General features: G+C 32.9%; 2 protein-coding genes across 2 annotated transcripts; both read right to left on the bottom strand.

Moving 5' to 3' along the window:
- Window positions 1-14049: 14049 nt before the first annotated feature.
- On the bottom strand, window positions 14050-36268 carry LOC139522772 (uncharacterized transporter slc-17.2-like). The gene is made up of 11 exons (XM_071316284.1): window positions 36080-36268; window positions 31729-31949; window positions 28914-29147; window positions 25167-25254; window positions 22909-23004; window positions 21117-21247; window positions 20155-20304; window positions 19326-19458; window positions 16937-17087; window positions 16398-16488; window positions 14050-14455 (listed from the first exon to the last, which is right to left on the bottom strand). The coding sequence occupies exons 1-11, from the start codon at window positions 36138-36140 to the stop codon at window positions 14270-14272; spliced, it is 1542 nt and encodes a 513-aa protein (XP_071172385.1). The 5' UTR covers window positions 36141-36268; the 3' UTR covers window positions 14050-14269.
- Window positions 36269-37745: 1477 nt separating this feature from the next.
- LOC139522774 (uncharacterized) lies at window positions 37746-47357 on the bottom strand. Its single transcript, XM_071316285.1, has 6 exons — window positions 47153-47357; window positions 44817-45141; window positions 42363-42428; window positions 41473-41559; window positions 40806-40937; window positions 37746-39179 (listed from the first exon to the last, which is right to left on the bottom strand). Exons 2-6 carry the CDS (start codon window positions 45138-45140, stop codon window positions 38919-38921), a joined length of 870 nt encoding a protein of 289 aa, XP_071172386.1. The 5' UTR covers window position 45141; window positions 47153-47357; the 3' UTR covers window positions 37746-38918.
- Between the last annotated feature and the right edge of the window lie 24732 nt (window positions 47358-72089).

Below are 72089 nucleotides of genomic sequence, written 5' to 3'. Positions count from 1 at the left end.
CAGTCGACACAGAAAGCCAAAAACAAAACTTTACACTAATTCACGTATTCAACAAACAACATGATCTGTTATTTTTATACATTGGTTTGTAGACTGCATACATTGACCGACCAACGTAGGCGGAAAAATTAAAGATTCCATTATAAATGTCGTTCTATGTTATTATAATCACAGCCTAAAGAGAGAATCGAATGTCATGATCCCAATGACTTTAAAACGAAACAACACATGGTGTCACGAAATATGCAACACCTGCAATGTGAATCCCAACTCAGTAAAATTTGATGACTTCGAAACACGTATTTCTGACAATTTAATGACTAACATCTACTATTTTTGAGAAAGTTATAAACCTAAGAAGACACAACACATGTTCGCATGTCTAACCGTTTCATAAGAATATAAGAATTAAAAGATGCAATCACGTGGATGGAAAAAAATCTCATAAAAATACCATGCTTATGATTGTGTATGCAAGACGCGCATTTCGTTTCCAAGTCTTACCATTGACACTCGAATCAAATTAGTTAAAAGGCTAAATTCAGTACGAAGTTAAAGAGCATTGAAGAACCAAAATTCTGAAAGGTTTTGCCAAATTAACCTAAGGAAGCAAATGTAGTTCGTTTTACGATCTTCAACAATGAGAAAAACCTACACCTGTCAGAGAGGGTCAATCAAATCTGGAATATGTAAAATAATTCAATAGAGAAAACCAATGACCTGATTTCTGCTTAAACAAGAAAAGAACATCATAAATGGCAGACAGCAACCGAGGACAACCTCTGAATTACAGGTTAGAATGTCAACATATAAATATTTTATATTTTAAAAGTTGGCAGATTTGTGAGAAGTTTATACCAGTCCCAGTTCGCCCACAAAGGAGTACATATTCCAGCCCATAAAACAACTGAACATCCCACCTTTTTCCCATGGGATGTCTGCCGCCTGTTGTTATTAAAACAAATACACTGGAAATAATTTCAACTATAAAATGTATATTGTATTTAAATTGATCTTCTTGATATTAGTAAAAGAGAGGCGAAAGATACTAGAGGGACATTCAAACTCATAAGTCGAAAATAAACTGACAACACCATGGCATAGTTACCAACCATGCATTTAGGAGATAACTGTATTGTATTTTAAGCTCCGACGGCACAAATTGGGGATTTGATGGTCGCAAATTAAGTTTACTGGCGATGCGTTAGCGTAGACAGTAAACGGGTATTTGCGACCATCAAATCCCCAATTGAAGCCGTCGGAGCTTAAAATACAATATTGTTATCTCCATTCCAATGAAACTGACAGAAAACAACGTTAAAACATGTAATTAAAATTTGTCATATGCCGTCTGCGCTTGCGCGTACGCCCCATAGCATCAATTGTCAATTGATTCCATGTAAGAAAGTGACGTTATCCAATCAAAATGAACGTTACAAACGTTGTTGTATTAGAATTCCTTTTAACAGTAGGTATCATTTGTAATAATAGCTTCTGCATATTGTATTCTTATCGATAGTTTTGTCAAAGATAAAATGAATGTTAATAAGAAGTGTTTATATAAAGGATAATTGCCCGACTAATACCAGTGTATATAAAGTGCGAATCCAGCTAGTTCATTTTTACTGTTATATGCGGGTATGTCTATTGTAGAATAAAGGATCATGGGAAAACTGTATTTGTTTACGTTTTGAAAATATCAAGTTAAAGGATTTTAAGTTAAGTTTTAACATATTTTCATTGTGATATGTCTTTATAATATACAAACATAGCATTAAACTTCAAATAAGTGTTATAAAAGCATCATAATATAGCATATCGATTATTGAAAGCGATCCATTTTAACTATAGATGCGATGAATTATCACTGTTAGTGCAGTCATTATTAATGTAGAATTTTCAAAGATGCGAGGAATTTTTATTGTAGAATTATGTGATAAATGCACTTGCAACAAATGAAAAAAAACTTAGTTGATGACTTTAGGATTTATGATACATGTATTTTCCAATTGAAATACAAACTCCTCATTCATTCTTCATCAAATATATAGCTTTTCAAACTTGTAACAAAAGCGATTCTCAAAATGTCATATTGTATTCTTCAGATTACGTTTCTCCTTGATTTTAACTTATATAGTGAATCACTGGAGCGTGACAGCAGCGGGCCCTCTTAAGCAGTCAGTGGGCCCCTACTTATGAAAAATTCTAGATCCGCGAATGGATACTACCACAGAGGTAAAACCATGCACATTTGGGTTATTGTACACGAAATGCATGCTACAATTCATTTTTGTTGATTTTAGACCCTTTGGAACTCTATGTGGGCTATTTCAGCAACTAGGCAAAAAATCCCCAAACTTGATACATGGTCAGATTCAGCATGTCAACGAATTCCAAATATCTATATTAAAGGACTTTTGTCTATAAATTTGGACCCCACAAAATTGAAAAAGGGACCAAAAATATGAAAAAATGCATGCATCGGATACTTTTGTTATTGACGGCATGACTGTAACAATAGGATGAATATACAAAAATATCTTTTTCTGGGGTCTCATTGGGGGGTTCTGATCCCGGATCCCGCTTACTGTTTTGGCAGATTCCCGTATTCCGCTTATTGTTTTGTCAGATTCCCGTATCCCGCTTATACTATGCAGTTCTAATTTTTTGTAATTATCCGTGTCCCGCTAGACTTCATTTCCCGTTTTTCTCTACACAATCATTTGACTTTCACCTGTCACGCTTGCAAAAAATCGGCAATCCGGCGTGACGCTTATACCCAAATGCGACCCACTATTTTACTCTATTTTGACTCATATAAAGCCCATTATAAATATATTAAAAAAGTAGCGTAGATTTTTTCATCCCTTTTTATCCCGTCTCGTTTCGTTTTTGAGCCATATAGATGTCGTATGTGACAATGAGACAACTCTCCATCCGAGTCACAATTTATAAAAGTAGACCATTATACGTCAAAATACGGTCTTCAACATGGAGTCTTGGCTCACACCGAACAGCAAGTTATAAAGGGCTCCAGTGTAAAACCTTTTAAACGGGAAAACAAAGGTGCAATCTATATCAAGATGTACGTAATTAGTGGTGAAGTGTCATGGAAATGGATAAAAAAAATAAGGATAAAGATCTCTATACGCGTTATAAGAAACTAAATGGAATACATTTGAAATAAATGTTATTTCTATTGAATTTAGTAGAATGTTTTAAAACCAAACTTTTATCCGTAAGTTAAATTTTATCAAATCTTTCTCTTACTTTATCTATTATTTGAGCAAGTCGGCTAAATTAAGGCTTTACAGCTAATTTCCTAATGCATGTAAAGCAAAACTTTGGTTGGCTTGCTTGCTTTGTTTGTATAATTGTTTATACAAACTTTGTAAATAAGATTGACATTTTTAAACAATATGAATAGGCATAGTTTAACCTGTATTTTTAATATTTGAATTAAATTGGGTGTTATCATAATGATTATCCAATAAAAAAAGCAAGCAAATCAACTAAAGTCTTGCTCTACATGCTTAAAGAAATGAGCTGTAATAGATAAAAAAAATAATAATTATACAGTGAAAATGCACCGCATATACAATACTAATGATTCGCTCCACAGTTAAAATGAAAGAATAGTATCATTATTCGACAGTAAACATGACTAGCATTACGAAATCATCATAGTGGAATTTAGTTAAATATGAAGAAACTGAATGACAAAACATATTCTACGTTATACAACTTTAATAATTGTATTAAAATGAATATTTTTTACTGCAACAACATCTCACCTGTTAGTTATAAAGCACCTGCACGATCTGTTCGTGAAATGTCCTAAAAATTCACCTATTTTGGTATATATTTCACAGTTGGATGGCTTTAGGCGCGATAAATCCCGCTCGCATCTCTTACTTTGTTTTATTAGTATTATGTATTTCTGAACATATACGTTTTAACTATTTTTCTTCATTTTCTTCAAAAATTAAAAAAAGTTCGTCTGTTTATTTATCATTCTACATTAGACATTTATGGCATATACAGTAAAAATGATATTTTAGGATCCGCACTTTACATACACTGAATACGAGGTGCTTGGTTTCAAGTACATCAATATCATATGTATCGTATTTCAAATGTAGACGCTATCATGTTTCAAATCGGTGTTTGGTATTTTCCAATCTATAAATCGCCTTTTCAAAAAGCATTTCTTCCATTACAAGCAAAAGTTTAACATATCAAATCATACAAAATGTAAATAGTAGTACGCCATTTCGTTTTTCTTTGTTGACATAGTTTTTTTTATATATATATACATGTAGTGATTAAGAGTATACCACAATGATGACTGCTGTACCTCATTTTTGACACTTTTACCTATTAGTTCTGTTTGTTTTGCTCACACACTGTTATCAATATAGATGAGAGGTTTGTCTTGCTATAAAAACAGGTTTTATTCACAATTTTCTACATAAGGAAATGCCTGTACCAAGTCGGGAATATGACAGTTATTTTCCATTTGTTTAAGCTTTTGATTTTAACTTTTGATAAGGAATTTTTTTATAATTTTCCTGAGAGTTCGGTATTTCTGTTATTTTACTTTTCTCTATGTACTTTTTTCGATTTGTCATACTCAATATTGTCTGTTAAATACCGTTACTCCGCACGTGAAATCCTTGGATGCTCTGAGGGCGAATCTCGAGCTTGACAAAACCACACAACAGTCCAAATACAAGTTAACCCACTTGAAAAAATATTAACAAAAACAGTATCCAAAAGATGCTAATTGTGCACCCCTACTCACCAACTTATTGTTGTACTTATTTCAAGCAGAATTCATACAAAAAGTCGTCTAAATATATGAATCAGATATACACCATTGTTTGTGCCGTCTTAAAATAATCAATTTCTAGACATTTATATATTTTTTGGCAACTGCAATGGGATTAACGTTATGAAAAAGTTAAAGTGATTTTCAAATAATACCTACGGTTCTAAATTATCATTAGCTAGGTGATTATCTGGAACTACCAAAATATTTGACAGAACGCTGATCATAATAAACGACAACACCCAACCCTTCAGAAACAAAGCCTTCAGACATACAACAACGAACCAAGCTCATTAACAATGTTAGTAAAAATCTTTAATAAATATAACGTGACCACTACATGTACCGCACTTTTTTTTACCTGTTTCTTCCTGTTCTTTCTACATTCCTTGCTTTTTTTTAACGCATGCAGGTGTGTAATGCATAGTGGAATAACAATGGAAACGGGGAATTTGTCAAAGGGACAACAACCCGACAAATGAGCGGAAAACATCCCACGGCGACCAATTAGTCTTCCACGAAACAAGAAAATCCCGCACCAGGAAGCGGGCTTCAGCTGGCCCCTAAATAATAATGTATACTGGTTCAGCAAAATGAACGCTACACTAAACCCTGAAACATACAAATGAACCAAAATTTAAAACCAGCTAACAAATGCGAGAGGTTCCTGACTTGGGACAGGCACAAACATGCGGCGAGGTTAAACATGTTTTGTGAGATCTCAACCTTTCCCCTTTATCTTACTCAATGTGGAATAAACAAACACAAAGCAATACGCTCAGTAAAACTCAGTTTAAAAGAAGTCCGAGTCCGATGTTAGAATAGGTAACAGAAAACATTCAGTAAATGACATAGCATTGTTCATCTTTCCAAAAAACTAACTATTACACAGATACCAGTTAGCTTTCATCCTCCCAATGATTATCTGCCTGTGTCTACACTAACGTGATTTGAAGTGATGGTGATTTCGTTAAAATATAGATCAATTATTGTTATTTTGATTTGCCATCTAGTTGCATACTTACCAGTGATGTAAAATATTGAACCCCATATATTGTCAAAACCATGTTCACAATACAATCCTGACGCAGCAAACGTGACTATTAGTCCGATCGTCTCACCTAGAGCAGAATTAGTCCACTTTGACATATTCATTATTCTATATACTAAATAAACAAAGTAACAATAAACATTGATACAACATTCTTAATAACTTAATAATCGAATGAAGCATTTGAAATCAGTACATTGAACTTAAAAAATTAAATTTGAATTTGAAGTATAAATACTAAGTACAAAGCACGAGGTTTCAGGTCAGACTTACCTCCATTTTTACATTATAAATTATTTTTTATGAACCACTTCTCAAGTAATATTTATGTTGCACTTGCATTTGTTTTATTTTTTTCAGCTTATAAATATGTGTCAACAAAATGCTTTTTGTATATTTTTAAAGAGTGTCCGATTTTTGTTTTTGTTTTATTTTTGTACAGGTACAGATAAAAGTTATTTTTATTTCAGACTTTTCATTGTGCATCATTTGGAAATTGCAATTGTATGAAGTTATGAAGGCATGAGTGTCCTTGTATTTTAATACCTGCATTTCAAATGATAGGAGAATATGAAACTACACCTTTTGGTAAATCCTAAGGTAACTTTTGAGTGCAATGTTACGTTTGTAGACTTTCAAACACTCATAGCTCGTTTTATTGACATTCGAATGTATGCATTGTTTAACTATTTGTATTTTGTTACATTGGGCGTCTTTAGAATCAATAATATTGATTTGATTATATTAACATATGAAAACATGTGTCTAATTTTAAAGATTTTTTTTCGTCAAATGATTTCCATGTTGTTTTGATTTTGATATGATCGTTCAATTTCAACTCAAGTAAGCTTGAAAATACATAGAAAAGGAAACTCCCTCCATCATGAATGCTATTTACCAAACACTTTAGATTACCACCGGTTTTTGATGGGGTTCGTGTTGGTCAGTCTTTAGTTTTCTATGTTGTGATATGTATACTGTTGTTTTTCTTTATGTCTTTTGGGTTTTTTTTTGTCATGGCGTTGATGATTTATTTTCGACATGAGTTTGAATGTCCCTTTTGTATCTTTTGCCTCTATTTTTTTTATCACATTAATGGTTTCATTTTGCTGGAAAGTTGGCGAGACACATCTCTATATCACCAATTGGTTTACTGCTACAAGTATTAGGTAGAGGGTTTGTTGATGATCACACGAAAGCTTTTAAACCAAGTGTTCTAAGTGGTGAAGTTGAAAACATTCCTTCGTAATTATTACGGTTTTTGGTGGGATTCGAGTTGCCCAGTCTTTTTTCTATGTTGTGTTTTGTGAACTGTTGTTCGTCTGTTGGCCTTTTTTAATTTTTGGTCATGGCTTTGTCAGTTATTTTTGACTTATGAGTTTGAATATCCCTTTGGTATCTTTCATCTCTCCTTCATGAGGTATGTTTACGTCTTAGAATAGTAACATCAGGTTCAAGCTTCTAAATTGTAAAATGACTGGCATTAATAACTTGATATATTTATTAAATAACATTCAATATAATTATCAAATATATAAACCTTACCTACATAGGATGATGCTACTAGTTTGCTACGTTCTTGAATAGGAGCCCATCTACCCCACATTGAGTGGCTACAAGGAAACACAACTCCCTACGAGAAACAACATATGATGGTATTTGTAAAGAGATTGATGTTATTGAACCGATATCTGACATATGTAGTTTCTACAGAGTAAAAGATACCAAACGAAATGAACAGTGGCAAAAGGAAAAAGTAAAATAACAAAAATATCGAACTCCTAGGAAAATTCAGAACAGAAAGTCCCTAAGCAAATTGCAAAATCAAAAGTTCAAACATATCAAACGAATTGATAACAACTGTCATATTCCTGACTTGGTACAGGCATTTTCTTATGTAGAAAATGGTGGATTAAACCTGGTTTTATAGTTAGCTATCAAGTCACACAAATCATTAGAAACAGACAATTAACTTCCTGGAAGCTTTACTTGATAAGAATGGATTGATCAATGGTTGCATTTATTTACGTCATTTGGTGTGTATAATTAGCTCATTGCCAATCATATCACATCTTTTTATTTTCATATTGAAATGATATGCGTCTTTCGGATAAGTAGTTCTTGCCACAACGGTGTCACCAAGTGTGCAATTCATGCCAATATATTCGAAATATCAATGGCGTCCGGGGAGAAAAGTATTATAAATTGAAAAAAAGGTATCAGAATGTTTAGACTTACATACAAAGTAAATGCGCTTGGCGGAGAAGATGTTTAAAATTTCACCCGTTTACCAGGAAAAAAACTTTACTTAAAAACTAACACAAATATAAAGAAAAGTTCCAGAGCACATGACAAATACTACAAACTGCTCAGAGTCTGAAAAGACCATATATTGTGCTCGATCAGTAAAATCGAGCACAGCTTTAACTTGATAACACTTGACATAATCTCGACAGTACTTAATAAGTCTCGACTTTACTTAATAAGTCTGATTCAGTACTCGACAAATGCTCGACCAGTCTCGATTCAGTCTCGACCTGTCTCGACCAGTCCTGACCTTTAGATTTAGTCTAGAATGGCCTGAATCAACCCATCTAACTCAATTTTATATTGATCTTGAAAAATTCCAGGTTATTTGGTAGTTTGGTTCATTGCTGTCAAATCAAAGGATTTAATTAATAGGTACAAAAATCTAGAATTTTCAAAACACATCAAACGAATGGATAACAACTGTCATATTCCTTGGTACAGGCATTTTCTTATGTAGAAAATGGTGGATTGAACCTGGTCACCTTTAATTATTTATATAACTTTTTCAAATCAACTTGGATTTTCATAAAACTCTACAGCTATCTCAATTGTGCATTGAGCTTAGAGAATGCAAGGTTGTTTGGTAGTTTGATGTATTGCTGTCAAATTAAAGAATTTAATTTATATGTAAAACAAGAATGTCTCCATAGTACACGGATGCCCCACTCGACTATCATTTTCTATGTTCAGTGGGCCATGAAATTTGGGTCAAACCTCTAATTTGGCATTAAAAGATCATATTATAGGGAACATGTGTACTAACTTTCAAGTTGATTGGATTCAACTTCATCAAAAACTACCTTGACCAAACATTTTAACCTGAAGCGGGACAGACGGACGAACGAACGGACGGACTGAATTTTGTCCGAACTAAAAATTCAAGCTTATTTGACCTAAAATCCTTAAATTTGACAGCAATACACCAAACTAACAAACAACCTGACATTCTATAAGATCAATATATAAATGAAATAGCTGTAAAAGTTGTTGCAAATCGAAGTTGATTTGAAAAAGTAATAAAAAAATCTAAAGGTGACTGTCTGAATTTAGTCCAAACTGATAATGTTAGCTTTTGATTTACCTGTTAGTTAAATCCTTTAATTTGACAGCAATACACCTAACTACAAAACAACCTGGTATTCTGTTAGATCAATATATAACTGATATAGCTGTATATTTTGATGAAATCCAAGTTGATTTGAAAAAGTAATAAAAAAATTTAAAGGTGACTATCTGAATTCAGTCCAAACTGAAAATTCTAGCTTTTTTACGTATTAGTTGAATCCTTAAATTTGACAGCAATAAATCAAACTACCAAACAACCTGACATTCTCTAAGCTCAATGTATAATTGAGATAGTTAAAGAGTTTTATGAAACTCCAAGTTGATTTGAAAAGTTATAGAAATAATTAAAGGTGACTATCTGAATGTAGACAAAACTGAAAATTCTCTCTTTTTACCTATTAATTAAATCCTTTTGTACACTATAATGCACAAGTGTTCATGTTTAAATTATTGTTATTTAAACGAAATGCTTCAAATATGCCTTAATGAATATTTCTAAATGGAGGAAAGTATTTTTATCATGCAGAATGATACCTTGTCCTGTTCAGGCGAAATGTTTTGTTCTTTTTTTCTTTTATCAGCTGTTCAAAGTTTGTAAGTTTTTGGACTATAAAATATTTAGCCTTAAGTATCAATCGTGAAACATTAATTGTCAAAATGCATATCTGGTGAAGTAAATTAGTACCTTTAATGTTTTATACGCGAAGACAGCGATGGCATTGAAATATCACATTATAGAAAGCCAAATCATTTACAACAAAATTGCTAAAAGAGATATTGGTGAGTACACTCCTCAATGTTAGAGGAATCCAAGGCATAAAGGATAACATAAGAAGATCTGCTACTTTGCATTGTAACAGAGACTTATTTCAGTGACTTTTATCATATAACACCACTAATGGCATTTGACAGGACATTCATTACATGTCTCCTTATATTGCTATAACAATGATTTAAATACCTCTTCACCTTGAGGGCTGGGTACATCTAATACACCACATGTATCATATCTGTATTCCGTTGTGATATTGCTCTTTGATGAATTCATTAAGGTTGAATTATCGAATGGAGTCCTCACCATACAAACAAGTGCAACACTGATGTTTACTCTCAACGCAATTACATTGAAGTATCCCGTAAAAACAAATATGCCAAATCAATCTTTGTGACAGAAAAGTTGGAACTTGTTCTAAAAATAATGTTTAAATCAAAATAAAGGTACCTTATTATAAAAACTCATCATAGATGTCTTGCATACCAGTTTGTCCATTGGTCGGTCAGTTAAACAAAAAGAATGAAGTAAGGTTGTACATATGTAAAATTGATCGGTACTTTTATTTATGAGATTTGTAGCACGTGACAAACTCTTTTTATCCAGTAACCCGCCTTGATTGTAGATTGAAAGATATAATTCGTATATTAAATTTACGGATAGACAAGCTTTTTGCCGTCTTGCTTCTTAAACATATATGTCATCAAAAACTTCCTATTGTGGATGTTCAAAAAAGACATGTAAATTTCTGTGGAAACTTTTCAAATTGGAATGTCTACGCAGTAGAAAACACGAAATATCTGGACATATAAGCTCCCCAACTGTGAACTATGTAGACACACTCCAGCAACGCATGCAATTGGGGCAGTTTCCCTCATGTACATTAAAATGACTTGGGACAGGCGCAAAAATGCGGTGGGGTTAAACATGTTTTGTGAGATCTCAACCCTCCCCCTATACGTATAACCAATGTAGAATAAACAAACACACAGCAATATGCATAGTAAAACTCAGTTTAAAAGAAGTCCGAGTCCGATGGCAGAATAGGTAACAGAAGAAACTAAGCAAAATGACAATGATACATAAATTAACTAAGGACTACTAGCAGTTACTGACATGCCAGCTCCAGACCTCAATTAAACTGATTGAAAGATAATGTCTTCATTATATGAAAATCAAGCACAATCTCTCCCGTTAGGGGTTTAGTATCATATCATCATAAAATATATGAGAAGAACATAACCCATATCATGCCAACAACTGGTTTTAAAATTAATGTGTGTATTTCCGATGCAAAGACCCTATTAGTGAATCAATATTAATTCCGATATATGCCATCTTTAATGACCTGACAACAGTATCGTAACTATATCCTTTCTGAATAAGTCTGGTTAAAGGTTTGGTTAGCTTTTGAGGTGAATGACGACATTATTGTGCTTTGTAATGAATATTACCATAAAAGATTGGATGTGAAATACCTGAACATATAAAATGTCTTCATGTTAATTTATATTCACGAATGATGCCCTTGTACCGATGATAAAATTTAGTTAATGTTTTGGTTAGTTTAAAATATCGTGATGTAATAATTTTTCATTAATACAGAGATTTCTTTCGTTAAAATCAAATACGTTGTTACGAGCGTATCAAACATGTTGAGATATTATAAACACCATAAGATGGTGACAAGTGACGTCACCATTTAAAAATGGATCGTTAACAATAGGAAATGACAAATCCTCTCTTTTATCGTAAATTTTGGTATTAAGCTTCCCGTTAAAGATATTGATATGAAGATCGAGGAAAGGGCAGTGTTCATTGTTAGTATTAGCTTTATTTAAAGTCAGTTCAGAAGGATAAATCTCTTTAGTGTACATACTGAAGTTGTCATTTTTGAGAGCCAAAATATCATCCGAATATCTAAATGTGTTATTAAATTTTTGTATCAGATGTTGTTTCGATGGGTCTTTGCTTATTTTAGTAATAAATTGTAACTCATAACAAAACAAATACAGGTTCACAATAAGTGATGCACAGTTAGTCCCCATTGGAATTCCTATAACTTGATGATATACGGAATCTCCATAGCGAACAAAAATGTTTTCTAGTAAAAATTCAAAAGCAGTAATCGTATCAAAGCAGGTCCAATTGACATAGTTCTTTTGTTTGTTGTTACTAAAAAATAACTTATTGAAATTGATGATAAGATATGGGGAATAGGTCAGTTGGACAGCAACCAAACAACATCAGAAACCAAATAGACACTTTTTTCTAGTTTTACATAATTTGTATGCGGCCGTCATAGTCGGACAGTATCATGATATAACATGGTCCATCAGTTCGTTGGTCAGATTGTTCGACCGAATGTCTGACATAGACACGTGGTCAAAAAGCAATAGAATGACGTCATCAAATTTCTTAAATTTGTTAAAATATTTGAAGTGGTTAAAGAAATCTCCCTTTCGATTTACAATTATTGTTGTTTCAAATCTATGGAAAATTAACCGTCACATTTCATGTAATTCTTCACATACAACATAGCACATTGGAATATATTGGGATCGATTTACTTGGAACTTTCCACGGTAATCTCCCCTATCACTTTTAAATGTTTTTGGATGATGTCCTCATGTAATGGGACGACTGATTACATTTACATGAATTATTCACATGTCACACACTTATTTGAGTATTTTCGGGTCGATTTAATTGAAACTTTGCACTTTGTTGAGATAAGAAAAAGAAGCTAGCATCTGATTAACAAAAATCCGATTTGATCCACCAATGTAATGGGTCTTTACTCGTACAAATCAAGGTAAAGTTTAACATGTACATGCCTACTTTAGGTATGTTTAACAATTTATGGCAAACTTTACACTGTTGCTTGGATGGTAAAGTAAACTCCTTTTTTATTTTGGAAATATGTTGATTTGTTTAGTTAGAGTTTTGGGACTGTCATCACCAACCTTAAGACAATCATTATTCTTCTATGGATTTCTTGTAAGTTTCAATGTTTGGCGATTTAACTGACTTCTGCTAATGCTTTCTACAATAATTTTTTTTTAATTCTTGTTTCAATTTCGATTCGACACAACCGCCGTAGCTTGCACATCTGTTTAGTCCTTGTAAAATTTTATATAAAAAAACTATTACCATGATTACAAATAGAGTTTTGAAACATTGTTAATTTCAACTCTTCAGGGTGTCGATACCAGAAAAATCGTTTAATCTTATATTTAACGGTGCGTTCTATGCCCTCTTTTGTGACATTTTGACTGAGTTTGAATTTTCAGGGCGGGTGTTGAATTCATTGCTTACCTGTCGACACTTAGTCGCACTACTTTTGGAATTTTTGTGCAATTCCCTCAATTTTTCTTTTTTTACCTTGAGTTCTATGCTCTGAATGGATTTATGAGATTTCAGAGATTTCAATACCAATCGGTAATTTAATGACAGTTTCCTCTATTTTTTCCACAAATGCTGTATCACCTTAATTTGTTTATCTTTACCCTCTACTTCCGATCAATAACGAAAGACTAAGCAGACGAAACCCACTGGACCGGGGATGATCCCTGCTCCAGAGGAGTAGGCAGATCCCGCTTTACATGTGGCATTTGTCGTGTTGATGGTGGTAACCACAAATTTGTTGATATGTCTCATTTGGTAATGTATCAGTGAGGAAAAAGGGCACACACGATATTTACCTCAAGAAACCCTTTGTAACCTTCCTTGTAAGCAGAAACTCTCTATCACGTAGATCATGATATGAAACGAAAGTTCTGTAACATCGTATCAACTGTGAGACATATACTCCATATGCGGGCGTAATTGAAATGTTGCTAAACATAAATGGAAAGTTAACAATTGGGAAATCTTACAGTTTCTCTTTTGCCGTAAAGTTAAGTCGCCAAGATACGAGACAGACTCAACTGTATCTGTATTAACCTTAATTCTAAATTCGATTGGATAGATGCGTTTAACATCTTAATCACAAGACTTTGATTTTTGTTTCATGTGAGGTTTAGAAATAATGCATATATATATGTTAGCTTCTTTTCATTCTTCCTTAGAAGCTCCCTTATTAAGTCTGCTTTATGAATAATAAAATGATTATTGAGTTGGTAACAGTTTACTATAATGTCACGTTTTGTAAGTCTGTGCACCTTCTTACTGTATGAATCATCTTGAAAACATTGTAAAATGTAAATTTGAAGGTGAGCAGACTTATATAATATTATTGTTATTGAATCTTATGTATTGATTCCGACGTCAAGGGTTCTTTTAAATCAACACTATCTAGTTCCGTGTCTTTATCTTTTGCCCATGACTGCACTTCCCCTCTTGCAAAACCTCCGAATACAATTATACCAATAAGGTAGAAGACTGCACACATATAAAACACATTTCTCCATTCTTCTTGAGTGTCCTGCAATTAAATTTTTTTTTTACAACAGATCTAGATAAGAAGGACAGAACCAGATTGTTGAAATACAACTCCATTGTAAAGAGAGACAAAAATGGTAATTTACAACACCAACTTAAGTTAATGTCGTTGAAAAAGTATGCAGGATAAAGAATTATTCTAAAAAATAGACAAAACCTGTGACACATAGTTATGTTGCCTCATCCTTATTCAGTACGTGGCTGAATGAATATGATTTTACTATTTCACTTATAAAAGAAAGGAAACTATTTTTTTTCTATTTCAAACACAAAGAAAAATAACATCATCGGCGTGCTGGTCAATGATTAAGTTGAAGTCATCGAAGGTACAACCAGCTCAGAAGCCAGCACTTCTGTATTGGCATAACATACGGATATTGTTTGATTTAAATGTGCTGTAGTTCAATTTTGGAAATTATTTTAGAATTAAGGAATATATCTCCCTCTCTCTGGTTACATGTCCGAATTTGTCTATACTGTAAATCCTATTTGGTTTGATTAGATCTTCAATGTTTGTTTAAGGTTTTGAAATTTCAAGTATTTTGGCCTCGAGCACCGCTGAAGACATTAAAATTCAAAATGTGCATATGTTGCAGTACAATTAGTACTGTTTAAATTGTTTACGTTTGATCAAATGCCGCTGTGTTATAATTGTCTTTCAAAGTTGATACCATGCAGTAAAGCTTATATTCAACTTTAGGACTGCATGAATAACTTGTCAGCTTATTTGGAACTTAAACTTCACCCTCAGCAAATTACAACATATTTTAATGCAATATGACATTCAATGTCATTTTTGATTGGCTTTATTATGCCGCCGATTCCACGATTTATTATTTGAGTCATTGGCACCAACGTTGAGCACACAGTGAATGTTTCTGGGATATTTCAAATGTTAACCTTAAACATTTAATGAGAATTTCATTATAATATGAATTACAGTACTGTATTTGAAGATTTTTAAAATTTTGATCCCTCGAGTATCACTAAAGAGACATTAATTGTCAGAATGCGCATCTGGTGCAGTAAAATTGTTACCGTGAATGTTATGGCAAACGTCACTGGGTATTTGACCGTCGCCTATGTTCGTTTTACTGAATTCGCTTCGCGTCACCATTTAAACTGAAATTGATCGAGTGTAACACTGTGACTCGAAGATAATCGGAATAACGACTTCCTTAATGTTTCTACTGGTCTGCTGGATTCAGCTTAACTTGCAGTGGTATGTAGCATGCTGTTTTTCTTTAAATCTGTGCAATTCGATTGATTCTGTACTTCCTGTATTAATAGTAATTTGTTTTTCCGAAGCTTTAATTTCAGTTATGTTTGCTTGTATTTTTTGTATATTGTTTTTCGTGTATTTCGATACTATCCTCTGGGTTTCGGAATTGTTGGTCCTATTTGTTGTGGTACATATATTCGTCAAATCTTAGCATACGTATTATTCTTATGATATTGTTATACTATGATAAATGTTTAATTACCATGTAAAAAATACTAGCTTTTCTGTTTTTCATTAGATTACGTTGCGTGTGTGTTTCATTCATTCGTTTGTTTCGGTCAAACTAATAAGTAGCAGTTCAAACTTTCCAATTTTCATAAACGTCGACCTACTTTACAGCAATCAACTTGATATGTTATTTATCTTCTTCATGTTCTGAAAATGTATGAACTTATTCCCTCTGGACATTGATCAAACAACATTCAATTGATTCCTTTTTGTGTCTTTTATACAAACGACGGTGAACTCATAATACTATCAATATATCCTCCACAAAGGTCCGTATTGACCAGGTAAGCACACATGTTATGCCATGATATGCGATATAGATTAAAGAAGGTACATAAAGAAGACATTTCGTATACCCCTTGAAGTATTTGAAATAAAGATTGAGTGGACGAAAGCTTCATATTTTTGTACATACATTTGGGGTCAAAGCACCTGCTACTAATGGCGCAACCATTCCTGGAATTGTTGCCATGGTATTGCAAATGCCCAACATTATTCCACTGTATCTAAGTTGAAAATATATATATTATGGCCAGATTAAATATAATTTCGAATAGAAGATCAGTCGATTTTCAGTAGTTATATTTTAGATTATTTTTATTGAAGGCGTATATTAAACAGGTATATCTTCATGTTACAATGCGAGATAAACAAAATGTTTGTTTTTGTTAATAATTTTGCATTACAAACACAGGAATAATAATCAAAAATTAAACAACATCAAACATGTTAGGTAACAATTAATTAGTCAAAACAGTTATAAGGAAATTATTACAAAAGCAACAACCGTTCAACGAGTATTTCATTGTTAATGTAAAGTACAATATATAGTTTACAGCGGTTTACTAATGTTCAAATCTCGTACATCGATTAAAGACAAATCATGAGTTTGAATGTCCCTTTGGTATCGTTCGCCTCTATTTTTTTATTTAAAAAAGAACACAGCAGTCTTACTTTGGCGCAACGTCTATATGACTAACAGAATATCCCGCTCTGGTAAACCCAGTCATTGTTACTGCCAGACAAAGAAACAGAACTGCTAAGTACTTTTTCTCGCAAGGCACGAAACCAGTGGCAACCAGAAATGTTCCAGCTCCGGCAAAGGCTATAATGTTTGAAAGCACTTTTAAGAGCAATAGCATAATAGTTATTTATTTATGCATTACAACATATTAGAAACAACAAAGATAACATTAGTAAGTCATCATCACAAATACATTCATGAGACAAAAGCTCGAGTCCAAATCGATGCCAAATTATAAAGATGAGCAACTGTAATAGCAGATACACATTCCCTTTTCTTCTCAATCACAAAGAAAAACTGATAATTTGAATATATGGTACTGTGGATTCATGAATTTTTGTAACAGAGTTTCATGCATTTAGAGAGTAGTGAATTTCAATTTGAAAACCACTAAATTTTAAGCGATTTGGATAGTATAAAATGATGAAAAAATGTGAGTTTAGTACAATTGAAATAAATATTTTTCCCGATCTACAAAAATTTATACGGACGAAAATTAATGGATCAGCAGTGGTTCAATTAACAAATTGATTATAATGTTTGGTACAAGAAAAGAAATAAACATCTGATTTGGCATGGAAACTTGTAGTTTTTACTTTACGGCTGAAATCACCTTTGGATGGAGTAAATGACACCAATTTGTTTCTTTTTAATATTTCAACTGCTATAAATTAATCCGGAATACAAGCAATATTTTGCTATAAAATGAAATCACCATGTATCAGCTTATATTCAACGTCGAACTTAAATTCATACGAAAGAAAATATTGAATCAACTTGTTAATTGTGGAATGCATTTGACATATGTTTTTTTTTATATCTTGCCGTCTGTCAAAGTATATTAAACTTCTTTCATATTGCACCAGGAGTCGATTTTGACCCCAAAATACTGAATAACCAATGCACAAAAGGTTTTATATAGAAAAGTCTGACACGACATACACATCAAATATTTATGGGCTTAAAGTTTTGAAAAAAAAAACCATTCTATTTAAGTTTTATTGTTATTGTTTTACCTAAATAATTTGCGTCCCCTTCTGATACTTTCCCGAATCATGATTTGCAGGGATGTTGAGAATGAAAAAAATTGTGTTATGTCTTAATTTTTGTAAATTTTTTATCAATTTTTTAGCCGATTTTTTTCGGACTGATTAATTCTAAACCATTTTGGAATATAACCAAATTAATTAAACCATAAATATAAGGCATTTTTGTAAAATGTGCTCCCTCAATGCATTCAAAAAGTAAAACCAAATGGAATTAGCAATCACAGAGACAAATGTATGCAGTATTTGATAAATTTCTGCCACCGAAAATTTGTCACCGGCAACAGACAATATATGGGCGATCGCCATTTACATGAGGAATTCGATTCAATCTCAAAAGATATCTTCACGAAAAAGGGCACTGTATCATTCAACATGCATTGTTAATGTCTTTCAGAACTGACAAAAAGCTACCTGCTTCTGATGCTTCACATGAGTATGAGAATCATACTTTGCGATCAGAAGATATATACGATGATCTGTTTGCGAAATAGAAATAAATTTCGATGTCGTATTGGTCCTTTTTTACTTAATTAAAAATATCAATTATACAAACTAGAAAATCATTATTGTGATTCCATTGTGGTTTAGACTCAAACAGGGCAATGAAAATCAACTATGATTTAATTAAATTTTATCGAATATTGCACCACAAGCAATGCAAGCCATATTATTAACACCAATACATTTTTGTTTTATGATGGAAGCGGTGTTTAATGCACCAATTTTTGGTACTCAGACGTAAAAGTTAAAAGATAAATTGAAACAACATTTCCAGAGCATGATTATGGAGGATTTTCTAGAATTAAATGTAAAAAAAAAACAATGTGAAGTTTCCGTTCTGACCTTTGACCAAAATTTAAAAAACAATGCACCATTTAGCATTTTACGCCAGGTTTTAATCGAAGCGAATTCTATTTATCTTTAAAACAAACTAAATTAGTCGTGAGGTCGGTCGGTCCATTAATATATTAAATTTACCCTTCTTGTTACCGTACTATTTTAGCTCCACCCGTATTCAACTACTTATTCATACTTGACGTACACTTTTTTTTAAAAGTTTGAGCGTTCCTGATAATGGCCAATCAAGAGAGGCATCGAGGACGCACCAAATCTATAAAGTGTTTTCTTCTTTTTCATATAGCTAAAATTACTTTTCTTTCGGGAGAATGTTAAGATAAGTAAAATTAAATTGTTACGTCAATTAGTTCGGTAATTTGGACAAAACATTACTTAAATCGGATCAAATTAAATTTAAAATAACTAAACTCACAAATAGTCTGAGCTAATCTCCTGGTTTGTCTTGTTGTCAATATTTTGTTCTTTCTGAGAAAGTCGGCCAAATGTCCAGCTCCTATTGACATGATAGAATGACAAATGTATGGCAGAGATGAAAGACCACCATTCTATACATTAAAATAGAACAATAGATTATAACTATGCGACACCACAGGTGATAAGAACTTACATCTACTTCATATATATCTTATTTATATTACTCAAACAAATAAAAATTATCTTTATTATTAAAATTGGATAACGAGAGTTGATATCAAACTATCCCCAATGATCACAAGTTGTAACACTTATTTTCGCTTATGATATAAATGTTCTTTGTGAAATTAAAAATTCAACTAAACATTGTTCTTATCTATTTCACCTAATCAGGTTATTGGCATAAGTCCGCTTCCGGAGTCAACCATCAACATCATACGGTTAAAAGATATTTGTACGGAAAAAAGGAAATCAAATTAAACAAGAAGATTAGTTACAGGTGAAACATATGATTGTTTTGTATATTATGGAGAAATCTCCAAAAATTGATGCAACGGGAAAAAATTAGTCCGTTCCGTTGTGACCTTTAAACCTCATCATTGACATAACGAATAGCTAATTGAAATGTGGCAATTTCGTAACATATTCATGATAGGCTATACAAATTGACGCATTTTTCGTATCACTTATTCATATCACACTTATTTTAAGTATGATGCGCGAAATGTTTCAAGCTGCAAATAGGTTATAGTGTCACACAGATAAAAGAATGCATTTTGATATCCATTTCAAAATGACACTTCAATCTAAATATAATAGAAACTTACACTTTTTATATCAAATTTAAGAACTGTCTTCATAAAAGCAGGTAGATTTGTAAGAAGTGTATACCAGCCCCAATTGGCGCACATATGGGTACATATTCCTACCCACAGAACAACTGAAGATCCCATTTTTTTCCATGGTATGTCTGACACCTGTTGTTATTAAAAAAATCAACAACTGGCAAACAAATATAAAATCTTAATTTTTTTTTAAATATATAAGCAAACATACAAATATATACTTCGTCTTCAAATTAACCCAACTATATCAGATTTGCACATTTTCGATAGCAAATATTTGTTTCGGGGTTTAAAATCAGATGATGAAACTTACCATGCAGTCATATTATTTAATTGAATACGTTTAAATATTGATCACTGTACGACAGTTGTAATTCGTTTGATAACATAGGGATATCGAAGGCTTAAACCACACATAATGTATATATTTCGTATGAAATTTTGTCGAACAATGCTAGATTTGAATCCATATGCATTCATCAGTGATAGCGTGAAATGATTAAGATTCAACTGAGGGGAGAACAAGTATTTGTAACTACAAACGTGAAGATCTACCTTAGTGTCATACGAAATTTATACAATTTGTAAAAAAAACTTTCAAATATTCGGTTTTGAGCGTTCCTGGTGAAGGTGAATCCAGAAAAGAGCTTCAGACGCATGCAATTCGTAAAGAGTTGTTTTCATTGTTTTATTCAACTTGTGAAGTATTCCTTTTAACTCTAGTTTTACCCCGAGCCACTTTGTAGGGAATGTTTGTGAATTGTAATTTTTGCTGTATTTTGAGTATGGCTTTTTAAGGTATAGCACGTACCATCTTATAATATTATCATATTATTTGATAGTATATACATTGTTTTTGGGGAAATCATTTCTGTAAATAACTGAAAGTGATTCAGTTTCATTTACAAATTGTAAAGAAATAAACTGTTTTGTTTTGCATGTACCTTTCTAGATGTGTCAAACTCAATAGCATTCGTTAAATATCGTAACTCTGCTTTAGATATTCTAGGATGCTCCGATGGAGAATCTCTAGCCTGGTAAAACCAGACAACAGTCCAAATACAACTCAATCCACCTGAAGAAAAAATATATACAAAACAATCTTCATACACAGTATCATACCTTTAAAGAATCTTTAGTGGTTTTTTTTATTTTTTCCCCCGAATCGAATATTTTACCCGAAACTTTTTATTTAAATTGCAGAAATAAAATGTGTTGGTTTATATTTTTCACGGGATATTGTTTTACATTGACGATAATAACACACATCAGTTTAAATAAAATAGTATAATTGTTATTTCCAATTACCGTAATTAAAAAAAAAAGATACAAAGGGGACATCCAAAACTCACAGAGAAACTGATACGACATAGCAAAAAACGAAACCAGACCAAGAACTCCACAAAACACTACATATAAAATAGACTGAGTTGATCTCATATGCTCCGGATGGTAAACAGATTTTGCTTTACATGCGGCACACGTAATGTTGCTCATAGTGTGGATACTATAGAGACAAGTATGTCTATTCAATTTGATATTTTATTGTAGAGTTTGTCAAACACACACACACACACAAAATATCATAAGACAAGCATCCGGAGCACCTAATATCAGTCTCGATTTTGGTTTGGTTCGTGTTGCTCAAATTTTAGTTTTCTATGTTGCATTTTGTAGACTGTTGTTGTCTTTTGGTCGTGTTTCGTTGTCATGGCATTGTCAGTTCATTTACTACTGATGAGTTTGACTACGTTTTTGTACCTTTTACATCTCTTTTTTAACTATTAAGTATTTTTTTACAATTTGACTATGACTTTTAAGGTTCAAAATTGAAATTAAACTTCTACGATATAAACAATAGGTTTGTGTATAGAGTGTATGATTTTCTCAACACATAGATGTTTCCCCTACCATACATCACATGTGTCTACTATTATTGCTGGCTTTATGATGAGTTTTATAAGTTCATTGAGACGGTTGCTACGGCGTATAATTTCGTAATCAAATAGAAATAATCACGCACAGCAGGACATTTTTATTCTGTCTACCCACAGTTCAGCAATATTTTTTCTTCTATTTTAACTCCATATTTATCTTTGTTTTGGTCTAAACTATTGCGATTTGAACTAAAGAGGCGGGAAGAACCGAGGGAACATTATAAACTCATAGGAACTGACATTTCCTATCGACCCATCCGGTCTCGCTCCTTATGTATTATTTAAAAATTTTTTGCTATCATGATTTGTTTTCTTATTAATTGATTAACAAGATTTGAACAATGGTAATTTTATTTTTTTTTTTTTTTTTTTTTTTTTTTATTTGGGCGGGTTGTTGTCTCTTTGACACATTCCCCATTTCCATTCTCAATTTTAATCTTCTGTCGTCTTAATGTTATGTCAAAAACCCGAATTGACCAGGAAAAGACATACAACTTCACAAGACAATACATTGCGAACTAAAGACTAAATACCACGAACCCCTCCAAATTCAGGGGATGAACTCAGGTGCTCATGGCTATGGTGATCAACTAGTGGCACCTGTCGAATTGATCATGGGAAGTACAAATTCGATGATGAGTCTCATTTGGTCCGAAAGGAGGACGGAACTGTTGTAACGACTATTAGAACATGTCCGTGGTCATATGTGACACAGATATTGCACAACGGTCAAACAACTTGTGATTACGTAGTTTAGTGAGATAACCTCAATATCTATCGTAATCATTTTAACACATACCAGTGATATAAAATATTGAACCCCATCCATTGTCAAAGCCATATTCACAAAGTAGTCCCGAGGCAGCAAATGTGCCAATTATTCCAACCGATGCACCTAAAACAAAAGTAGTTTATGTGTATCCCTAATATGTTTTTGATAACATTTAACATAAAAGTAGTAATGAATACTGTATAGATGCTTATTTGAAAATAATAAAGCAATGGAAAAGGATTGATAATGGTTTCATTTGAACTTAGTTTTCACCGAAGTAACAGCATTTAATGTAAAGCCTCGGTCACACCTTAACGGACAGCTCGAACGGATGCCTAACGGATAACTTTTTTTCAATCCGTTCATGTCCGTTAGACGTCCGTTCTTATCCGTTAGACGTCCGTCCATATCCGTTGCATGTCCGTTAAGCGTACGTTTTATCTGTTGACGTCCGTTCTGTCCGGTGGAAAATTTTGAGCATGTTCAAAACTTTGAACGGACGTCCAACGGATGAAATGTCCGTTGAACGTCCGGTAGGCGTCCGTTTTGTACGGTACTCGTCCGTTTCGTTTTCGTTTTGTATCTGTTACGTGTCCGTTATGCAACCGTTGGCGGTCTGACAGATAAATTCATCAACGGACTTCTAACGGACGTCTAACGGATAAAACGGATGTTGAACGAATGTGAAACGGTATTCTACCGGACATATAACGGATAGAACGGATCTGGAACGGATAAATGCCATTTGAAAATTTCGCGTTGGAAATGCCAATTAGATTTCTTAAGGTTCATCTATTCTTAATACTCATAATCGATCTTAGAGTAAGAGCACGTCTTCACAATCAAGCAATCAAATCAAATCAATTTTCAGACAAGACACTGCCTTTTGACGGCATTTTGAAGTACAAACCAAACCAGTTACACAGAAACATTTAGAATATTTATGCGATTTACATGTATTATTATTGTCGCCTTTAATTTTTCCGTATATCTTGTTCATCCGTTTTATCCGGTACGCTTCCGTTAGGTGTCCGTTTTATGCGGTACTCGTCCGTTGGATGTACGTTCGACATCCGTTCTGTCCGGTACGTTCCCGTTTCTCGTACCTTGCATATCCGTTGCATGTCCGTTATGCATTCGTTAAGCTTCCGTTTTATTTGGTCAGTACATCAACGGACTCCCAACGGATAACAATTTTGTCTACGGACAACTTTTATTTTCATCCGTTAGACGTCCGTTCGTCTTATCCGGTAAGGTGTGACCGAGGCTTAAGACTTTGATTTATACATGTTATATGTGTTTGTAGATACAAAACTTAAAGCAATACTTTAGGATCCATAATGCCATAAAATGCCGTAGTGACGTCAGAAGAACCAACTCCTACCAGTTCAGAGGTTAATGCAAATAATAAGCGCTTGAGAATAGTATTTTTTGGTATACTTTCAAGCATTCGAGATGTGTCGTCTTTTGCCATGGCATCGTCAGTTTGTTTTCGACTTATGGGTTTGAATATTTCTTTTTTAACTTTCCCCTCTCTTTTACATTGAGTTTTACTACAAACACAAATACGTCCATGTGTCAAAACAATGTGCATACACGTCTCTGTTGAATAGTTCTATTGACACTCATACCACATCTCTTTTTTTTTGTTGAATTAAGGATGACAGCTGGAAACATTTTAATCTTTAATAGGATAGTCTTTTAAGCATTTGAATAGTTTACTAGTAGACGTCCATTAAATTATAATGCAGATTTTAAAATACATATTTTTTTCATCAAAAAACGTTTATCTTGTTTGAACATATTGAAATTGCTGTTCTGATATAGGCATTGTCTAATAACAAAAGGTCACTACAATTGGATTGTATGATATTGAATTTCATCTCATTAAAATGAAAGTACAATGAGAAAAGCTTGACTTGCCAATAACTTTATTATCAGTTATCAGTTAAAGAACATGCACTCTATTATGTAACTATAAGGCAGATTAATCAATTTAATGATTTGTTTTGTTTGTTTGTCTGTTCGCTTTTTGCTGGAGAACGGTCTTACTAGTATTACTTTATCATTTGTGACTTTTTCAGGAAAAACAGGTGAGACATGTGTTTGTGTCAATAGTATTACGGCTTATCATTTGAAAATCTATTGTATAGTATGCTAACGTACGTAAAAAGTCACCGCCAGATTGTCGCCATTAAATATTAAAATGTAATGCCTAAAAATTACGATGTACTTTAAATTTGATACAAGTAGAATCAATGTAACATAGTTAATATAAAACTTACCTACGTAAGACGTTGCTATAAGTTTGCTACGTTCTAGAGGAGGAGCCCATCTTCCCCACATCGAGTGGCCAACAGGAAACACGACACCCTAAATCAAATTAAAACAAGAGAGTTAATCGGTGCACGCACCAAATTTTTTGGGCCGGAAATATGGAGGTTTTTGGTGCAAAAAAAGTGCAAAATATTATATATATAAACCATCCGTATGTTGAGTTGACTTTAATCCTCAATTGCCAGACGTGGTCCAATCCAATTAGTTATGATAATGCTATAAAATATAACTGATGAAATCGAATATCTTTTAAGTGCAGTTGATGAAATGGAATATCATCTAATTTATTTTCAAGACTTTATTTTGAAACTCGTGACTATCAACGTAGCATCTAGTGACAAAATATTTGTATTCCTCATCTCAGATATGGATTTAAACGCAGCCTCCACCCCATTTACTAATCAATGAATTTTATGTCAAGATGACAAATATTTTAGGAACCCTCGATTCTATAAAAAAAAAGATGTGGTATGATTGCAAATGAGAGAACTGTCCACAAGAGACCAAAATGACACAGACTATTACAGACGCATCTACTGACAAAATATCAATTCCCCACGAGTTGTATCTCAGATATGGACCCTTACGAAAACTTTAATCAGTCACTCATATGTGAAATGTAGGTCCAGATAACCCTAATTTTTATCAGGACCCCTTGGTTATTCAAGACGCATCTATGAACAAAATCTCATGAACTATGACTTATACTTCCACAGATAGATGGAGATCCGTGGTGTAGTGGTTAGTGTATCGGACTACTAACACAAAGGTTCCTGGTTCGATCCCCGTTCAGGGGAGAACATTTCAGGGATTGAATTTACGGCTCTCCCTTGACACCATTTGCGAGTTTTGTCTTGAGAAACGATGATAGTCCTTTGGAAGGGAACGATAAATGGATGACCAGTGTTAAGAGAGAGCCATATCTCTTGCACGTAAAAGATACCCTTGTAGATTTCGAAAAAGAGAAGGATAATGCCGCTACAAGGCAGCACTCGCACCTGCAAAGTGGAAAGTGATTAATATAAATTGCAATAACTTGTTTCACAATCCACTATAAATAAATATGTTTCAATTAGATAGATGAAATTTAACTTTGTGATGGACAAATGAAACACTATATCCCTTCCCCAACTTCGTTTGACAAAAGATATAAAAATCTTAAAGCAAGCAAATATCAAATTATTCCTCTCAGTAAAGGTTGAGAAATCCTAAACATAATATTTTCATATCTATTCGGTTTTGGTGGCACGAAAATAACCCTTTACCACCCTCTTCAGACAGTTCAGCAAATTATTCTCTTCGTAACAGCTGACAAATCCTTAATTGACATTTTTTTTCTCTTTTTCCTCAAATACGGGTCACGCATTCTGTGCGTAATAAAACAATGAGCATTCATTGTTATAAATATTTGGCATCTTCTTCTTATACAAAAAATAATAAACAAATGTATTTATTTCAATTACCTAAAATCTTTAATATTCATATACCGCAGAAAATATTAATGTCGATCCGCAGAAACTCTTGTAACAATCTCAAACCCATATCATATAATGGACTGGCTTAGTGCCGGCCCATAACAAAAATTAAAATAAAACACTTGATAAATTCTAGGCTTCCAGAACATTCAAATCTAAACATTAAAATGATTAAAGTCATATGAAACCTCAAATTAAAGAAAATTATGCATATGTTTTTTAAAACTAAATGGATAGTTTTCATTATAGTACAACTTATGTACATATACTTTTTTCTGAGGAAAATTCTTTAATTTGTCCACATTTAGAAGAAGTTTACTTATTTTTAATTGCTTGCTGCCAGGAAGCAATTCGCCGACATATTTTCCGTATGCATAGTGACCTAAGCGTGACCCTCCTCGTAAAAATCCGGTGATAGCAATACGCATGAATCTGTCATTAAAATAAACAATTACCTGATTGTATATTTTAAACACGTGCTAAATACCCATGCTTTTTGTTGATTATTTACTATAAGGTGACAATCGGTAAACTTCGGCTTCAAAACATGGCATTTAATGAGTAGCCATATTTGTAAAATCTCAACAGACAGAGAGAGAAAAAATTGACGATTATACGATATATTTGCGTACAAAATGATAAAATCGTGCACAGAGGACTAAGTTTATGATATACACATGCATTGGTTCAAGAATTGGATAAACCTTATTTTACACCAGTCACTCTTTTCTTATGACTTTAAACAATGAATACGTTTAATTTAAATAAAGATAATGGAAATAAAAGAGAATAAAAGAAAAGACCTTTCTTGTAATATAAAGGTTTATGTTCAAATATATATATCTAGGATTATTGCTTTATGTATTGCAAAAAACAAAAGCTAGGAAAACATGAAAGAAAACGTAGATGTACCAAAGGAAACAATAACAAATTGAAAGTATAAGATGAAAAACATAAGCAATCAAAATGTAAAACAAAAATACCAAGCTCCAAAATATACAAAAAGGATGTCCATTAAAATGACAACATCATACGATATCAATCAACGGAACAAGTGAAAAACAACTGCAATTTTCCTGATTTGGTACAGACATTTTCCGAAGAACATGATTGGTGGGATAAAAAAAACACTGTTGCCATACGGTGGGGATGGCTTAGGAAATCTGAGAAGAGGAAAATTGTAAAACTCTTTGCATTGAAGAGAGGGAAAAAACAGCAGGGGAAAACTTTGTCACTTTTTTTTAAAATATGGTTAGTATGGAGGACAAATAAAAATAATTAAAAAACATAGAGATAAGAATTATGGCGTAGTTAAAGTAATTATGTAGTTGAAACCAAATTAATTAAATGTCAAATAATGGCGACAATTGTTTACCGATGTTCAAATCTTGTAAATCGATAAGGTAAATACAAATCAAGGTGAGGAAAAAGAAGAAAAAAAGAGAGATAATCGCATGCACCCTAAAAGGAGTGAGACCGGGTTCATCGACAGGTTAAGTATCTCATGTTATGTATGCACCGTCCGCCATGCAAATTAAACTTAATTAAATATAATGATAATTATCATTTCGTGCTACTCAATTCTAAACATGTCAAGCGCGATAGGACCAAAAGTGACCGAAAAAACATTTCAAAATACATCTATGATCAACGTTCCCAAAAGTAGTTGGAATTTAAGTTTCTTAAGTTCTTCATTCATCACCAGATACTTCAAGAGAACAGACTGCTTAGAAGCATTTAATTAACGAAGCACTGACTGCCGAGTTGCTTATACCAGACGGGACTAAAAGAGAGGCGAAATATAGCAAACTGTATATCGACAATCATAATTCGAAAACAAATTGACAATGTCATAGCAAAAAACGAAAACAATAAAAACAAAAAACAAAATAAAAAACAACAGAATACAAAACACAACAGGAAACTAAAAACTTTGCAACAAGAGCCCCAACAAAAACCGGAGATGAACAGATGTACTCCTTTTTAGAACCTTTTCGAGTAACAATCTACTTGAGGCTATAGAGACTGTTCTAAATAAAGGATGAGAAAGTGAAATAAAAACAAAGAGAGAACAAATCAACCAATTTCCTCCCAAATATGATAAAAGGCAGTTTAAAATGGAATAGCAAAACTACTTTTATTTTCTAAGATTCAATAGATTCATCATCAATTTGAAAAATCAATGAATATATCTTATAAATGTTTGAATGAAACACATACCGTAGCTACTCCCACAACAACACGAAGTACGTATACAAGTATGACAGAGGTTCTTGCAAACACTGGCATCAAAAGTGTTGCCACTCCAGATATTGCCATAGCGGTGCCATAAATACGTTTCCCACCAAATCTATCAGCTAACCATCCTCCTGGTATTTGTGTCAAGACGTATCCGTAAAAGAATGAAGATAGTATTGCTGATCTTGTGTTCTTATCCCAATCAAATTCTCCTCGCTTTAATAAATTATTTGTGAATGTTAATTTAGTTGTATCTTAAAGAATAGATGTTGTTTCAACAAGTTTCCATTGCAGTCACCAACAACAGTTGTTTAAGGTATAAAGTAAAATAACAAAAATACAGAGGAAAATTCAAAACTATAAGTACGTAGAAAGTCCGTTGCCAAATGGAAATTTCAAAAGCCAAAACACATCAAACGAATGTACAAAATGTATAACAACTGTTATATTCCTAACTTGCATGGTACAGGCATTTTCTTATTTAGGAAATGGTGGATTAAACCTGGTTTTATAGCTAGCTAAAACTCGATATATTCTTTTCTGTAATAAAGAAAGATATATTATCGAGTTATCTTAAGATGCAAAGATAGTTGTCTGATATAGTATGGATATGTGTGGTCGGTAAATAGCAAGAGACGATTCTTTTGGAGAACATGCAATTCTCTTTTCGTTTATTGTTTTGTATATTGTGTTCTTGTGTTGTGCTGTTGCACCACTGTCCCAGGTTTGGTTGGGGGAAGGTTTGGCACCATTTAACTAATTTATTCTGTATGATTGAATGTTTGTGAAATTTGTTCTGGATAATGCCAATGATCATGATTCCCTTGACGTCGCTGAATGAAATCCTAATGCCCGCGTCACACTGTCCCGATTTTTACGCCGATGGCAACACGATTATGGAAATTTTCAAAATCGGGACTGATCATATCCAGATCGGGCTATTCGTTAACCATCTAGCCTTCGGGGACAACTTCGGGAAGGGTTCTAAATTTTTTAACATGTTAAAAAATCCCCGAAGGTGCGTCCGATGTTGAGGGTTCGTATTGAGTTCGTATCACCATCTTCACCATCGTAATGTCACCGGGAATGCATCTTTGAACATCGTATTGCATTCGTGTTTCCATCGTTTCCATCGGGCAGTTTTGACATTATGATGTCTACACGAATGAATCACGAAGCTACCCAAAGGTCTTACGATGGCAACACGAGTGACCTCGTAATCCCGTTGTGTTGCCATCGAATAAAAGTATGAAGGCGACAAGATGGAACTACGACGGCAATAAATCCAGCTAAATGTAAGTTAATTTTCGCGCTAAAAAAGATTTAAAGTGCCATGCACGATATGCACTGGTCAGTCTAATACAACAGTTAAGAAAGACGTTCACAAAACATGGAGCTCATATCATATGATTCTATGAGAACAAGAAAGGCGACAGCGTTGTTTCTATTAATTCAAATGGAACAAGAAGAGCAGCTATTACAGGCTCAGGATTTACTTTTACAAGTAAAATATTATTTTTTGTCAATTTTTCACATCAAGTAACATAATAATGAAAATCATAAACGGATCAACGAACCCATTACCTTACCTTTAAGATAGATCAGTAAACATGGGTATAAATATGGGTGATTATTCAGACTAGTGCACACATTTTACAGTTCAAACAAGGCAATGCCGAGCGTGGCATCCCCTCGTATGAAACATATTGGGGACAAATATGGACACTATATTTGTATATGACACATGCAGAAAATGGTAAATTGAATATGCATATTTGATACATAAACTATTTTTTTAGCAATCAACCAAAACATTCAGTAACTGGAAATACCTTTAATATTGTCTTTAGAACCAGCAGGTAAAAAATGAGCAACCAATTTCCTGTGTATTATGCTATTTCAAGGAGAAAAAACAAGTCCATCTGCATGACCTTGACCTTTGGCCTTGAACGTAAAAAATGTCAGATCAGTACAAGGAGGAACAATATACCAAATGTGGTTAAAACCTTTTGAAGCATATTGGTTTTGGAGTGTCCACAAGGGTGATATATGCAGAGACTCGGCGTTAAGTTTTACCCTGCAAGCCCACGGTCTTCCGTCTTATGATTATCCAGAAATTAAATGTACAATATAATATATATTCAATATTGATCAAACAATTTAAAACGCGTGATGCCTTCGGCATATAATTTAAATGCATCGTAAGCTGTACACGACGTCTTTTAGACATCGTATGGCCATCGCGCCATCATCGTTATCCATCGTGTAGCCTTCGTAATCCATCGTGTAGCCTTCGCGATCCATCGTGTAGGCTTCGGCTGAGATATGAAGCTTAAATACCCGTCTTCGGTTAACCTTCGTATGTCCATCTTTTGCTATCGTATATAATTTCGGCACCATCGTATAAACTTCGTTATTCGTCGTACTTGCTTCGGTCACTTTTTGGTATTTTAACGAGATCGGGACCAACTTCGTACGAACTTACAATTTTCGCATTCGGGTGTCCATCGTATATAAAAATCGGGACAGTGTGACGCGGACATCATGGAGGTACACAATAATATTGTTGTAAAACATGATTTCAAGTATGCAGATTTATTCTTTATCTGTACTTATTTCAGTGCTATGCATTGTATCGTCTGGGTTTATCAATATCAAAAAGTGTTGGGTTTTTTTCATCTAACATGAATCCATTGTTTGGCTATGCTGTACGTTTTTCATGCACATTGATAATCCATGGCATTTAAACAACTAACTCAAATGAATTGTTGAATTGATACAAGAATGACTAAAATACCTCTTGAGATCTAGGGCTCGTGACATCTAGTACACCACATGTATCGTCAGTCGTGGTATTGCTCAGTGATGAATTCATTAAGGTTGAATTATCGAATGGGGTCTTCACCATACAAACAAGTGCAACACTGATATTTACTCTCAACGCATATACATTGAAGTATCCCGTTAAAAAGAGATATGCTAATATCCATCTTTGTGACAAGAAGGTTGGAACTTTTTCTGAATATCATGTATAAATAGAGATAAATAAACTGTGCTATTATGAACAGGAAAAGATACAAGGTAGATATAAGTAATCATAAATCTGTAATCGTGACATATTTATTCAACAGACAGTTCAATGAAACACACAAGTAATGCTCTGAATACTTTACTTATATGAAAGATAACAGTAGTGAACGTCATAAATCAGGGTTTAAATTGGTAAAGGTGATAAACAAAACCAAGTGAATCGCATGAAATCAAAACAAAAATGAAGCAGGATAGGGTGCCGACATTGTAAGCATATCAATTTTGATTGCATTATTCACACTAACAAAAAATATCACAGTCGGAATAAACACAATGGAAAAATTTATAAGTCGTATAAATGGTTTAGTTATTAAAGATCTAGGATATCGAAAACAACACTGTGTCTAAACCACACCGGCAAAATTTGCTCGGACTCGATGGTATCTAACATCCGGCACAATGACAGAACACCAATAGACAAAAGAAAGGTAGGTTTCTCCTTATTTTTTTATTTTTTTATGATATCGAAGAATATATATACATATACAACTATTTTCTATTGTGAGATGCAATATTTTCTACAACCGTTCTATATTAACGGAGAAATAAGTCAAAATGCATGTCAAAATGACGAATTGAGTAACCCTTGCCTCGAAATTGTTTAATTTCTCGTTAAATTGTTCACATTGTACGGAAAGAAAGGTACGGGAAGATAGATATTGACACGGAGATTACAAATGTAGTTATTATGAGCATCTCAATAATTGTATCTCTGTGTATGGAACGAAAGAAATGGGTCATGTCAAAATGGAACTGGCCGGTTTCGTCAATGTATACAACCCGGTTTCGTCATAGATTTCAAAATGCATAACCCGGTTTGGTCAAATAAAAAAAATCATAATCGCATTACATTATAATTGATTATTTAACTTCAGCGTTCAAAAGGAGTTGTGTGGGTCGTTGGAAAACAAGTTCGTTCACCGGACAACGACTTATTATTTATATGAGTCTCAGATTCAAATAAATAATAAGCAAACACTTGAATTCCTACTATTATAGAACACAAATATTTTAATTTACTTTGCATTCCGAAATTTTTTAACAGCATATTGAGATTAAAGCTCTCTAAATATGTGTTTTCTATATGAGTTATGGGATAATATGTTGAACATGTTTAAACTTGAAATTAAAGTTTACGGTCTTAAAAATCGAAACACACAATTGATATGTAATTTTCTCGCACAAAAGGATGGACACCTTTATAAGTAATCTAATCATTCTATGTATGTAATCTTTTCTACAATCGTTAAGGGATAATTTTAACTATGGTACAAGTTTTGGCACACATCGCGCATTTACTATACAGGCTCTGTCATCGGACGAGTTAAGGTTTTTTCATCATTTTTTATTATTTGTACTTTTGTTGTACTGTTTGTGTCAACGACAACACTTTGACTCAGTCCATTCCCGAATCACACGCTTGTAATTCCATGGTTGTCTTTGGTTGCTTTATACCATATGCGTTTTGAACATAAAATAGGCAGGTAGTTTTCTTGTTTGAATTGTTTTACATTTATAATTTAGAGCCCTGTTATAGCTTGCTATCATGCAGTTTGTGTGTTTTCTCATTGTTTAAGGCATACGCTGACCTAAACTTGATTAATTCAACATAATTTTTGTGTCTAAAAGAAAGTTGTCTCATTGTCAATGTTTATGGGATAAGTGGTTACCGTCACTTCTTCTTAATAAGACCTAGATATAAATGACGGTCATGTTTTGCAAACCAACTTTTATTCACATTGAAAATACAAAACTGTCAGATATTGTTTTCGAAAGTTATCTTGAAGTTTCAATTGAATTTGAACTGTACAAAAACTGAATTTGAACTGTAAAAATAATGTGAAAAACATGCCTATGAAAATAAATGTGCCTACCAGAAACGGGGAGAAAGTTACAAATCTCACTGCTATGTTATGGATGCTTAAGTGTGGAAACTCGCTTTAGTGCGCAAGTAACACAGTATATATAGTACCAGAAAATCTGACAGGACTGCATGCATGATTAATTTGTGCAGAACAGAATAGACTATAGTCGGTTTGGGACTGTTCGTCAATGATTGAATGCATAAATGTATTAATAATTGATAGTAAATATTGTAAACTAAGTGTATATAATATAGTATAGTAAATTAAAATTATGGCACAATCAAAACACATCCTTTTATTTTTCATCTTTACATACTACTATTATAAACAAAGAAAATATAATAATGTTACAAAATAACTAGATACCAGTGTTTGCTATTCAGTATTTATATTCCATTTAAAATTAGTTTGAAGTTAAGTGAAATAAGGGATACGCCTTTCATTAGGAAAATGTGTATTATCATAATTACCTATGTCCAAAAGTGCCCGTTTAAAATAGATTTTAACACGCCAAGTTTACTTTACAATAAATATATATTTAAATTCTCGAAAGACAATGTTCAGATCCGTGCCAAAGTTTCTTTTCATAAATTGTTTGTTCAAAAAAAAAAAAAAAGAATCGGGTGATATATATAGACGCAACCGGGTGATTGTGTAGTAACAACATTGACGAAACCGGTTTATTTCAATTTGACATGACCTTTTCTTTTGTTCCATACACAGAAATACAATTATTGAGATGCTCATAATAACTACATTTGCAATCTCCGTGTCAATATCTATCTTCCCGTACCTTTCTTTCCGTACAATGTGAACAATTTAACGAGAAATTAAACAATTTCGAGGCAAGGTTAACTCAATTCGTCATTTTGACATGCATTTTGACTTATTTCTCCGTTAATATAGAACGGTTGTAGAAAATATTGCATCTCACAATAGAAAATAGTTGTATATGTATATTTATTCTTCGATTTTTCTTTTGTCTATTGGTGTTCCGTCATTGTGCCGGATGTTAGATACCATCGAGTCCGAGCAAATTTTGCCGGTGTGGTTTAGACACAGTGAACAAATTACCAGTGAGTCAATACCCCTACATATCGTATCGATTAACCAATATGTAACCTTCAAGGTTTTTTGTAAGTAATGTAGATTTTGAACATTCTACGTCATATCAGTAATGGATCATTTATTGTGTCAGCAGAAGAAATGCAGTTTAGGAAATTAACAGATATCGATCAACACGATCCTGGTAAGCTTATCGATCCTTAAAATAACTTCTTTTAAAAGGTTACCAAATCAACACTATCCTTAAATAATTGAATGTTTTTATTGGTATCAATATTGATTTTGGTATCAGTAAATTAAAAGCAAACTAAATATTAATGTTATATACATATGCACTTTCATTGATCTGCAATCTGTCGACTCCTGTATCTTGGCATTGCACAAGGCCACTTTTTTCTCCGACTGTTTATGATGTCTTTTCACTAAATCCATTGGATTTTGGATGCGTACTGATTGATAATTTAGTCTTAGACGCATGATTTTTATGGTTGTTATTGGCTTTTAACTAACTGTCAGTAACTGCGAGTACTCTCAGATCTGTACTATTTGACTTTTTGTTGTTGGGATGTACAAGTACCCGGTCACGTCCACACATTTTTGTTATATATATTTATATGTGTTTCCATCTGATGAGTTAAGCCTTTTTCAACTGATTTTTATAGTTCGTTCTTATGTTGTACTGTTACACTTTAGGGGGAGGTTGGGAACCCGTTTACATGTTTAATCCCACCATATCTGTATATATGTGACTGTCCCAAGTCAGGAGCCTGTAATTCAGTGATTGTTGTTTATTGCTGTGTTACATATTTGATTTTGTTATTTTTTTGTACATTAATTAGGTCGTCAGTTTTCTCGTTTCAATTGTTTTACTTTTGTGATTTCGGGGCATTTTATAGCTGATTATGCGGTTTGGCCATTTATCATTATTAAAGGCCGTACGGTGACATATTGCTGTTAATTTCTGTGTCATTTTGTCTCTTATGGCGTGTTTTCTCATTGGCAATCATACAACATCATCATTTTTATATGTGTTGTTGAAATTTTGAATTTACAGAAGCATCTACACATGAAGAATACATATTTAAGGCTTTTGATTAACTATTATGGTGTTAATAGAGCCGTGCTTACCTTTAAAACTTTCCGAGTTTCCACACACATTGTGTGATGCATCGTCCTTGCTTGCTTCCATATTACCTACTTTTGTCACTACAAATTTCTTTAGATTGCATAAGTGGCTAGTTGACAGTCAAATCACGTATGATGGTCATATTGTCAATTCATATAGCTTTGTTGGTTAAAGATAAAAATATATAGGCCTTACGCAATTTTTTTCAGTTTAATCATATATTGTTCTTCAGGTAAAGTATTTAAAGAATTAGACTGAGTGGATGTACTTCAGAAACACTCCAATAGAAAGGTGAAGACAGCTATTACATCAAAGGAAAAAAAAATCATTCGTGTTCTCCAACATTTATACATTATTATTTTTTTTAATAAACGTTGGTGTTTGTAGTAATTTTTACCAAAAACATTCTTGACAAGTGTGTTAATTTCTGAATTTACCACACATTTTAGTTGTAACTATTATAAACTGCCATAAAAAGTAATTTTCGTGTTTTTTTGTATTTTTCTTTTATTAATTGATTTATTTATTAACTTTTTTCTTTTTTGTTCAATGATATATATGAAAAACATAAGTAGTGTCGGTTTTGTGACTTAAATCAGAGTACTGTGAACATGCATAGTCGTCACTTAAAATACGATACGCAACCGTCAAACGATGGAGCTGAGGTTATATTAATGCTGAGTATTGGAATGTTGACAAATAGAAAGATCGAAAGCTTATATAAAAACCTTTATGAAAAAATGACATTTATAAATATGCATTTGTGCATCAATACACATGAAGATGATATGGGAGACTTTCTTAATTTCGGATGGTGAATGATACAATATGTAAGAAAATACTGAAAATGAATAGGAAATGTGTCCATTAGCACAGAGATGATGCCCCGGCTAGCATATAACTTTATAAAAGGACATAACTCAAGAGCTGTTAAAGTGACGCTACGAAAATTTAAACTTTAACTGAGTTTTGTGATAATAAGCATTATATATACATTTAATATACATTTAGTTGAGACAAACTAAAGTAAGGGATCGGAAACAAAAAACTCAGCAATTTGTTTTCATCTGTAAAAGGAGCATCACGCTTGAACTGTAAAAACTACGCCACCAAAATTCATACTTGATCTGTTTTGTTTGTGGTAATAAGCATTGTGTATAAGTTTCATATAGTTGAAGCAAGATCTAGAACTGAAACGAAAAATCTAGCAATTTCTCCATTCATCAAGATGCATAATTCTTGAACGGTAAAAGTGACGCCATCAAAATTCAAACTCGATCTGTTTGATAATTATAAGAACATGCCTGTACCAAGTCAGAAAAATGACAGTTGTTATCCATTCGTTTGATGTTTTTAAGCTTTTGATTTTGCCATTTACCGTACGGAAATTTTCGTTTGAATTCTTTTCGGAGTTCGGTATTATGTGATATGATTTTTCTTTTAACGTTTCTTCCTGATCACGAAAACAAAATGTATTTTCCATGCATCAGCCTGCATAATTTGTCAATTTAATGTTACGTATATTCAATATCTAGATATAAAGTATAATAACCTGTCATTTTCATCATGTGTGTAGACAGCAATTTATTACAGGCTTTGCTAAGTTTGGCGAAATTTTGTTGGTTTAACTTTATTGGTTTTTTTTATTTGATGTTGCTAATACCTCTATATAACCATAACATTTTATTTAATGCATAAAGAATATACTTATCAAATACAACATATACAATAACATAGTATGAAAAGAATAAATTGAAATAAAATGTCAAGAAGTTCTCTCTTGGACATATTGTTATCACTCAAGCTATAATTTGATTTCTTTCGCGAAAAAAAAATTAATGTATAAAAAGGTAAAGCGAATGTCCCCTGAGTTTATTTCACCCTATAACTTTCCTTCTAAACATGCATTAAATCTTCTCTAATAATGTAATTTTTGCATTTCAAGGTCGAAAAAAAATTAATAACGCCATCACACATTTCTAAAAATTATAAATAAATGAAATTTTGAATCCTCTCTTTATTCGGAAAAAGGAAAAACGACGAGAAAATTAAAAAAAAATTTTAGTAGCGTCTATTTTTTTAAACAATTCAGTAAAAACTCGTTACGAATTTTCTTAAAAATAATATAAGTCCATATTTAAAGAATGATTTGTATGAAGCCCATAATAGCCCTAACATTTTCAAAAAATAACATTGTAGTTTGTACAAAGGTGCATTTCCTATTTAGTAGCAGGTGAGATTACTTCAGCATCTTTAAAACAAAAGTCAGATTTTTTTCTTTTAACTTGGTAATAAATAATTGAAAGACAAAACAATAATCGAAATTAAAAAATGAAAATTGACTAGATATTATTTTTCAGTTTCTTCAAATACACTAACAACATGCTAATTTAAATCTACGTATACATGATTATACTTTATTGAATCCGATTCACTAACTCCATAATCACATTACAACCTATTGATCTATACAAAAACATATATAAAAAAGTAGAAAAACTATGTTTAATTCGCTTAATGAGTCGCACTATGCATGTCTGTAAACTACTCTGTATAAGGTGGCTGGGAGGTGTCAAACTACTCTTTATAAGGTGGCGGGGATGTGTCAAACTACTCTTTATAAGGTGGCGGGGATGTGTCAAACTACTTTTTATAAGGTGGCTGGGAGGTGTCAAACTACTCTTTATAAGGTGGCGGGGAGGTGTCAAACTACTCTTTAGAAGGTGGCGGGGAGGTGTCAAACTACTCTTTATAAGGTGGCGGGGAGGTGTCAAACTACCCTTTATAAGGTGGCGGGGAGGTGTCAAACTACTCTTTAAAAGGTGGCGGGGAGGTGTCAAACTACTCTTTATAAGGTGGCGGGGAGGTGTCAAAGACTTGTTGTCCTGCTGAACCTATAGTGCTAGGCTGATGACTGCCTTCAATGGGGATCTTTTCCCCAGATAGTTCATGTTTGTTTACTATTTGGTACTGTTGTGCACTGGGATATTGGACCATTGTTTGTCCAGTCGTTGACTGAATTGGATTATCCATAGGACCTTGGGTCTGTGGCACATTCATGATCATTCCAGGTTGTGTGCTATTCACAAATAGGACTGCTTGCTGTTAAAAATATACAAGAATATGTTTGAACCCAGAACAAGTCGTACTACATATATAACGTGACGGTACCCAAATTGCACCTATTTTGACAGTTTTTTCATCTACGTTTTTTTATGATAAAGACAAAAATGTTCATTTTGTGTTTATTTTGTAGCCGTATCCTTCTTTATTATAAAGGTACACCAATTTGATTTTTATTCCATATGGAATCATAGAAAAATTGGTCTATACTGACCTCCAAACCATCAATGATTCTGAAATGAGGAGTACCCAAATTGCATCCATGCTTAAATTCACATCGTCAAAAGTCTAATAACAGAGCTTTTGTTTAATTTCTTCAAATATTTTGAACAATATGATATTAGTCCATGCTTACTCTTCATTATTTTTTAAATGGATACTTGTAACATATTGAATTTGCTCATTTTAAAAAGATGACGTTTTGATGACGTCGCATAGCGACGTTTCAGTACATTTTTCTTTTTCAGTAAATACTTCATCTGTTGATAAATACTGTGAACGTTTTGTGCACACGTTTTGTGCATATCTAAATAGTTGAAAGATATGCTTAGTATCAAATCATAAAAATACAAATTATTTAGTCTCTAGGAAATCTTGTAAGATTTTCGCTGCTAGTTTTGCTAAATAGGTGCAATTTGGGTACTCGGTGCAATTTGGGTACCGTTACGTTATGCATATTTTGTTTTTCGATACATGTCTTATATGTACATGATGTATGATTCAATGAAAATCAATGGAAATATATTGTAAAAATGTACCGTAGTATTTGTACGAGACTTCAAATTTCAATTGTCCTGCCTTTTTGCGCACGATTTAAGAAACAATCTTTCGTGTCAGGGTCTTTGTTCATTTTAAAATGATTTTGCAATATATTTGTCAATATCTTTATACCGAGCGTTAGTGAATATAATGCCTTCCTATTTCAAATGAGCATAAAGCTTAGCACGATAAATTTATTCCTCCTAGGAACATTTCGCACTTTTGTTCTCCGAAGCGAACAAATAGTACACGATCGAAAGGCAGTCATTGTGATTTGCCGAAGGTTTAAAGATTTATAAAATCAACAGTTTCCTGATAACCAAAAATGGACACAAGAAGACTCACTTTTAGAATGATTTTATTTAAATTCCCAGCGACACCAACACAAATATCAATTGTGACGTCAATCACGTGCAGCCAATGTTCTTTTGCAGTTAGCTGGACGTGGCTTTGTTTTCAATGCTAAAGAAAACGTCTGATATGTTCTTAATATTATTATACTATTAACCGAGTTTGAAACAACATGAGCAACACGGCGGATGTCACATGTGGAGCAGGACTTGCCTACCCTACCGGAGCACCTGAGATCCCCCAGTTTTTGGTGGGGTTCTTGTTGCTTAGTCTTTAGCTTTCTAGTTTGTGTATTATGTACTATTGTTTGTCTGTTTGTCTTTTTCTTTTCCCACCATGACTTTGTCACTTTATTTTTGGTCTACGAGTTTGAATGTCCCTCTGGTATCTTCCGCCCCTCTTTTATAAGAATTAAGGTCTACAAATATATATAGGCTATAATATTTGCCATTGCAACGATGCCTATTTTAAAACAACGTATATATAAAACTTTACCCCTTCACTTGGTATCTGCCAGGGGGAACAGCAGCAACAAAATGAAGCCGTAACGATCGCCACTATAGTTTCAACTAATGCTATTAATGTAATGAATGCTGATAAAATAGGGTTGGCACCAAAGAACAATCTCTGAAATAAAACAATGAACACATTGGTGACCTTCTGCTGTTGTCTGTTCTATGGTCGTGTTGTTGTCTCTTTGACACATTCCCCTTTTCCATTCTCAATATTATGACGAAATAAACAGTAAAGATAAAGATTTTTCATGGTTATTGCTACAGTTGTAATGTGCAAAGCTGCCTTTGTTACCCCTCAACCAAAATCGATCTTAGATCGTATGAATGTTATTAAAATAAGCCTTTTTATCTTGAGTTTTATCATTGATGCATAACAATACTTCAGAACTTTAACTTATTAGTGAAAAATCTGCCGTTCTCTTTCTTATCCCGGTTGTTGTCTGTTTTAATTGAAAATATGATTTTTGATTGCCCTTTGATTCTTGTTTTTAACCATACCATCCTCCCCTCCCCCTTTGTCATGCATCATTGAAGTTGTATGAGTCTTGTATAGCTTTCTGAATATGACTAGAAACTTATTACGTAAGATAAATCCAAATAATTTAACACTTTATTTATATAGAATACAATACATGTACTGTACTCACAAATAGTACTCCGTTTACTCCTAGTATGATTACCGTCGTACAGAAAATTGATGCACCAATAATACTGCACACCATAAACCCAATTTTCTGAAGAACAAAAAACATAATAATTCAAAACGTGTTAAACGTGCATTCATGTCAATTTAATGTTTATTTTTTTCATTCTTTACTTTTTTCTACATACTACATCAGACATGCAATATGGAAACGAAAAAATAATGGAAAAGCAAATCTCATTTCATCACAAAACACATCTCGTTTCATCATACAGTCATCTCGTTTCATTATAAAAGCACATCTCGTTTCATCATAAAGTCATCTCGTTTCATCATAAAGCACATCTCGTTTCATTACAAAGCACATCTCGTTTCATCATCAAGTCATCTCGTTTCATTACAAAAGCACATCTCGTTTCATTACAAAAGCACATCTCGTTTTATTACAAAAGCACATCTCGTTTCATTACAAAAACACATCTCGTTTCATCATAAAGTAATCTCAGTTCATTACAAAAGCATATCTAGTTTCATCATAAAGTCATCTCGTTTCATTACAAAAGCACATCTCGTTTCATTACAAAGCACATCTCGTTTCATCATAAAGCCATCTCGTTTCATTACAAAAGCACATCTCGTTTCATTACAAAAGCATATCTCGTTTCATCATCAAGTCATCTCGTTTCATTACAAAAGCACATCTCGTTTCATCATAAAGTAATCTCAGTTCATTACAAAAGCATATCTCGTTTCATCATAAAGTCATCTCGTATCATTACAAAAGCACATCTCGTTTCATCATAAAGTAATCTCAGTTCATTACAAAAGCATATCTCGATTCATCATGAAGTCATCTCGTTTCATTACAAAAGCATATCTCGATTCATCACTTACTAGACTTCTCCAACTTGATTGCCTTTTTCTTGACATACACATCGGCAAGAAACCAGTCAGAACAAACTGAAAGTGTAGAGTATGTAATTAGAAGAGGCTCGTTTGTACAAAAACGTTAAATAAAACAACTTCATTGTGATTCCAGCCATTCAAAATAACCTGTCTCTGGTACAATTTACTATATAAAAGCACAGGGACTCGGTTAGCAGATTAAAATTTTGTAAATCAATGTTTTTAATTTATTTTTTATTATTTCCTGTCTATTTGCATTACTATATTAACGTATTTAAAGTTGCCATCACTATTTCTTTGTTTTCTGGCAATGTGCAGTTTCTCGTGCAGTTTACTATCCATATCCATATACTGAAAAAACCTAAAGGGATCTAAGTCGCCATCTTGAATTGCCTTCCCTACTTTAGATAAAAAATAATTAAAAATATGAATAAATTACTATATACCTTACAACAGCCCTCATTTTCTTCCGAAATGATTCTTCTATAACATGCATATTTTGATTTGTGGATCAACAGAACCCTTACAAAGTTTCAGTTGCATTCGTGTCAGAATATTCAAATTTCCCGGCGAAAGCAACGTATCATTCGGAAACTTCCGGGTTGATGCGTTTACCACAACGATAAATCCTTATAAACAGACGAGTGCTGTCCCTTGATTTATTATTACATATCGAGCGCAAAGTTAACGAATAGAACCTTTCTTCAAACGGGGTAACATAAATCATTGACTTTTTCGAAGACACATCAATAAAATAAAGAAGTTACTAAAAATATTGACACGTTCAATGGGATTTATAAGGTTTACTAACAGTACCAGGATATAAAAAAGGGGGAGGGCCGGTTGGTAGGTCAACTTGGAGTAATACTTTGAAAAAGCATATTAACTTATCATACATGCATGTATGAAGTTCAATCGGAAGGCCCCTTTTCCATATACATACATACTCCTCTGATTATATAAGTGTAAGTGTTGTACTGCATAAATCCATGATTTGAAAGATATCAGGATGTCAGAAATACAACCCGATAGTTTGGGACAATCATTTGATATTTTCAATGGGCGGAAGGATAGGAGGATAATCTGATATTGAAACAATACATGCACTAGCTGTTCAAAGACATTTTTGTTTGATATTTAATTAATATGAAGGATATCTTGGTGTGGCGTAGGTATGAAGTTAGGGGACAGCACTCGTCTGTTTATAAGGATTTATCTTTGTAGTATACGCATCAACCCGGAAGTTTCCGAATGATACGTTGCTTTCGCCGGGAAATTTGAATATTCTGACACGAATGCAACTGAAACTTTATAAGGGTTCTGTTGATCCACAAATCAAAATATGCATGTTATAGAAGAATCATTTCGGAAGAAAATGAGGGCTGTTGTAAGGTATATAGTAATTTATTCATATTTTTAATTATTTTTTATCTAAAGTAGGGAAGGCAATTCAAGATGGCGACTTAGATCCCTTTAGGTTTTTTCAGTATATGGATATGGATAGTATACTGCACATTGCCAGAAAACAAAGAAATAGTGATGGCAACTTTAAATACGTTAATATAGTAATGCAAATAGACAGGAAATAATAAAAAAATAAATTAAAAACATTGATTTACAAAATTATAATCTGCTAACCGAGTCCCTGTGTATAAAAGTTTTTTCATTGTCAATTCCACCCTCCGATTTTAATAGTTTTTGTGTTGTTACGTCTCCATTTTTCTTGGAAAACTTACTTTGCTCTTAATATGCCTTTTGGTCTATTTTGTTCGGCCTGTCTCCAATTTACTATGCTTTTCATGTTTTTTTTTTGTATTAAGTAAGGGTTATAAGAAACTTCAAATCTTATGCCCTGTGTATGGAGTGTGCCACACTTTATAAAAGTTAAAGAATCATAACAAAAGGCGAATGTGCCCCTCACTGCCATACCATCACTTCACAGTTCCTTCTTCGCAGTCAATCAATTGCTAACCATACTTTTTATTTGGCATCTGTTTATGTATTCGCGTCCCAAAGCATCAAATATTTGCCGTTGAACATTAAGCATACAATAATCAATCAAAACGTAGTTTAAGTCAGAAATCTGATGTTCAGTAGTTGTCGTTTGTTGATTTGGTTTATAGTGTTTCTCGTTTCTCGTTGTTTTTTTTTATATATATAGATTAGACCGTTGGTTTTCCCGTTTGAATGGTTTTACACTAGTAATTTCTTGGGGCCCTTAATAGCTTGCAGTTCGGTATCAGCCAAGGCTTTGTGTTGAAGACCATACCTTGACCTATAATGGTTTACTTTTATATAATAGTGACTTGGATGGAGAGTTGTCTCATTGGCACTCATACCACATCTTCCTATATGTATTTAAAAGTTTTTAAGCTTCTATTGAAATGAGTTACAATTTTATCGACAATTGAAATAAATACGTATATCTAACTATGAACTTACCCATCCACAACATATTATACACACTATGTCAAACGAGAATAGCTCCTCACTTTTTTTGTACTTCCGACAACTCCAGTAGTTACTACTGTCATTATGTACATTTTGTAGCTGTTCGTTATGCAGGAGACAGTCATGATAATTCTGAATGCCCATGGCATCAGTGACGACCGCTATCAGACATATAATCTCTAATATTACGCCTAACCCAATCTGTATACCTCCAAACACCTTAAATGTCCTCACTGGGTATGTTCTTTGTGATGATTGGTCTGGGGCCTCTTGTGTACTCAAGGGATCTGCTGTATTAGGCTTGTTTACAGACATGCTGTAATATATAGCAACGAATTATCTTTAAAAAAAACACAAGCGACATTATTCGTACGAAATAAATTGTGATAATTTACGTAAGTGAGTGAAGGTCCGGTGGATATAATGGTATTTGAAAAGGCAAAAATCGTTATATGTTGGTCCGGTGGCGCAAGGTACTCTTTGAATATAACTGTCTATACCGACTTGCCGTTACGTTAGTGTGAGACACTTTTTTGGAATCAGTGTCGAATATATCAATGAGGTGCAATTTCATGGAGTTATCTTTATTATGATGTCTGTTAACACCGTGCAGTGATCATTTTGTTTAATATTCATTAAACCCGATCTGCAGTTTCGCACCAAAACATGTATTTGGAGAAACTAGAACACTCCCCTGGAAGGAAGGACGCCAATTAGGGATGTCAAATACAGCACTTCTGGTCTATGTATAATTTAATTACCTTTTAGATCCTATGTAATTAGTGTTTCTGACATAAGGGAGTAGATTTTGGCCTCAAATTGCAGGTTCATCTGACGAAAGATTTTGGACACTTTTTAAACACTTAAGTGTCTGTTTGAACTTTCATTTGATTCAACAAGTTTGTGTGAAAGATTTTAACTGATTTAGTCATTAAAAACGCTCCGATTCAAGCTCAAATACGACAAATCATTCAAATATGCCAAAAGAATGTCACTTTTCAGATGTTTTTTTTGTCAAAAACGAAAGTGGCCGCATCCGTGTTCATCCTCAATCTTTATATATGTTATGTTTTATCATCAAATACAACAAGGGAGTCTCTCGCTACATTGAAGACCCATTGGTGGCCTTCGGCTGTTGTCTGCTCTATGGTCGGGTTGTTGTCGCTTTGACACATTCCCTATTTCCTTTCTCAATGTTATTACATTTCAGTATTAAGAATGAACACAAATGCGGCCATTTATTTTAGACGGAAACCGTCTAACATTTAACTAAAATGCTAAAATTGTGAATATTTCAGTAATTTTGCATGACTAAATGATGCTAGTGCCCGATATTTGTGCATTGTATTGTCAAAAACAGCCGATATTTATGTAGCAGACACATTTTTCTCTCCAATAAATAACTAAAAGTTTACATTTTAACAATTTTGTAAAACTGCTATTTTTTGGAGCCAAAAAGGGGTCTTACTGGACCTACTCCTTTATATGTTATCTTTTCAAAATTCACAATACACTTAAAATGTATAGCATTGACGTGATTGAAGGAAAAATATAAAGAAGAATGTCCACACACATAACTCTACACTATACATGTTATACTAAAACATTTATATAAGTAACAAAACATTTATGTATAATAATATTTTCATTGAACCATTTTTTGTGAGCATGGCAATACATTATATATCCCTTTCACTTGTCATCTTCTTTTTTTTTGTATTTTCATTGTGTAATTTGCGTATCCGAGGAGGCACACAATAACACACGATTGTAAAACTGATTTCCAATCAACTATTGTAAATGTTTTTTTAATTCATACTAAGTTCGTATAAATTTTATAACATGTATAATGCATAGGAAAGTTGATGGTTGAGAATAATAAAACATAATAAAAATGATTTGGCATACCGGATTATTTACGAGGGTCTGGATGGGTTTGGATGCTGTTTACAAATTAGAAAATGATGTGTAAAACAATAAAGAAAAATTACATGGATAAAGGACTGCTTTTAAAAAACATAGACATATATCTATAGACTAATGGACAGAATTTAAAAAAAAACTTTGAAGTAAATGTTGCAAACAATAATAATACCCTCTCTTCCCCCCTCCAGAGCATCAGTTATACTAAAACCTTGAACTTGATTATGGTCAAATATGCCTAGATGTATAAGAATATCATATCATATCTATCACTTACTTTCCTTATTAGTAACATTTTATATATTATAGTGGTAACTGGATAATTAATGTAATTCATTGCAACCAATGTTACAGTAATAATACATATGTATTCACTGAAACAAATTATAAATAAATTTACTAACCTTGAAGCGTAACGTTAATAGATTCAGCGGTGAACAGGTCAAGGATGAATCATCTGTTGTTTACTCGCAGTACACGATCTTTTCAATCTTGCATGTACTTCTAGTAAATTTGCTGTTCATGTTATTAAGCATATTTAGTATATTTTATAGCATGGTTTGAAAAAGCTTTTCTCCAGCCTACCACAAATCTATTTCACCTATAAATAGATATTGTTTTCATATATATAATTATATCTTTGATCATCTTCGTATCTATTTATAAACATCTTAATTGTTTCTAACCTATGCAGTGTGGATTTCGCAGTTGGCTTTGGTATTATTCCTTTCAATCAGAAATCGATCTTGTCCAATTTTTATAACACCTCAATATATAATGATATGAACAAACTAACAGAGAGAAATTATACAAAATGGTAACTTGTTTTTATAGAAAAGAAACATTTTCTATCGAGAAAAAAATGTTTTTCATTAATTCATAAGTCGGTGAAAAACTAGCACAGATCCAGGGGCGGATCCAGCCATTTTAAAAAGGGGGGGTGGTCCCATCCCAGGATAAGGGGGGGGGGGGGTTTCCAACCACATGTCCCCATTCAAATGCATTGGTCGTCCCAAAAAAAAGGGGGGTTCCAACCCCCGGAACCCCCTCCCCCTGGATCCGCCAATGAGATCAACTGATATTTTAGTTACAACCGAGGCCTAAGTAGGAGCTGTCTATGTTATATTTATCTTACATGTTCAAATAACATCAAATGAATTTATTATATAGCGCAATGAAAGCTCGAGGTCATATGTAATGGATATATATGAAGAAATGAAATTGTCAAGTTGCCTAACGTACCCAAATTGCAGGTTTTTTTAAGGACGCCTCCGGGTGCAGGAATTTCTCGCTACATTGAAGACCTGTTGGTGACCTTCTGCTGTTGTTTTTTTTTCTATGGTCGGGTTGTTGTCTCTTTGGCACATTCCCCATTTCCATTCTCAATTTTATTTTCACCTTCGTTTTTTTTATGACTCAGAGAAAAGTTTACATTCTGTGTTTATCTTGTAGACGTATACTTATTCATTATAAAGTTACATCAATTTAATATTGAATCCATATTTAATCATAAAATAAATGGGTTTGAATTTACCTATATATACATACGATCCATGATTCTGTAATGAGGAGTACCCAAATTGCATCCGTGCTTAAATTCACATCCTTAGAAATCGAATAACAGATGGGTTTTTTTTTTTTTATCTTCTTTTGATATTTAGAAGAATTTGACACTACTTCGATCATGCTTCTTTTCATTTTTAAGAAATGATTGCTTGTAACATATTCTTTTAAAAAGATAATGGAATTTTTATGACATGATGGACGGACGAACGAATGCAAAAGCAGAATAACATAATGCACCACAAGATTTCTGCATTTGTTTTTGTTGAATAGGTTCAATTTAGCCATTTTAGGTACTGTGACAGTATTGGCGTTGAAATTACTTGAGTTGAAATTTATCGGTAGATTATATATGTTCTGATGTTGTAGCAAGTTTAAATGGTTTGGCCCAACATACCTCAACATAGTTTTTCCTGGGAGTCAGAGTGATCTTGGTATCCATGCACGTTATCAGGAACTGGATCAATTTTCAACACATTTTGTTGGATACATTTTTATGAAATGAATTAGAATCTCTAATGGTATTGCATGAGGCTTTGACTATAAAAACACTACGTGTAAATGTAACATGAATCTTCTTGTTTCTTTTGATCTTTTTATGGAATAAGATCGAGACGACACACATGAACAATAATGTATGCTCTACATATTTGTTTTTTGTTACATATTTGTTTTTTGTTCATTTTTTTAACATGAATTAGGCCGTTAGTTTTCTCGCTTGCATTATTTTACGTTTTTATTTCGGGACCTTTTATAGCGGACTATGCGGTATGGGCTTTGCTCATTGTTGAAGGCCGTACGGTGACCTATAGTCGTTAATTTCCGTGTCATTTGGTCTCTTGTGGACAGTTGTCTCATTGGCAATCATACCACATCTTCTTTTTTATATCTAAATTGAATCAACCGAATACTATTGCATGAAAGGTCACATGGGAATATACTACTCAATGACAATGAGAAAACAGACATGAATTAACCAACAACACTAAAACAAATATTGCATGGGTAAGCTCCGCCGTCATAGAAGAAGATTACGACTATCTTTAAAGAAATTTCTTCGGTCACTTTTGAAACAGAACATATTAAAAAAAAAAAAAAAAAAAAAAAAAAAAACACAAACAATAATAAATCAAAATGAAATGCTACTGAAAGTTGCAATTTGAAAATAGAAATATCGCGTATGTATTTGTAACGTCTCAAAGGATTTCTAGTGGGGTCCTTTCATGATGTTTTATCGCTAGAATGGCCAACACGCTCAAATTTTCCATTTGTTGCATCAACTCCAGCATTTTTCTCAGAAATGGGCGCTGGTGCAGTCTCGGCGAAACCTCGAGAGGGGTTAAGAATTGGAAGTATATGTCAAACGTGCCTAAATCGTATAGCATAATAAATAATGCACAGCTAGTTAGTGCCTCGTGTCATAAAATGTTCAATATATCTTTTAATGTTTGAATTTGCGACAATCTACAGTAACTATTCTCTTCTATTATTGCCGACGTTTATGTTTTGTTTTCCTCGACATCATGAACTGAAGAACCTGCAAAAAAAGTTAAAAAAAATTCCAAATTTGTCTAAATTCTGAAAATAAATGGGCATAGAAGAAGAAGAAGATATTTTTTAGAGGAAGATATTTTATTTCCAATTATGGGCCTCAAAGGGCATAAACATTACAACATCAATAATTTTCATAATACAATACAAACTATTAAATAAAAAAAGATTGATGAGAACTATTTAAGTTCTTAAAAAATATGTAGATAAAGAATCTACGATATGTTTTTTTTTTAAATACTAATGCATTTTAATGCAAGTGGGGTTGATAAAGATAACAAACAAGAAGCCCAAAAAGTAAAAAAAATATATATCCATATATATATATATATCCCTAAAGGATATTTATAAGAGAACATTTGAATAAATAATATATCTTAACAATTAATTCTTTTTTTCTTTTAATCGACTAGTGTGTGGCTATCGGCATATAAATCAGATGATCGAAATAATCAAACTATATACTATAATAAGAAAATCATTAAAAATACTTACTGATTTCCGATTAACAACCCCTAAAAAAATCAAAGCACAGAAGGATTAAGATTGCGGTAAATAAAGCATTGATTGGAGTTTGATTCAACTACAATTCTGCACAACGTGATTATCCAGGCTTGTTTAAAGATGACTTTAACAATGAAATCATTTATGTTTTTTAGAACAGATATTAGATCCCTGCACCTTGGAAAAGTTTCGCGTTCGAAACTGTGTTTGTCTAACTCGGAATACTATGCTATAAATATAACAAAAATACGTGTCTGATTAGTCAAAGGCTGGACGTCTGGAATGTGGTAAATCTTTTAACGGTATCTCATTGGTTATTATAAATGAAATCAAATGCTTGCTTCCCGGCTGCTTCCGGGCTGCATCTGGGTCGCATTGCATTCTCCGATCTAAGAGATCTTGATAGTTGATAGGCACTAATGAGTTCCTTAAGATAGACATGCGCTAGAGCATGTAGGATTTTGAAAGTATACAAAAGCAGTTTATATTATATTCGGTACTGCACCGGGATCAAATGAAGTGACACAAGAACTGGTGTAATATGATGGTGTTTCTTGGTGAGGTAACGAGCCTAGCTGCCGTATTCTGTACTCGATATAACTCGATTAAACAAACATTTACTTCATATAGCAGAGCGTTTCCGTAGTCTAGACGTGACGTGACTACCGAACAGACTAAGTGTTATATACCTCTATTTGGTATTTCTGGTTACCGGAAATGTAGGACATAATTTATACTGTTTATTGTGTTTTACGGGACTGTATACCTTTCTTTTATGCTTGTCGGCGGCGAACAATTAGTGTCGACTGCCATACATGTGTTTGTTAAATGGCAGTAAAATAAAATTTGGATAACGAAAAGCGTGACTTCAATCCCATAGTCCCCCCAGACAACAAAAAGGATTGAGGCCCACGACATGGTGGAGGACTTAAAAAGGCTTTTAGCGTAAATATTGCTTTTATTTGTGATATAATTTTTGGTGGACATTATTTTTTTTGGCGAACACGTGGTAGTGGACAAAATGGACGGCAATGAGCCAAAATCAACTAAACAAGCAGAACCATAGGCTGGAGTCCTCACAGACAAGTTTTCCCTTTGATTATATGCCGGTAAATTTGAGTGATAGTAAAGCAAGATTTTTACAGAATGAAGTTAATTCGAGGACAGAAAGGAAAATTCAGTGGTGGTTTAAAAGTGGTGCATCCGCGAACGACCAATTACAGTACCTTAAAGACAATTTGGAGCTTAAATTACAGATACATCCTAAAATATTACTTTATGTTTGGCTAGGAATGTGTGATCTCACGACAAAAAATGGTAAATTTATTTCTTTGAAATCAAGAGATAATTCAAATGTTAATCAATTGACACAAATTTTCAAAGAAATTCATGCTTTTATATCAGATTTTCCGACGGTAAAACTTGCCTTTCTGGAATTACCGTACTATTCAATTTTTCATTGGAATGCCTATAAAAACCATGCTAGTCCTGGACCGTTCAAAAATGACGATCACTTGCTGATTGAACAAATTGATGCAGTCAACAGTTTTATCCGTGAAACAAACATGTAATTACGAAAATATTCACCAAAATTTAATTGTGACATCCAGAATTGTAGGAAAAGCTGGGGCAGTAACCCCAGATACACATACAAATTTTATAACTTTTTTATTGACGGAATACATCCTTGTCCAGCTCTTGCCAGACTGTGGCTACTCAGAATTTGTGAATTGTCACAAAAGGACTGCATTTAAGCATGAATTATTGGGAACTTCAGAAAATATAATTCGATGATAATTGTATCGCCAGTACTACCTACATGTACAGTGTTTTTTCTTAAATTTTTCTCACATTAAGCCATTTCAATTTTTTTTTATGTTAATTTGTCTTCACATAGTTTTCCTTGTTTTTGGTGATGATTGCATCGCTAAACAGAAATTACACTCCGTTTAAAAATAGCAAAGGCTGCGTGCTTTATAAAGTGTTGATTGCATCGCTAAACCGAAATTACACGTCGTTTACCAATAGCATGGATTGGATTTCTTACAACATTTAGTTTCGAGCTTTATAAAGTGATGATTGCATCGCTCAAATTATTTACACTCCGTTAAGCAATACCCATGGTTTGACTTTTGTTCTGCCGTTTTGGTGATGATTGCATCGCTAAACTAACATAACATTCGATTGCGGGATTTAGACAGTTTATAGATATAAACTATGCAGAAGGACATAATCTTCTTGATTTGTGACGTTTTTGGTGATGATTGCATCGCTAAACTTACATACTTTTAGATCGCGAGATGTGAGCAGTTGCAGTTATACCCTGATTTTCAGCTATGGACTATGCAGAAGGACATAATCGTTTTTAGTGATGATAGCATCGCTGTTATTGCATTGTACTAATGTCAAATGTACTTTTATTTACCGTTATTTTCGTATGATATTACGATTGATGGTTGTTATTTTTTCTTAAAGGTATGCATTTCTATCATATGTTACATTCAAAAAGTATATATATCATGAAGCTAGATAAGGCATTACTATGAACTAGATGTGTTACATGCAACAGAATTGAAAAGTTTTTCAAATACTAGCGAAAGTTTTTCTCAGTTGAATTTATAACGGTGTACAGAGTGTTAGTGTCTGCTAGAGTGAAAACCTGTACATTTTCTATAACATTGTTTATTGAGACTGAGAGTGTATGTATACATGTATATCAAAATTATTTCACGTGAACTTTTGGCTAGTTATATAAGAGTGTGTGGTAGTGTTATACTAGATTGTGTTATTTAAAATAATTGTATTAAGAGTTTCGGGTCTCTACTAGCATCACTGTGGTTAGAGCACAAATTGTCACCAATAATAGCAAACTTAAGAGTTGAGTCAACTTTATGAAAAGTTATATTCATCTTATATATGATATAGTATATATGCAAGTACAAACAAAACTATGTCCATGTACGGAGTTAGTAATGCCAGAGTGAGAAAGGGTGTATACAAATTTGAAATGTATTTTTTTTATTATTATTATTATTGTATTATGTTATATTGCTGTCTGCATTTCCAGTGACCAGACCAAAATTTTTCAAATTTTATAATTGGGCGGGGGATGTTATATACCTCTATTTTGGTATTTCTGGTTACCGGAAATGTAGGACATAATTTATACTGTTTATTGTGTTTTACGGGACTGTATACCTTTCTTTTATGCTTGTCGGCGGCGAACAATTAGTGTCGACTGCCATACATGTGTTTGTTAAATGGCAGTAAAATAAAATTTGGATAACGAAAAGCGTGACTTCAATCCCATAGTCCCCCCAGACAACAAAAAGGATTGAGTCCCACGACATAAGATTGTACAGTCATCCCCGGTGATATATTGTCGAATTTGACCAATGTCCCGAACTTGGAAGTAACACGGCTTCGTGACTGCATTGATTTGCTCTTCCATGCTCAATGTCCTATTTATCCATCAAATGATAGATGACAAATCACGAGATTTTGTTGTGAATAATATCAGTTCCGTTTTGTCTTGGTTCAGACGCGAAGATGTGTTGTCCAAATTATCGAGTGGTTTGATAACTGGATAGACTTGAGTGTCATCAGCATACCCTTGATATCTAAAGTTGTGTCACCGACATATTTCACGGATCGGTTTTGCAAAAATAAAATCTAATTTGGGTCCAACGACCGAACCTTGCGGAACGCAATATTTAATATTTATTACATCTGACAATACGGAGCCAATAGCAACACGTTGAGTTCGACTATCAAGATAGGATATCATCCAAAACAGCGCTGAGCCAGTTATGCCGTAAGAGTATTATAACCTATTGATCAGGATGGGATGTTCGATAAAGTGTCGAATGCAGCGGATAGATCGAGCATAACAAGAACCGCATAACAGTAATTATCGCCTGCCAATGCTATATTATGGTGAACCCTTAGTAAAGCTGTTTCTGTTGAATGACAAGCACGATATGCTGATTGCTTGTTGTCCAAAAGTGAGTTTGCTTCAGGATGCTTTTCACTCAACTTTTCCAAGATCGTTGACGTAAAGGGCAAGTTAGAAACGGGACAATTTTCTTTTTTTTTTTAACTTTTCAACGTCAAGACCGGGTTTTTTTCAACAAAGGTGTTAAAACTGCTTCCTTGTAAAATGCTGGAACATGCGATTCAGCGAAGACAATTGAAATGTTAACTATCTTGGTTATGATATAGGTAATAAGCTGTTGATGCATGATTTTAAGAGAGAATTAGGAATTGGGTCCAGTTCACATGGCTTTACCGGAGCTTTCTTGATTATCTTTCGAACTTGACGCTGGTGAAACCCAAGTAAACGAATTCCCATCGAGTTTTACATCGGCTTCAAGGGCGTCATCAATTTCTGTTAATGAGTTTTTTCGAATTACTCAGGTCATATTTATAAATCAACTGTTTACAAAACTTTTGAATGTTAGAAATACTAAGGCTTTTCTTTCTCAGACATAGATTACCTTAGCTGTATTTAGCAAAAAGTTAAGGAATTCGCTTCAACTCCGTACTTTATTTGGCCTTTTTTTTTTTTTTTTTTTTTTTTTTTTTTTTTTTTTTTTAACTCTTTTGGATTCGAGCGTCACTGATGTGTCTTTTGTATACGAAACGCGCGTCTGGCGTATAATTACAAAATTTAATCCTGATATCTATGATGAGTTTATTTATAACCACTGTCGATGCCACTGCTGGTGGAGTTTTTATCTGAGTATCACCATCCCAGTAGTCAGCACTTCTATGCTGACATGAATTATTATTGATATGGTCATATTTATATATTAACTCTTCACAAAACTTTTGAATTTTTGAAATACGAAGTCTTTTCTACTTCAGAAATAGATGTATTTGGAAAAACTTTTTGGGAATTTTGGTCCTAAATGTTCTTCAACTTCGTACTTTATTTGGCCTTTTTAACTTCTTGGGATTCGAGCGTCACTGTTGAGTCTTTTGTAGGCGTAACGCGCGTATAGCGTATAATTACAAAATTTAAACCTGGGGCCATGTCAATGAAAGTATTCTAGGACATGTCCTAAGATAGGTCTTAGGACATTATTTAGGATGGTCTTAGGACGTGTCTGAGACATGTCGTAGGATGTGAAACAAAGCTGTCTTAGGACAGTCCTAACTACGATGGTCCTAGGACCATTCTAACACATTTATTTATTTGAAAATATATGTAGAGATTTGTATGACATAGATTGAATTGTATTTTAGAACCTATATGTAAAGAGAGGGAGGATGACTCTTATATAGAAAACAATTAACGCAAAATAAAAGTTAAAGTTTTTACGGAAAACTAATAAATACGTTAATAAATATGATAAAAGATATAAATGAATTTAATACGAAAACAAAAGTAAATGGTCACAAAACTTTGTGATATTCGTGCTGCAATTTTAGTACATAAACTAGTTTTGTCCATAGGTCCACTCGATTTCATTACATGTATCGAATCAGGATAAGGTAAAAATGAAGTAAACTTTTTCCCATATTTGAATTATTTAAAATATGTTGCTTATGATGATAGTATTGTTTAGGCTTCAAAAAAGGCAGCACGAAATAATTTAATATAATACAATTAAATCTTTAACAAACATTAAACAATATGTTTTTTTTTATTAATTTTATCTAATGATAGTTTAATATTGTATTAGTATTTTTAGTATTGAGTTTATGCCATATTTGTTATTTTTATTACGTTTTAGGACGATGTAACCTTTAGGACTATCCTAAGACACCTAATTGTATATCCTAACTTTAGGACCAAATTTAGGACATATCTTATATTAGGAGACTTTCGTTAACCCGACTTAGGACTAAGAAGTGCCATAAGACCATCCTAAGACATGTCTTAGTCCTAGTACAGCTTCGTTGACACGGCATGATATCTATGATGAGTTTATTTTTCACATATATATTCTGATTGGTTGCTTTACGATGCGGCTGAGATTCTGCAACAGCTATTGGCTTAAATGAGAAAAAGAATTACAGACTTTTCGCGTCTCAGGATAAGAATTCAAATGCCGAACGATGTGTATTTCAGTTCCGATCAACTGTTATTGATCATTTCTATTCGTTTTATTATTCGTATATTGCATACTGAAAATCAATATTAAAATATCATTTATAAATACGTGTTTCTTTGTTAATTTGCAATATGCACGATTTATTTTACTAAACAGTTTTCATATACAATGTTTACAAAAATGAATTATCTGTATGTTTTAACTTTTGCCAATCCAGCTAGGCACACCTCCAGAGAGGCACAACCTCCATAGTCATGTCTATATGGAGTTTATTTAATTTTCAACAAGTGAAGAGAATAACAATTAAAATCACGGGTGTAAAATGCATAATCATCAAAACAATCAATTTCTAAAATAACTACATTTCCAATTCTAAATCAACAACCAAATGCACACGTATTACCTTAAATTATGATAGAGCGAAGCAGTCCACATCTTTTTAGAAAGCTCAGACTTGGATAGGATATAAGGTTTATGATAATTATACACGAACAATGTAATTATTGAGTTTTAAATTTGCTTTACATTTGCATGATGATTGGAAATTCAAACCCTCTCACGAGTCGAACAAAATTTTTTGTCAAAAATAAGCATTATCATTTTTATTGTTTTATCTAATAAATATTTACATACTAGTAACTGAAATTGAAAAAAAGGATCAATGAATGTGTAAGTAGTACAGTAAACACAATATAATTGTAAAAACAAATATTTCGGCTCTTCTTTTTTAATGAAAAATCTTTAGTTACCATAATTCACTTGAAGCAAAAGCAAATGTTTTTTTTAATAAATATTGCAAATTGTGTTCGTTCGAAGAAATCATTTCATATTGTATTCTTGGAATTTAGTGTGGTATTCGGAAACTTTTTTTTATGTACACTAATATCGTTTCGTTATTGAAAGGAGAAACATTATATGCAAATTAACAATTTAAGTCACGCTACGAAGCAATTAATATATGTCATACCTATATATGTATGTACGATGATTCAAACCAGAATGTCAATAGCACCAATCATGATGCCAATATTGGTCACTTTCTTTTACATGATTATTTTGTTGCGTGTAGAAGGCTTAAGAAATGAAAACAATGAAGGTAGGACAGTTTGTAATACTTAAATGTTCAATGAGCAAACGGTGTTTATATATCTCAACTTGTACGATTCGCTCGTGTCTGTAACAATGTTTTAGATTTTAACGAGAGAAATTTATGTATTATGAAAAATTATTACACCAGGGTTTTCGAAATCACAAACTAGTCAAAACATTTACTAAATCATCGGTATAAAGACATCATTCGTAAATATAGCTCATCATGCAGACTTCTAATACGTTCAGGTATTTCACATCCAATTTTTTATGGAAATATTCTTTATAAAGCACAAAGGTGTCAGTATTCACCTCAGAAACTTACAAAACCTTTGAATAGACTTATTAAGAAGGGATATAATTACGATACTGTTGTCAAGTCATTAAAGATTGCATATTTTGGCGTTAATATTGAGTCACTGATAAGGTCTCTGCATCGGAACTAAACACATTTATTCTAAAAACAGTTGTTGGCATGACACGGGTTATGTTCTTCTCATATATGTTATGATGGTATGATACTAAACCCCTAACGGGAAGGATTGTGCCTGATGTTCAAATGATGAAATCATAATCTTTCAGTCAGTTTAATTGAAGTCTGCAGCTGGCATGTCAGTTAACTGCTAGTAGTCTGTTGTTATTTATGTATTATTGTCATTTTGTTTATTTTCTTTTGTTACATCTTCTGACATCAGACTCGAACTTCTCTTGAACTGAATTTTAATGTGCGTATTGTTATGCGTTTACTTTTCTACATTGGTTAGAGATATAGGGGGGGGTGTTGAGATCTCACAAGCATGTTTAACCCCGCCGCATTTTTGCGCCTGTCCCAAGTCAGGAGCCTCTGGCCTTTGTTAGTCTTGTTACACGTCGTTTACTAATAGCATGGATTGGATTTCTTACAACATTTAGTTTCGAGCTTTATAAAGTGATGATTGCATCGCTCAAATTATTTACACTCCGTTAAGCAATACCCATGGTTTGACTTTTGTTCTGCCGTTTTGGTGATGATTGCATCGCTAAACTAACATAACATTCGATTGCGGGATTTAGACAGTTTATAGATATAAACTATGCAGAAGGACATAATCTTCTTGATTTGTGACGTTTTTGGTGATGATTGCATCGCTAAACTTACATACTTTTAGATCGCGAGATGTGAGCAGTTGCAGTTATACCCTGATTTTCAGCTATGGACTATGCAGAAGGACATAATCGTTTTTGGTGATGATAGCATCGCTGTTATTGCATTGTACTAATGTCAAATGTACTTTTATTTACCGTTATTTTCGTATGATATTACGATTGATGGTTGTTATTTTTTCTTAAAGGTATGCATTTCTATCATATGTTACATTCAAAAAGTATATATATCATGAAGCTAGATAAGGCATTACTATGAACTAGATGTGTTACATGCAACAGAATTGAAAAGTTTTTCAAATACTAGCGAAAGTTTTTCTCAGTTGAATTTATAACGGTGTACAGAGTGTTAGTGTCTGCTAGAGTGAAAACCTGTACATTTTCTATAACATTGTTTATTGAGACTGAGAGTGTATGTATACATGTATATCAAAATTATTTCACGTGAACTTTTGGCTAGTTATATAAGAGTGTGTGGTAGTGTTATACTAGATTGTGTTATTTAAAATAATTGTATTTAGAGTTTCGGGTCTCTACTAGCATCACTGTGGTTAGAGCACAAATTGTCACCAATAATAGCAAACTTAAGAGTTGAGTCAACTTTATGAAAAGTTATATTCATCTTATATATGATATAGTATATATGCAAGTACAAACAAAACTATGTCCATGTACGGAGTTAGTAATGCCAGAGTGAGAAAGGGTGTATACAAATTTGAAATGTATTTTTTTTATTATTATTATTATTGTATTATGTTATATTGCTGTCTGCATTTCCAGTGACCAGACCAAAATTTTTCAAATTTTATAATTGGGCGGGGGATGTTATATACCTCTATTTTGGTATTTCTGGTTACCGGAAATGTAGGACATAATTTATACTGTTTATTGTGTTTTACGGGACTGTATACCTTTCTTTTATGCTTGTCGGCGGCGAACAATTAGTGTCGACTGCCATACATGTGTTTGTTAAATGGCAGTAAAATAAAATTTGGATAACGAAAAGCGTGACTTCAATCCCATAGTCCCCCCAGACAACAAAAAGGATTGAGTCCCACGACATAAGATTGTACAGTCATCCCCGGTGATATATTGTCGAATTTGACCAATGTCCCGAACTTGGAAGTAACACGGCTTCGTGACTGCATTGATTTGCTCTTCCATGCTCAATGTCCTATTTATCCATCAAATGATAGATGACAAATCACGAGATTTTGTTGTGAATAATATCAGTTCCGTTTTGTCTTGGTTCAGACGCGAAGATGTGTTGTCCAAATTATCGAGTGGTTTGATAACTGGATAGACTTGAGTGTCATCAGCATACCCTTGATATCTAAAGTTGTGTCACCGACATATTTCACGGATCGGTTTTGCAAAAATAAAATCTAATTTGGGTCCAACGACCGAACCTTGCGGAACGCAATATTTAATATTTATTACATCTGACAATACGGAGCCAATAGCAACACGTTGAGTTCGACTATCAAGATAGGATATCATCCAAAACAGCGCTGAGCCAGTTATGCCGTAAGAGTATTATAACCTATTGATCAGGATGGGATGTTCGATAAAGTGTCGAATGCAGCGGATAGATCGAGCATAACAAGAACCGCATAACAGTAATTATCGCCTGCCAATGCTATATTATGGTGAACCCTTAGTAAAGCTGTTTCTGTTGAATGACAAGCACGATATGCTGATTGCTTGTTGTCCAAAAGTGAGTTTGCTTCAGGATGCTTTTCACTCAACTTTTCCAAGATCGTTGACGTAAAGGGCAAGTTAGAAACGGGACAATTTTCTTTTTTTTTTTAACTTTTCAACGTCAAGACCGGGTTTTTTTCAACAAAGGTGTTAAAACTGCTTCCTTGTAAAATGCTGGAACATGCGATTCAGCGAAGACAATTGAAATGTTAACTATCTTGGTTATGATATAGGTAATAAGCTGTTGATGCATGATTTTAAGAGAGAATTAGGAATTGGGTCCAGTTCACATGGCTTTACCGGAGCTTTCTTGATTATCTTTCGAACTTGACGCTGGTGAAACCCAAGTAAACGAATTCCCATCGAGTTTTACATCGGCTTCAAGGGCGTCATCAATTTCTGTTAATGAGTTTTTTCGAATTACTCAGGTCATATTTATAAATCAACTGTTTACAAAACTTTTGAATGTTAGAAATACTAAGGCTTTTCTTTCTCAGACATAGATTACCTTAGCTGTATTTAGCAAAAAGTTAAGGAATTCGCTTCAACTCCGTACTTTATTTGGCCTTTTTTTTTTTTTTTTTTTTTTTTTTTTTTTTTTTTTTTTTTTTTTAACTCTTTTGGATTCGAGCGTCACTGATGTGTCTTTTGTATACGAAACGCGCGTCTGGCGTATAATTACAAAATTTAATCCTGATATCTATGATGAGTTTATTTATAACCACTGTCGATGCCACTGCTGGTGGAGTTTTTATCTGAGTATCACCATCCCAGTAGTCAGCACTTCTATGCTGACATGAATTATTATTGATATGGTCATATTTATATATTAACTCTTCACAAAACTTTTGAATTTTTGAAATACGAAGTCTTTTCTACTTCAGAAATAGATGTATTTGGAAAAACTTTTTGGGAATTTTGGTCCTAAATGTTCTTCAACTTCGTACTTTATTTGGCCTTTTTAACTTCTTGGGATTCGAGCGTCACTGTTGAGTCTTTTGTAGGCGTAACGCGCGTATAGCGTATAATTACAAAATTGAAACCTGGGGCCATGTCAATGAAAGTATTCTAGGACATGTCCTAAGATAGGTCTTAGGACATTATTTAGGATGGTCTTAGGACGTGTCTGAGACATGTCGTAGGATGTGAAACAAAGCTGTCTTAGGACAGTCCTAACTACGATGGTCCTAGGACCATTCTAACACATTTATTTATTTGAAAATATATGTAGAGATTTGTATGACATAGATTGAATTGTATTTTAGAACCTATATGTAAAGAGAGGGAGGATGACTCTTATATAGAAAACAATTAACGCAAAATAAAAGTTAAAGTTTTTACGGAAAACTAATAAATACGTTAATAAATATGATAAAAGATATAAATGAATTTAATACGAAAACAAAAGTAAATGGTCACAAAACTTTGTGATATTCGTGCTGCAATTTTAGTACATAAACTAGTTTTGTCCATAGGTCCACTCGATTTCATTACATGTATCGAATCAGGATAAGGTAAAAATGAAGTAAACTTTTTCCCATATTTGAATTATTTAAAATATGTTGCTTATGATGATAGTATTGTTTAGGCTTCAAAAAAGGCAGCACGAAATAATTTAATATAATACAATTAAATCTTTAACAAACATTAAACAATATGTTTTTTTTTATTAATTTTATCTAATGATAGTTTAATATTGTATTAGTATTTTTAGTATTGAGTTTATGCCATATTTGTTATTTTTATTACGTTTTAGGACGATGTAACCTTTAGGACTATCCTAAGACACCTAATTGTATATCCTAACTTTAGGACCAAATTTAGGACATATCTTATATTAGGAGACTTTCGTTAACCCGACTTAGGACTAAGAAGTGCCATAAGACCATCCTAAGACATGTCTTAGTCCTAGTACAGCTTCGTTGACACGGCATGATATCTATGATGAGTTTATTTTTCACATATATATTCTGATTGGTTGCTTTACGATGCGGCTGAGATTCTGCAACAGCTATTGGCTTAAATGAGAAAAAGAATTACAGACTTTTCGCGTCTCAGGATAAGAATTCAAATGCCGAACGATGTGTATTTCAGTTCCGATCAACTGTTATTGATCATTTCTATTCGTTTTATTATTCGTATATTGCATACTGAAAATCAATATTAAAATATCATTTATAAATACGTGTTTCTTTGTTAATTTGCAATATGCACGATTTATTTTACTAAACAGTTTTCATATACAATGTTTACAAAAATGAATTATCTGTATGTTTTAACTTTTGCCAATCCAGCTAGGCACACCTCCAGAGAGGCACAACCTCCATAGTCATGTCTATATGGAGTTTATTTAATTTTCAACAAGTGAAGAGAATAACAATTAAAATCACGGGTGTAAAATGCATAATCATCAAAACAATCAATTTCTAAAATAACTACATTTCCAATTCTAAATCAACAACCAAATGCACACGTATTACCTTAAATTATGATAGAGCGAAGCAGTCCACATCTTTTTAGAAAGCTCAGACTTGGATAGGATATAAGGTTTATGATAATTATACACGAACAATGTAATTATTGAGTTTTAAATTTGCTTTACATTTGCATGATGATTGGAAATTCAAACCCTCTCACGAGTCGAACAAAATTTTTTGTCAAAAATAAGCATTATCATTTTTATTGTTTTATCTAATAAATATTTACATACTAGTAACTGAAATTGAAAAAAAGGATCAATGAATGTGTAAGTAGTACAGTAAACACAATATAATTGTAAAAACAAATATTTCGGCTCTTCTTTTTTAATGAAAAATCTTTAGTTACCATAATTCACTTGAAGCAAAAGCAAATGTTTTTTTTAATAAATATTGCAAATTGTGTTCGTTCGAAGAAATCATTTCATATTGTATTCTTGGAATTTAGTGTGGTATTCGGAAACTTTTTTTTATGTACACTAATATCGTTTCGTTATTGAAAGGAGAAACATTATATGCAAATTAACAATTTAAGTCACGCTACGAAGCAATTAATATATGTCATACCTATATATGTATGTACGATGATTCAAACCAGAATGTCAATAGCACCAATCATGATGCCAATATTGGTCACTTTCTTTTACATGATTATTTTGTTGCGTGTAGAAGGCTTAAGAAATGAAAACAATGAAGGTAGGACAGTTTGTAATACTTAAATGTTCAATGAGCAAACGGTGTTTATATATCTCAACTTGTACGATTCGCTCGTGTCTGTAACAATGTTTTAGATTTTAACGAGAGAAATTTATGTATTATGAAAAATTATTACACCAGGGTTTTCGAAATCACAAACTAGTCAAAACATTTACTAAATCATCGGTATAAAGACATCATTCGTAAATATAGCTCATCATGCAGACTTCTAATACGTTCAGGTATTTCACATCCAATTTTTTATGGAAATATTCTTTATAAAGCACAAAGGTGTCAGTATTCACCTCAGAAACTTACAAAACCTTTGAATAGACTTATTAAGAAGGGATATAATTACGATACTGTTGTCAAGTCATTAAAGATTGCATATTTTGGCGTTAATATTGAGTCACTGATAAGGTCTCTGCATCGGAACTAAACACATTTATTCTAAAAACAGTTGTTGGCATGACACGGGTTATGTTCTTCTCATATATGTTATGATGGTATGATACTAAACCCCTAACGGGAAGGATTGTGCCTGATGTTCAAATGATGAAATCATAATCTTTCAGTCAGTTTAATTGAAGTCTGCAGCTGGCATGTCAGTTAACTGCTAGTAGTCTGTTGTTATTTATGTATTATTGTCATTTTGTTTATTTTCTTTGGTTACATCTTCTGACATCAGACTCGAACTTCTCTTGAACTGAATTTTAATGTGCGTATTGTTATGCGTTTACTTTTCTACATTGGTTAGAGATATAGGGGGGGTGTTGAGATCTCACAAGCATGTTTAACCCCGCCGCATTTTTGCGCCTGTCCCAAGTCAGGAGCCTCTGGCCTTTGTTAGTCTTGTATTATTTTAATTTTAGTTTCTTGTGTACAACTTGGAAATTAGTATGGCGTTCATTATCACTGGACTAGTATATATTTATTTAGGGGCCAGCTGAAGGACGCCTCCGGGTGCGGGAATTTCTCGCTACATTGAAGACCTGTTGGTGACCCTCTGCTGTTGTTTTTTATTTGGTTGGGTTGTTGTCTCTTTGACACATTCCCCATTTCCATTCTCAATTTTAGGATATATAACACTGAAATCAAAGAAACAACAACATCTTTGCTTTGAACGTTTAAATAAATCTTAATTATAATAAGGGATAATGCTGTATATAATTACAGATTTTCATTTTTCCTTGTAATTGTCTCTTTTAAAAAGACTTGCAAGTGGATTTAAATTTTTAAAAATTAAGTCATACAAACCAGTAGGCTTCATCTATTAGTCATTAGATTATTGGGCTCTTGCACCAAAGTACCGGTAATATATATGTAAACTTTTTTACCAAAAGAAACTATTTCTAATTATTAGCATCGATGACAAAACAGAAAACCTCACCAGCAAACCGGAGAGAAATATCTGAAGACATGACTGATAAATGGCAAACAAATTACAAGCGAGAATCATTAGACGTGGACTCAAAGGTTGACGAAATAATGTTCTCATTTCAAGGTATTTTTAATTTATTTTCCCCCTGAATCTTCAAAAATAGCATTAAATTTTTGTTTTTATTGTTCATGTATATATTGCCTTCTGAGATCAAATATATATCATCAAGGCAAACGCACTCTCATGTTTCACCATTAGAAAGCTTGCAATTATAAGAATAAATGCTCACCCAGTCATTGTTTCAGATGCTCTTAGCTTGTGTCCCATTAGTATATTCACATTTTTAAAACCTAAAAACAAGATTTAAGTAAAATTGAGAATGGAAATGGGGAATGTGTCAAAGAGACAACAACCCGACCAAATAAAAAAACAACAGCAGAAGGTCACCAACAGGTCTTCAATGTAGCGAGAAATTAAGTAAATGTTTGAATACTCCTTTTAACTCATATCATTGTCATAATTAGTTTTTAATTCATAAGTCGTGTTTTCCCTTAGCACTTGTGTCTAATTTTTACGAAAGACAAAACATCTTGTACTCTTGAATGATTTTACCTTAATCAGGAATGCTCAAACTCATATTTTGAGCCAGGGGTTTTAATTTTTCCATCTGTTTATACTTATATAATGTTTCACTTTACTTCTTTATAGAAGGTTGTTTACAATTTACCATGTCTCAAATATTATAGAGGTGTGTTTTCACGACAAACCAAAAAAGACAGCGAATCAACTGTTAAAAGACACCCAATCCATACTGAACAGTGAGTTTTATGTTATTTCAGAATTCTTAAAAGAAAAGATTAAAACAAAAAAAAAAAGGTATTACGTCACTTACATATACTCCAATTGGTTCTGTGAAATGTTTAGTAAATAGAGTAGTTTTTCCCATTTTTAAAATTATTACGAAAAGGAACGTCCTAACCCTTTTTGTTTAGTAAATATTTCTTCTTTTTTTTTATTGTACAGCATTTGCAATATAACATGACATTGTAACTAGTTTGATTCGTAAAGAAGCAGCCACATTTTCATTTGTCTTTTCAAAGGTAGACTTAAAATGGCTAAATAAAAAGTGGTAATCCCAAGATACTAAATCTACCAACATTCGTGTTATTGTAATAATGATCTTATTGTAGATATTGATGTATACAGTGATATAGTGAAACTTAACACACAGTTGAGAAATAAGTTGAAATGGATAGTGGAAGGCAAGTATTACTTGAAATGCAACATTGAATCATTTTATTTTTTAACGGTATATGAAATTAACGTGATTTCAATAATCTAGAACTAAATAGAGTTAAATAATCAATAAATAAAAGAGAATTCAATAAAATTGCAAAAAAATAGTAAACTTTGCTTATTGTTGAAGGCTGTACGGTTACCTATATTTAATTTCTGTGTCATTTTGTCTCTTGTGGAGAGTTGTCTCATTGACAATCATGTCACATCATCTTTTTTATATTGATCAGTTTATAAATTTTTCAGCGAGTAAAGGCCCGAAAGAAGAATCGAGTGTAATAAGGATGTTGAAAAATGATGTTCAGGGTAAGCAAATCTTTTTTGTATAAAATTATCATATTCTCTAACCTTTTTTGTTAACTTTCACCTTATCACACTTTGATTGTTATATCAAGATGATACATGTGTTCAATAATATGATGTGAATGCTGCAAACGGTAAATGAAAAACAGAATTAAAAAAAAATGAAGAAGTATAAATGTGCATATTGTTTATGATATGACAAAAGGAGCTATCAACGTGCACCGTCCACAGACTATTTATTCCTCTACCTCAGAAATATATTTTGACGACCTTTACTGTCAATTCGTTAGCCGAAAGAGAGAAACATAAAAAAGTATAAAGTATAAAGAATTGCAAATATTAATTATGTATCAAGTAAACACACATGCATATCTTATTTATAAATTCTCGTTGAAAACTTATCTTACCACGGTGGTGGTAGTTTTTAATTTTGTATCAATTTTTATGCCTCATTTAAACAAGTACGAACTGTTTCATTGACTTCTACAAAGTATTCTTACATTTACATGATGTGTCTAGTAGACATTTGTATGTTTTATATTTGTTGTCTTTGTGAAAAATGACAGTTTTTGTAGGTGAGTTGCCAATTTATGGGAATGCTTATGAAAATAATTGATATCTGACTACTAATTTTAGGTCTTTGCAAACCTTTGGATTTAAATAAACCCCACGACTGTACTGAACTGAAAGCAGAACACAAGAATAGCGGTGTGTACACTATATACCCAGACAATTATATAGCTATGACAGTCTATTGTAACATGGATGAATTTGACGGAGGTTGGACGGTATGTGTAACTGTACGAATAAAACATTTCAGTATTGAAATCATTTCATTAGACTAGATTATGCTATTAAAAAAAAACCAAACAGACAAATAATAGTACAGAAGGCACAACATAGAAAACTAAAGACTAAGCAACACGAACACCACCAAAAGCTTGGGGTGATCTCAGGTGCTCCGGAATGGTAAGCAGATCCTGCTTGCTTTTTGTATTTACTTAATCTTTAGTTAAGTTAAATTTTTATTTTATTTCATTTTACTTTTTTTATTTTCTTACTTTTTATTCTCGAAAAGATTTACTTTGCCATGATCGAGTAGTTACTGAGATTTCAATTTTAGATTTTGTTTATCAAGTATCAATTGAATTGTTCTATAAGGTAGAAAATATACTGTTACTAGTTTCTAGTCTTGTACATCTTTTGCAGAACCTGTACCCTTGAATTTTTATTTTACAAGCTTGAAAATGTATGGATGGATGTCAAAATGCCCTTATTTCTAATAGTAAAAACGTTGTTCTTGCATTATTTGATAAAACCATGTTGCAACAAAAAACCGTTACTAAATTACCTTTACCTACGTAGTAAAATGGACTTAATCATGTTAGTGTATTTCCATTTACACATATGATGAAACAGGCGAAAAACTGTCTGTTGTTATATTTGGTAAAAAAGATACATTATGCTTATTTGTTTTTTTTATTTTGTAAAGGTATTACAAAGACGACAGGATAACACAAATTTTTACAGAACACAACGTAATTAAAACGTTAAGCTGATTTTACAGAGTTATCTCCCTGTAGTGTTAGGTTCCACCTTAAAAGACTGGGCTAATTTCTTTTCGCCTTTCTGTACAAGCCCTTGGATAAATTCTGCTTCATAGGAAAACAAAAACAAATCTGCAAGAAGAGGAGCGCAATTGGTACCCATTAGAATTCCAATAGTCTGTTGGAAGACCAAACCTCCAAATTCAACAAATATGTTGTCAATTAAAAAGTCAAGCAAGACAGTGATATCCCCTTCGGTGTATTTTTTGTTGACCCTTTATGATTTTTTACAAAGTAAGCTGAATTCCTGCCCAAAACTAGATATTTAAAACGTCTAGTACCCTTTTTGTTAAAAAAAACATAAGCTGACGAGTTCTTTTAGTCGAGCTTTAAGTTTAGTATGTGGAATAGTGGTATAAAGAGTTGAAAAATCAAACGTTTTAATGTTGATACAATGTTTTAATGATTGAGATTGTAAATTCACCAATAACTCTTTCGAATTTTTCAGTATTCACATCTGATTAACACCACTTCTTGAATATGCCGTTTTGAAATATTTCCGAAGTCCTTCTTTAACTGCAGTGAGTATGGCAGTAAGAACTCTTGAAAGGGGTTTAGTGGAACACTTGGAAGAACCTGCAATATACCTTTCCTAATAAGGATTCTTGTGAAGCTTAGGAATCCAATATAAGGATGGATGAAAATGACCGTTTTTAACCTAATAAAATCGAATTAATAGACAACTTTCGAATTCGATGCATTTCCGTCAAAACTTTTGGTTTTAGTGAAAATCATTCGTGCGTTTAGGGGCATCGTCACTTCCGTTCCAATGTTGAGCTAGTGGTTGGAAAACTTTCATGCTATATTGCACGATTTATTCGGCTAAATTGAATTCTCATAATTGAGAATCAGCACTGCTGTTATAAGGGAATTGTGATTAAGTACCTACTGAACAATCATTATTTCTAGTTTATCCTGCACAACGACAATCACTAAGACGCTTAATAAACGTTAATAGTTCAGGGATACAGGCGATCCCCTCTATCTGGTAAATGACGTCATAAAGGCGCGCATAATTGACGAGGGTTTGTTTTCGGTGACGGACAAACTCGAAAGTGGTTTATTCTTAGAAGTAATATATTTGTTGTTAATTAACACATGGTTGAGTAGGGAGTGACAATCGTAAATTCTATCCCTCGTAAAAAGTCGGGATCAAATTCGAATACTAGTATAACGGCCAAATAGTTATCAAAGATACCAGGCTTATAAAAAGTAAAATCACAAAAATACTGAACTCAGAGGAAAATCAATTTGAAAAGTCCATAATCACATGGCAAAATCAAAAAACAAAACGCATCAAAAACGAATGGACAAGAACTGTCATATTCCTGACTTGGTACAGGCATTTTCAAATGTAGAAAATGGTGGATTAAACCTGGTTCTATAGCGCTAACCCTCTCACTTTAATAACAGTCTCATCAAATTCCGCTACATTTACATGATGCGTTAAATAAACAGTACAATTAATAAAATAGTCAAAATATGGGTACATCAGTCATCATCGTATAACAACTTAACAGGACACAAAAACATCTACTATCTACGAACACATGGATTGATTTGAGTGTCTGACGTCAGAAAAATTATATACGTAACATAAATTTGTCGTTCAATGTGCATACAATAGTTATCAAAAGTACCAGGATTATAAACAATTTTAAAATTTACATAGGCAATGAACGTATACAGGGTTAAAAAATCAAAAGTATGTAAGAATAAATTACAGAAATAGACCGAGATTCAAACTAGTCCAAAAGTTATACATAGAATTTATGAGAATCCAAAACTTTTAAAAGAAACAATTTAACAGGACACAAAAACATCTACTGTCTAAGAACACATGGATTGATTTGAGTGTTAATTAAATATGCCAGACCCGCGTTTCGTCTAAATAAGACTCATCATTGACGCTCAATTTAAAATAGTTAGAAAGCCAAACAAGTTTTAAGTTGAATAGCATTGAGGACCAAAAGTTCTAAAAAGGGCTTACATGAATTATAATTCATTAAATATATAAAGAGGATTTCAAATAAGAATTTGAGCGGTAGACTTAATCGAACGTAATGTTTAAAACAAATCTTTATGTAACTACAAATAAAAGAAAAAGAAAGAATAAGTTAACGAAGTACAATAATATATTATTGATAATTAGTTTTGAATCTATTTATTCACAGAAGATTGTTTGACGTATCATAACGGGATGAAGTTTACAACGAAAGATCGCGACAATGATAAGTCGTCCAACAACTGTGCAGAGCAAGCTAAAGGTGGATGGTGGTACCTTAACTGTCATCATTCCAATCTAAATGTTATATACAAGAAAGGAAAGTCACATTACTGGAATGTTGTCAGTTGGAATTTGATAAAGAGTAACAACTATTCCATGAAGTTTGCTCGCATGATGATAAGACGGCTTTAAAACATTTCAGTTGCCAAATATCTGAAATGTTGAATTCAGAATCAGTCAAATTACTTTTAGCATTTGCGGAATATTGAAGCTCAGAAATAATTGTAAGACAGTTTGAATCTGACTCCTATACGCTAACAGTTATTTTTTTTTTAAATAAAATATATCACAATATTTCTTTATATGTTTCGTGTCTACAGTGATTTTATATTTGATCTAGCAAAGATAGAGGTAGCATACATAACGCAATACTCTCTCCTTTCAACTTGAATCAAAGAAATACTGAAGGGTTTCTTAAGGTTATTGTAACGTCCTCAACAATAGATTTGAGCATATGAAAATAGTACATTTATAAATGGGACAACAAAAGAAAACGATCATTACTAAAAATGTACACGTATTATTTATGTATCCGTTTCTAGGTGCTGAGTGTTCTTGCGCTTGTTTGTACTGTATTTATGTCACTTATTTTCCATTTCCTTTAACACTGCCGTATAGGCGGGGGGTTTGCTTAGCCCAAAAACCAGGTTTTTTAATATTCCGTACGGAGTCAGGAATATGGCAGGTGTTAACATGTGTGTTTGTCCATGGATTTATGAGTTTTGAACAGCGGTATACTACTGTTGCCTTTATTTAGCAAATAGTTCGTTTTCTTGTATGCTGACGTCTGTCTTTGTTGCAATCAGTTGTGCTGTTGTTCTTTTGTTTTACCCTTATAGGTGATGTGTTTCCCTTTGTCTTACTTTGTAACCAAGATTTGTTTTCTCTCTATTGATTTAGAACAGAGGTATAATACTTCTGATTTTACAGAGGTATATCCAAAAAGTCCTAATATTCGAAATGCAATCTTAATATAGATTTGAAATATAAAAATTTGATTTGTTTCTAGTTAGCTACAGTCAGTTACTATTCCTTCAATCGGTCATATGGGAACGTTTTCTAATTTCATATTCACAAAACTGTACATGTTCCCTTGATGTCATTTTATTTATTGAGCATGTTTTACGTCTTATTCTCTTCAAATGTCAATCTGGACTTCCCATAGTTGTTTTCATTTAATACTAATTTTACATTGAAATGTTAAATACTAAAAAGTCTCTAATTTAAAAGAAGAAAATAACAATAGCATGCTCTATTTGTCACACAAAAAGCGATATGATGGATATAGAACAAATATATATAAAAAAGATATAAGAAGAAATGGTATGAGAGCCAATGAGATAACTCCTCATCAAAGTTATAACTTATAAAAATTTAACAATTATAGTTCAAGTACGGTCGTAAACACAGAGCCTTGGCTCACACAGAACAGAAAGCTATAAAGGACCCCAATATGAGTAGTGTAAATCAATTTAAACATGTCAATTGAAATTGCTTAAATCGATCAAAAGGAAATTTTAACAACAACAAGTAAACATAGATTGAACGAATAAATATAATCGTTTACACAATATTAATACATTATGTAAAACAATGTCGAAAAAAGTATAACTATTACCTGGGACAAAATAAAGAAATATGTTATACGTTTTTTTAAGAGGAAGAGTTAGCAAATAAAAGTGAT

The sequence above is a fragment of the Mytilus edulis genome, chromosome 5 (assembly GCF_963676685.1).
Source record: "Mytilus edulis chromosome 5, xbMytEdul2.2, whole genome shotgun sequence".
Taxonomy (NCBI): domain Eukaryota; kingdom Metazoa; phylum Mollusca; class Bivalvia; order Mytilida; family Mytilidae; genus Mytilus; species Mytilus edulis.
This window is presented reverse-complemented; position numbering and strand designations above follow the sequence as displayed.

What these genes read in the sequence shown, in the direction of transcription:
- LOC139522772 (XM_071316284.1), bottom strand. Translation starts at nt 36,140, where the DNA reads ATGGAAGCAAGCAAGGACGATGCATCACACAATGTGTGTGGAAACTCG. An exon ending in GAGATTAGCTCAGACTATTT is followed by an intron (nt 17,088 to 19,325) that starts GTGAGTTTAGTT and finishes CAAACATTATAG; the next exon opens with CCTTTGCCGGAGCTGGAACA. An exon ending in CATATAGACGTTGCGCCAAA is followed by an intron (nt 16,489 to 16,936) that starts GTAAGACTGCTG and finishes TTTTCAACTTAG; the next exon opens with ATACAGTGGAATAATGTTGG.
- LOC139522774 (XM_071316285.1), bottom strand. Translation starts at nt 45,140, where the DNA reads ATGTCTGTAAACAAGCCTAATACAGCAGATCCCTTGAGTACACAAGAG. An exon ending in GTATAATATGTTGTGGATGG is followed by an intron (nt 42,429 to 44,816) that starts GTAAGTTCATAG and finishes CTACACTTTCAG; the next exon opens with TTTGTTCTGACTGGTTTCTT. An exon ending in AATCAAGTTGGAGAAGTCTA is followed by an intron (nt 41,560 to 42,362) that starts GTAAGTGATGAA and finishes TTTGTTCTTCAG; the next exon opens with AAAATTGGGTTTATGGTGTG.